Raw genomic sequence first — 72,089 nt, 5'->3', positions numbered from 1 at the left:
CCTAAACTGCTGCAATGGGAATGTTACTGGGGCCCGTCTTGAGTGCTACTATTACTGAAATGGAACTAAGACTGCGCTCCCCCTATACTGCTGCTAGTGATATGTTAGTGGGGCCTGTCCCTAATGGTACCGCTGAAATGTTAATAATTCTGGGCTCTGCCTATACCGCTGCTAATGGTATGTCACTGGGGTGTGGAAACAGAGGCTTCACAAAGACATGATGGCGGCGAGGCCATTTCCCACCAACGCTGTTACTGTTAAGGTGCATATAACCACGGACACGTGTAGAGGACACATAGTGCCTCCAAAACATCCCCCTCCTCCTCCAACAATGAAAACATACTTGGCAAATACCTTTGCATTGGTCCGTCTGGTGGCAGTCCAAGAATTTCACCTTTAACGACACAACAAGAGAGCACCACCACCATCCCCCCGCCACGGCCCACTTAATCCTGGCCACATTCCGAAAACCAACTACATAAAACCGCGCTACCAGGTCCGCAGTCAGCACCACATTACCACCAACGAGGTTACTGTTAAGGTACATATTACCAGTCTGACTGGGGCATGCAGTGTGGGCCGAAGCCCACCTGTATTAAGCATGACATTACCTCAGCTGTGATGGGCAATGCAATGGGATATTTTTATGTACCGCCGGTGGCTTCCTGGCACCCACCCATGCTGTGGGTCCACAGGGAATTATAAATGCATCTGTTTCCACTTCTAAAGAACCCCAGTCAGACTGGGGCATGCAGTGTGGGCCGAAGCCCACCTGCATTAAGCACGACATTACTACCTCAGCTGTGTTGGGCAATGCAATGGGATATTTTTATGCACCGCCGGTGGGTTCCAGGGAGCCACCCATGCTGTAGGTGCACATGGAGTTTAACCTACATCTGTCCACTTGTAAAGAACCCCAGTCTGACTGGGGCATGCAGTGTGGGCCGAAGCCCACCTGTATTAAGCACGACATTACTACCTCAGCTGTGTTGGGCACTGCAATGGGATATATTTATGTACTGCCGGTGGCTTCCTGGCACCCACCCATGCTGTGGGTCCACAGGGAGTTGTAAATGCATCTGTTTCCACTTCTAAAGAACCCCAGTCTGACTGGGGCATGCAGTGTGGGCCAAAGCCCACCTGCATTAAACATGACATTACCACCTCAGCTGTGATGGGCACTACAATGGGATATTTTTATGTACCGCCGGTGGGTTCCAGGGAGCCACCCATGCTGTCGGTCCACAGGGACTTCACAATAGGGAGTTGTACCTGCCTGTGTCTATGAATTAAAAAGCCCGGTCTGACTGGGGCATGCAGACACCTTGACAGAATGAATAGTGTGTGACACATAGGTTCCCCATTGCTATGCCCACGTGTGCAGCTCCTGATGGCGGTGGCACAGGATTATATTTCTCATTGCTTCTGTACAGCATTGTGGGCTATCGCCCCGCCCCTTTTAAAGAGGGTCACTGCCTAGCCGTGCCAACCCTCTGCAGTGTGTGCCTGCGGTTCCTCCTCATGGCAGACGCACTTATAAATAGACATGAGGGTGGTGTGGCATGAGGGCAGCTGAAGGCTGTGCAGGGACACTTTGGTGTGCGCTGTGTGTGTGTGTGTGTGTGTGGGGGGGTTGGGCAGCATATAACCCAGGAGAAGTGGCAGCGGAGTGTCATGCAGGCAGTGATTGTGCTTTGTTGGAGGTAGTGTGGTGCTTAGCTAAGGTATGCATTGCTAATGAGGGCTTTTCAGAAGTAAAAGTTGTTGGGAGGGGGGGGGGCACTCTTGCCGCTATTGTGGCTTAATAGTGGGACCTGTGAACTTGAGATGCAGCCCAACATGTAGCCCCTCGCCTGCCCTATCCGTTGCTGTATCGTTCCCATCACTTTCTTGAATTGCCCAGATTTTCACACATGAAAACCTTAGCGAGCATCGGCGAAATACAAAAATGCTCGGGTCGCCCATTGACTTCAATGGGGTTCGTTACTCGAAACGAACCCTCGAGCATCGCGATAATTTCGTCCCGAGTAACGAGCACCCGAGCATTTTGGTGCTCGCTCATCTCTAATGGCTACCCAGCAAGACTGTGTCACCACTCCCTAGTCAAGACTGAGTCGGAGGGAGCAATGTAAAAAGATGATGAGGGTAGTACATAGCTGATCATACCACCATCCTCCGTGCTCCCTCTGCTCCATACAACTACTGGGTGTCAAAGCTGGACACATAGCACGAACTTGAAATATGCACCCTGGAGGTGCTGGCCTGCCCTGCTGCTAGCCTCTTGACAGAGAGGGTGTTTAGTGCAGCTGGGGGAATCATCACGGATAAGCGTACCTGCCTGTCAACTGCCAGTGCCGATATGCTTACACTCATAAAGATGAACAAAGGCTGGATTTCACCAGACTTCTCTTCTCCACATGTGGAAAGCAGTGGAACCTAATGATTCTTTTCACTGCAACAGGAGAAAAATGCATCCTCTATACCCACAAAAAAAGGGGGAATTAGCTTTGTCAATCCTTCTCGGGTAGTATTACTCCTCCTCCTCCTACTCCTCCTCCTCCTAAAACAGCATGTCATCACGCTGAACTGCCAATTTTTTTGTGGCCCAAAAGACTCTGTTTAAATGTTTTTAACAATTTTTAAAAGTTTTTATACTTTAACTGCAACCAATTTTTTTTGCAGGGCTTTACCTGCCCTCGCGGTTGAGCAATTTTTCAGGGGTACACTTGTACTCTTGGTACACCAATTTTTTAGGCCCTTGCCTATACTGTTATCTAACTAATTTTTCCGGCCTTCGCCTATACTCTTGGTAACCAAATTTTTTCAGGTATTCACCTATACTCTTGGTACACCAATGTTTCAGGGGTTTGCCTACACTCTTGCTACAGAAATGTTACAGGGGTCCGCCTATACTGTTGCTACAGAAATGTTACTGGGATCCGCCTATACTCTTGCTACAGAAATGTTACTGGGGTCCGCCTATACTCTTGCTACTGAAAGGTTTGAGGGGTTTGCCTATACTCTTGCAACAGAAATGTTACTGGGGTCCTCCTATATTCTTGCTACATAAATGTTACTGGAGTCCGCCTATACTCTTGCTACATAAATGTTACTGGGGTCCGCCTATACTCTTGCTACAGAAATGTTACAGGGGTCAGCCTATACTCTTGCTACATAAATGTTACTGGGGTACACCTATACACTTGCTACAGAAAGGCTTGGGGGGTTCGCCTATACTCTTGCTACAGAAATGTTACTGGGGTCCGCCTATACTCTTGCTACAGTAATGTTACAGGGGTCCGCCTATAATCTTGCTACATAAATGTTAAGGGGGTCTGCCTATACTCTTGCTACATAAATGTTACTGGTGTTCGCCTATACTCCGGCTACTGAAATGTTTGAGGGGTTCACCTACACTCTCGCTACAGAAATGTTACTGGGGTCCGCCTTCACTCTTGCTACTAAAAGGTTTGAGGGGTTCTCCTATATTCTTGCAACAGAAAAGTTTCAGGGGTCCGCCTATACTGTGGGTGGACAAAGGTTTCCCATAGTGGTGTTCAGCTGCCTGACACATACACAGAATGAAGTGTGTGGGGACACATGGCTTTCCCACAGCTATGTAACTCACGGCACCTTAGGTCACACAATGTGGAGGCTGAGACTGAGCCTGACCCAGGGCCCGCTCACGTACTTTCCACGCAGATTATTGCGGGTCCTACCTCGGTCATGGTTTCCCGGCCTTATTATACGGAGGTGGCACAGGATTGGAATGATGATCATATGTTAATTTATCATCACTTCTCATCAGCATTGTGGGCTATCGCCCACACTTTCAAAGAGGGTCGCTGCCTGGCCCTGCCAACCCTCTGCAGTGTGTGTCTCCAGTTCCTCCTCATCGCAGATGCACTTATAAATCTACATGAGGGTGGTGTGGCTATGAAGCGAGCGTGTGGTATGAGGCCAGCTGAACGCTGCGCAGGGAAAATTTTGTGTTTGCTGGAGACGCTGGGTCGTGTGGGGGGCTGGACAGCAATGCCAGCATGTAACCCAGGAGAAGAGGCTGCGGTGTGACCTGCAGGCAGTGATTGCCCTTGGTTGTAGATAGTGTGATGCTTAGCTAAGATGTGCCAGCGCGTGTGCCTTGCTTTATGTTCCTAAAAATGGCATCAATGTAGACTAGGGCTCATCCTGCAAAAAATAAGCCCTCCTAGCGCTCCGTTGATGGGAGAAGAACAATGTTCTATCTTTTGTGATGCAGCGACACAAAAGGAAATCTTTAAAAAATATATTGTTTTAGTGCACACAAATAGCAAAACATAAACTATATAAACTTGGTATCGCTGGAATCCTGCAGACCCCGAGTGACGTAACAATGAAATACAAAAACTAATGGAGGAATGTCCTTTTATCTAATAGTATGGGTGAAGCTAATGGTGCTGTAAGCCTGTACAGAGCCCTCCATGTACTTGTGGCAGTGGCCCCTATACAAGCTCTATTAGTGGTTGTTCAGCAGTATTTTGCCCCTGTTATGTCCCCTGCTACAGTATTTTCCTCCTGCATGCTGGGAATTGGTCTTTGCACCAATGTACCAAACTGGGCCACATCCTGAAGAGGTTAAGAATAATTTACATGAGCCCCATAGCTCTCTGGCAGATTACATAAAATCTGCATGTTTATAAGTACAAGCATTGTATTTTAGTAAAAACATACTTTTAACCCCTTAATGACATGGCCTATTTTGGCATTGAGGTCCAAACGATCTTTGGTATTTTTCCATCTCTATTTTTCAAAAGCCATAAGTTTTTTATTTTTCTATTATTCGGGTTTTTGCGTGGCGAACTGTAGTTTTTATTGGTACCATTTTTGGTTACATAGACTACAGTGTAAAACTTTTATTATTTTTTTATGATTGTAGGGAGAGAAAACGCATCAATTCTGCCATAGATTATTATTTTTTTTTTTTTTGAAGCGTTGATTATGCAGCATAAATGACACACTACATTTTTTTCTGCGGGTCTGTACGGTTACAACGATACCAAAATTCTTATTTTTTTTTTAGGTTTTTCCACTTTTCCACAATAAAAACCCTTTTTTGTGAAATTATTATTTTTTTCTAAACTCACTGCATTCAAAGTCCTATAACTTTTTTATTTTTCCAAGGACGGAGATCTCAGAGGGCTTATTTTTGTGAGACGAGCTGTAGTTTTTATTGGTACCATTTCGGGGTACACACTTTTTTTATCACTTTTATTGCGTTTTTTGGGAGGCAAAATGCTAAAAATTAGCATTTTGCCTCAGTCTTTTAGCCTTTTTTTTAACGCTTTTTGCCGTGCAGGAAAAAAAAGCATGTTCAATGTATTTTATGCGTCGTTACGGATGCGTCGATATCAAATATGTGGGGTTTTTAATTTTTTTAAAAACATTTTTATGCTAATATGATAAAAAGCATTAAAAAAAGGGTTTTTAACATTTTTTTACTTTTTTATTTTTTGTACTTTATTTTTCTCTTTTTTTTTACACAGTCTGTGTCCCTCTGAGGGACTTTTACTGTCGCACTGCAGATCGCTGCGATAAGGCATGGCAGGACTTCTCTCCTGCCATGCCTTATCGCTTACTATAGCGATCACAGGCTATGGCAATACAGGACGCCGGTATCTGGCATCCTGTTGCGATAGCAACTTGCCGGGCTCTCGCAATGTTATCGCGAGAGCCCTGCTGGAGTCACAGAGGGAGCGTGCTCGCTCTGTGAACCCTTTCCCTGCCGCCATCTAAGTAGGTTAAGGGGTTAACAGCGGGGGGGAGCATGAGCCACAGAGGCGGACCACCTGAGCCCCCAGTCATGCAGCAATTCATCACAGCCCTCCAGCATTCCAGCACCTTGGGCTGACATCGGTGATGAAAGGCCAGGCTGCGTGACTCAGGGACTCACGGCCGAGAGAATCGTGCGAGATTTGTGTGTTGAAACCCATTCTTACAAATGAGTGATGTTTTCCTGCATAGCACTGCGATGTGATGCAATGCTATGCGAGAAACAAATCGCGGCCGTCATAGTCTATCTGGCTGCATAATCTCGCCCGCCCCATTGAAGGCAATGGGGGAACTCCGCGATCCTCTGCCGCGGCTGTCATAAGGATCCCTTCATCCCCTAAGTGATGTGAGGCTGTTCTCATATGAAAATGCCTCACACCCCTTGGGCTTTTACATGGATGGCGAGAGCACTATGGGGGAGATTCACGGCCCGATATCATGCTCACGCGTGTGACACTAGCCTAGGGGTATGTTCATAAATAACGAATACACTGTGGATTGTTAGCATCATATTATAGCAGAGCCAAAGTGCTTGGAGGTTTGAGAACTCCTGTTCACTTCTTGCTGAAAACAATCAGTGCATATTGACTACTGTGGAATTTTCACCCCCTCTGGACTTCCCTAAGGCCGCCCTCACACAGACATTTTTTTACAGCGTTTAGCGCTATCTTTTCAGCGCAGCGCAAAACTCTGTACAAGGCTCCCATTTATTTCAATGGGGCTGTTTACACAAGCGCTTTGACAGTGATGCATGTCCTATCTTTGGCCGTTTTCAGCCCTGTGTCGCCCATTGAAATAACGGGCAGCGTTAGCTGTACTACCAAAAAAAAAAAAAGTTATACTTACCTAGCTGCCGCTGTCGAGGTCCCCGCCGCTGCCTTCCGGGGCTCCAGGCACTTGTCAGAGACTATTTTGCTAGTGACAGAGTTTGAAGACCCCGCCTTCAGCAAGAGATTGATATGATTGGCTAATCCAGCGCCAACCACAGCAATTGCTGAATGCACTAATCACAGCCATTCAATAAATAAATGGCTCACGGCTCAGCCAATCAGAGCAATCTCTTTCTGGAGGCATGGTCTTGAAACCCCGTTACCAGCAAGAGATGCTCTGCAGGCATAGACATTTAAATGCCGCTGTCTGAATTGATGGCAGCATTTAAAAGGTTAACAGCTCCGATTAGCAGTGTGGCTTATCAGAGCAGTTTCAGGAGGGTGTCGGCTGTAAGAAACAGCCAACACTCACATTGTATGGAGCGTGACAGGCCCGCAATTTCCCTACATATATACCTCGAACCTGCAGTATGTAACCGTGCGTCCTGTAGCTTTAAGGGGTTAACGAGCAGATAATATCCTGAGCAAAAAAAAACAACCCATGCCTCCTCAGTCTCTCCGACCCAGGACAGATACCCGGTGGCTTCCTGATGGTCTGTGCATACAGTCGGCCAGCGATGATGTGCTATAACAGCCTCTGTGTGGAGTGAATTAGCCACAGTTGTCAGCGCTGTACAGTGGGGTAATGATGAGCGGCGATATGGCCATCATTAGCATTACCATCCCGCTGCTTTGCCTTCTGAGAAGTTCACTACTAAGCATAAAGGCCCGACGCTTTGTGGTTGGAACAGGAGATGGGGATGACAGTATGTCGCTTGATAGCCAGACCACACTCATGTCTATATCTCAGTGCAATTTTGGAGGAGGAGGGGGAAGAGACTGCTGGCCACACTGCAGAGGGTACCCATGCTGCTTGCCTCTGATCTGTTCAGCGTGTATGGGCTGAAGAGGAGGGGGAGAGCGATGTGTTGCGTACTGGGACCCTGGCACACATGGCTGATTTCATGTTAGGCTACCTTTCCCGTGGCTCTCGCGTTAGACACATTCTGGGTGTACACCCTTCTAGACCCATGGTATAAGGAGAACCTTTCCACTCTCATTCCCGAAGAGGAAAGGGGTACGAGAGTGATGCAATACCATATGGCGCTGGTGGAAAAAGTGATGCTAAAGTTCCCATCTGACAGCGCTAGCAGCAGAAGACGCAGTTCCGAGGGCCAACTAGCAGGTGAGGTGAGGGGATCAGGCAGCATGTCCAGCGCAGGCAGGGAAGCACTCTACAAGGCCTTTGGCAGTTTTATGGCTACCCAGCAAGACTGTGTCACCACTCCCCAGTCAAGACTGAGTCGGAGGGAGCACTGTAAAAAGATGATGAGGGTAGTACATAGCTGATCATACCATCATCCTCCATGCTCCCTCTGCTCCATACAACTACTGTGTGTCGAAGCTGGACACATGGCACTGCTGCTAGCCTCTTGTCAGAGAGGGTGTTTAGTGCAGCTAGGGGAATCATCACGGATAAGCGTACCCGCCTGTCAACTGCCTGTGCCGACATGCTTACACTCATAAAGATGAACAAAGGCTGGATTTCACCAGACTTCTATTCTCCACATGTGGAAAGCAGTGGAACCTAATGATTCGTTTCACTGTAACAGGAGAAAAATGCATCCTCTATACCCACAAAAAAAGGGGGAATTAGCTTTCTCGGGTATTATTACTCTTCCTCCTCCTAAAACAGCATGTCATCACGCTGAACTGCCAATTTTTTTGCAGCCAAAAAGACTCTGTTTAAATGTTTTTAACAATTTTTAAAAGTTTTTATACTTTAACTGCAACCAATTTTTTTCACAGGGTTTCACCTGCCCTCGCGGTTGAGCAATATTTCAGGGGTACACTTGTACTCTTGGTACACCAATTTTTCAGGCCCTTGTCTATACTGTTATCTAACTAATTTTTCCGGCCTTCGCCTATACTCTTGGTTACCAATTTTTTCAGGTATTCACCTATACTCTTGGTACACCAATGTTTCAGGGGTTTGCCTACACTCTTGCTACAGAAATGTGACAGGGGTGCGCCTATACACTTGCTACTGAAACGTTTGAGGGGTTCGCCTATACTCTTGCTACAGAAATGTTACTGGGGTCCGCCTATACTCTTGCTACAGAAATGTTACTGGGGTCCGCCTATACTCTTGCTACATAAATTTCAATGGGGTCCGCCTATACTCTTGCTACAGAAATGTTACTGGGATCCGCCTATACTCTTGCTACATAAATGTTACTGGGGTACACCTTTACACTTGCTACAGAAAGGCTTGGGGGGTTCGCCTATACTCTTGCTACAGAAATGTTACTGGGGTCCGCCTATACTCTTACTACAGAAATGTTACTGGGGTCCTCCTATACTCTTGCTACATAAATGTTACTGGGGTCCGCCTATAATCTTGCTACATAAATGTTATGGGGGTCCGCCTATACTCTTGCTAAATAAATGTTACTGGGGTCCGCCTATACTCTTGCTACTGAAAGGTTTGAGGGGTTCACCTACACTCTCGTTACAGAAATGTTACTGGGGTCCACCTTCACTCTTGCTACTAAAAGGTTTGAGGGGTTCTCCTATATTCTTGCAACAGAAAAGTTTCAGGGGTCCGCCTATACTGTGGGTGCACAAAAGTTTCCCATAGTGGTGCTCAGCTGCCTGACACATACACAGAACGAAGTGTGTGTGGACACATGGCTTTCCCATAGCTATGTAACTCACGGCACCTTGGGTCACACAATGTGGAGGCTGAGACTGAGCCTGACCCAGGGCCTGCTCACGTACTTCCCACGCAGATTATTGCGGCTCCTACCTCGGTCATGGTTTCCCGGCCTTATTATGTGGAGGTGACACAGGATTGGAATGATGATCATACGTTAATTTATCATCACTTCTCATCAGCATTGTGGGCTATCGCCCACACTTTCAAAGAGGGTCGCTGCCTGGCCCTGCCAACCCTCTGCAGTGTGTGTCTCCGGTTTCTCCTCATCGTAGATGCACTTATAAATCTACATGAGGGTGGTGTGGCTATGAAGCGAGTGTGTGTTATGAGGCAAGCTGAATGCTGCGCAGGGGAAATTTTGTATTTGCTGGGGACGCTGGGTCGTGCGGGGGGTTGGACAGCAATGCCAGCATGTAACCCAGGAGAAGAGGCGGCGGTGTGACCAGCAGGCAGTGATTGTCCTTGGTTGTAGATAGTGTGGTGCTTAGCTAAGATGTGCCAGCGCGTGTGCCTTGCTAATAAGGATCTGTCCCAAGTAAATAGTTAGGGTGGTGACCGCCAGGTTCTTGCCCTCATTTTGGCTTAATAATGGGACCTGGGAGCCTCAGATGCAGCTATGCATGCTGCCCCTGCCGTTCCCTATCCATTTCTGTGGTGTTTCCATGACTTTCTGAGGTTTTCTGGTGTTTCACAAATCATTCCCTATGCGAAGCATCGGTCCCATACAAAAATGCTCGAGTCCCCCATTGACTTCAATTGGGTTCATTACTTGAAACGAGCTCTCGAGCATTACGGAAAGTTTGACTCGAGTACTGAGCACCCGAGCATTTCAGTGCGCGCTCATTTCTACCAGCTACCCGTGTCTGCCGCCCTCTTGCTGCTCTGGGCAGACGCGGGCTTTGCTCTGCTCCTTCTATATCAATGGATTCTTAGCTGTGTACTTTCCATTGGCACTGCAGGAGTTAATCCTCCCCAGTTCTCTCAGCCCAGCTGCAGGGTAATAGGCTATTGCCCACCTATTTAGTGGAGCTGGAGATTCTCCTCCTTTGCCTGAGTGTTGGTGTCTATGACTTCTGTGTTTGCCCTGATTCCTTTTACCTGGATAATGTTTGTTCTCTGCCTGCCCAGACATTACACCAGATTTACAGTTTGGCCTGTTTTGCGGAGCTTTGCACCGGTGCCTCCATTGATCAGCTGCCAACCACACCAGGACTACTCCAGGAGGTAGCAGTCTGCTCAGTTTCCTGCAGTAAATTCTAGATCCCTGTACAGTGGTTAAAGGGTGAATTTCAGGGAACCATCAGGATAACGCCCTTATGATAGCCCAGGCCAAACCGGATGGTTGGCACAGTGGATCCACACTCATTGTCCATAACATATTTCTGCATGAGGTTCTGAGTGTGCTTTTCCTCTGTGAGGTGAGCAGACTTCATGTGGTAACAATGACTTCTACAGTGGGGTCTGAAGGAGTGGACTGCACTTGGTGTGTACAATAACATGTTCGGTGTGGTGTTCCCTCTGTGTTGCAGTTACTTGGTGTGAACAAGGTCGTGTTCTGTGTATGTCTGTAGGTGTTGACTACACTTGGTGTGAATTGTCCTGCTCAGTGTGTGTTTTGTTGTATCTCCCCTGCCTGGTGTTCCTGTCTGTTACCATCTTGGATGAGCTGGGCCCATAGGTTCCAATGTGGAGCGATCCCTATTGAGACAATCACCCCACTTGTAGGCAGGGTTCCCTAGGGACTCACAAGACACGAAGACCCTTAATGTGGGCTTGTGAGGTTACACATTCTGGCCAAAATAAAAAACCAATATCTCGTACTTATTAGCAATTCCAGCTGCCTATGTGTGTTTGTACTATAGGTAAATGTTTTGGCATCTGTTGTTTGTATGCATGTTTGATTTTTGTATGTTATTGGTGTTAGAGTGCATATTCTTTCCCTCCTGTTTTATTTGGGTTACGTTCATCTACGTCATTGCTCCCATGGCCTGCACAGATATAACAATCAGAGGTAGAAACCCGAACTTTGTTGGATACCCAAGAAATGGCAACAACTCTAGTCCTCAGGACCCCCAAACAGGTCATGTTTTCACAGTATCCTATAGGAAGAACACACGTGGCAATGTCTGAGGAACTAATAATTACATCACCTGTACAATCCTGAAAACATGACCTGTTTGAGGGTCCTGAGGACTGGAGTTGAGAAACACTGCTGTATAGTGCCCATATTCATAAATAGTGTGAACAAGGAAGCCTGTTAGCAGAGGAACCATATTTAAAAGTGATGCTCCATATTCCACAGGATGGATTTGAGAAAGGCTAAGGTAAGACTTTAGCTAAAGACCCTTTGACAAAGTGGTTCATAATGGCCATTCAGAGACTGCAGACAGCTAAAATCAACCCTTTCCCAAAATTGAAAGCTATGTGAGCACTCCTAACCTTTACAGGAAACGGACTTGCTATTCCTATCAGGAAAGGTGGTGCTTACATCAGGCAAATGGATCAGTGATCTATGGGCCTTGACTGTCAAAGAGCCTTATTTATCCTTCCATGAGGATAAAGTGATATTAAGGACTCTGCTTTTATTCAGACCCAATGGTTATTTTTTCTCAATATGAATCAGGTAATTGTCCTGCCGGCCTTCTGTGCTGAACCTACCTGGGAGGAGGAAAGGTGCTCGTAGACACCAGATGTGGGGCACTGTCTGAGAATAGACCTATCACAGCTGAGAGTTTGGACAGATCAGTTGTCTGTGCTCACACAGAGCCCAAAGAAAAGGGAAAAATCCCCCCAGCCCATCATATCTGAGTGGCTGAGGGACCCTATTGTCACTTCATAGAAAAGTGACGGTTTCCATCTAGAAGACGTCAGACTCGCTATACCAGAGTCACAGCAACATCAGGGGCAGAAAATGCGGTATCTGGCTGGGAGCATCGGCACATGGAGCACACAATATACCTTCTGCGTAAGAAGAACCTCTCTATGGAGAAGACTTTTCCTCCTGTCCTTCAGTTTTTATTTCTGGTCTTTCCCACCCCTAATAAATCCTGCTCTCCCTCCGTATGTATATGGCTACTGTGTGAGGATACCCAAGGAAGCCAGAAGTTATAATGTTATTCTTCTTTCCTGCAGATCTAACAGCAGCACATATCTACCCAACAAATAATGTATTTTTCTCTACATCTCTTTGTAGTCTTTAAACACAGACAAGGGGGAGGAGCTTAGGTCCTCCTTCTTATAGGGTTTGTACAAAATTTGAATTAACTCTATAAAGCACATGGTAGGGGAATAGATCCCCATATCTACATGTGCTGCTGTTAGGACTACAGGAAAGGATAACATCATAATAAATCCTACTTGTCTGCAGGTCATTGACTGTAACAGGTCAGTTTAATGTAAGTATGAAGCCAGTTGTAAACACGCAGAGCACACGGATGTGAGAACCAGTCCGTCTGGATAAGCCCTTTATAGACTCCTCTATGAGCTCCATACATCAGCAGTCCTCCTATTACTCCTGTTCTAGACTCCTGGCTGCTACATTGTAACAAACTGCTGCTGTGTGAGGCAGACAAGGTGACGGCTTCTCAGCCTCTGAATGGCAATGTTTTCATTTACTGACAGCAATCAGAGATCTTGAAAACCGAGAAGAAAGGCAATGTGCTAGATCATATTTTCTCCAGCAGGCTTCGGGGTATTTCTGTAGCTTCCAAATTGTATAGTGTGCACACATCATCGACCAGATCAGACACAAATGCTGGTCTAAACCGAGAGAGTCTCTACAATGTGTAGAGCCTCAGCCTTTTTATTATAACACATGACACCTGCCCTTTAATGGGCGTGCGGCAGATTACATCAGTAACATATAAGATTCTCATTTGTCGGATCATATAGAATCTCCCGCCTCTCTGCCCACCCTTCCTCAAGTCCGATGTAGCTTGGACTTTAGAAAGAGATGAGAAGGGGAACAGCACTTCCAATGAATATACTGTAGCACTTACAGGCTTGCAGGGTGCACGATCCACAACCAAGGTCTGGACCCAAAGACTGGAAGAAGCAGGAAATCCTTACAAGATATGTTGAATCAGCACTCCAGGGGTTAATTATGAATAAAACAGCACTTTATTCCTCAATGGTAAAAACATAGCTGCAACGTTTCGATCCTACACACACAGGATCTTTGTCAAGCATGGACTTTGTCTTCTTAGCATGCAGGCAACCTTAAGCAATTTCTGTGTACGTGGCAACTCATTGTTTAAGTAAATTCTGTGTGGGGGGTGGAAGAGGGCTAGGAAAACACTCAGTATTGAACACAGGTATACATATAACACTATGACCTTTAACTCTTAGAGGCTGCTTGTGCAACTTTATGTACTCAGCTAACATTACACCACACATCTTTCACCATGCCATTGTCTAGCAAATTCCATGATGAGATTGTGTGGCCATTAACCTCCACGAAGTTAAAAGTCATTGCAATAGCATGATAGCTTTGGTTTATACAAATCAATAGACATTTTATACTGACTAATCATCATGTCTATCACAGCAAAACACATTAGGAAGCTGTAGAAGCTTTATTTCCATAAGGGCTCCTAGCGTTTTTTTAATGCTGCAATATCGCTGCATTTTTTAATGCAAATGTCAATGGGATTTTCTAATGTTGAAAATCGCAAAGCACACACTTGTGATTTTTGTGCGATGCTATTTTACGATTAGAAAATCCCATTGACAACTACGTTAAAAAAACGCCAGTGGGTAGAAGCCTCAAGACTGACAACCTCTTGTAGGTCTGCGTAGAATCTGGCGGATACTTTCTTATCTTTGACTCATTTATTTGCTGTTTGGCTTCTTGCAGGTGTTACGGTTGATCCGTTTCCTCGTACATGTAAGTCCATTCACACATGGGCAGTCACTGTACTTCCCAAAAAACATCTATAGGTAGGGTTAATGAAGACACTTGTGACTCCTAACCACATTTGTCAGTAACATGTAGGATCAGCGGTGGGAGACGCAGCGTGAGGCCGGGGGTCCAGTGACTGAGAATGTCCCGTCTGACGCTACGTCTCCCACTGCACGGTTTACACTGAATTAGTCCTCATTGACATGACGAACGGGATTTTAGTCAGAAAACAATGACTGATGTCCCTTTTTTGGTGCGTTTTACATCAGTTTTTGTGTTTTTAACACAAAAATGTCATCTGATTGCAATCCGGTTTTTACAGGGGAGAAATTATGTAATTTAAACCTCCCATTAAATTCAATGGGTGCGTAAATAAAACAGAGATTCCTCCCACGCCGAACAGGGGCGTTTTATTTTTTTAATGCATTCACTGATTTTAATGAGGCATTCTGGGCCGAGAACCAAAAAGGGAAAAAGACATTCGGTCTGCGAAAATAAAAAATAAAAAATATATATAGCACCTAAATAAACACATCGCCTTTAAGGTCTCATTCACACCAGCGAACGCAATGTAGCCCATGAAGAGCGCACGGTTGTTTCCTCCCGTGTATGTTGATGTGTTTATGCATGTTTCTCCGCTTGCTTATTGCGTCTGTATTTGCTGTGGTTTTAGATGCGCAAAAAGAAAACGCAAGAAGGACGAATTGATGTCACTTTTTTCTGCACTTTCCCTGGAAACAAGTGTAATAAACACAGTGAAAATGTAACTTTGTATTTCCTGTTTTTTCCCCAATCCGCTCTTTCCTGGTGATTTTGGTCTGTAAATTGGGGTGACAGCAGGACATCCGCATCACATATCTACATCTGACTCCACCCATGCAGATCAGCCGTGTTGTGCGGACAGGGGATACGGCGGTGTGAATGGGCCCTGATTGCTCCAAGTTTTGTCCAAATTCTGTCCGTTTCACACTTGAGCATTAAACTCCTCCGTGTGAATAATATCGCGGCTCCTCAGCGCAGGTTTTGGCTGCGCAGCTTGTAGAGACGGAACACGAGGATTTAGGGGGCGCCACAGGTTGTGGTAATTTGTAGTAGAGGCTCCTGTCACCTCACTGCTGCGGGTACAAGTACCTGAGTGTGTAGGTATTCATACACTGCCAGGAGGAGTAACAGAGGAACTGCAGCATGTAGAGCTCTAAGATAAGAGGCTGCAGGAGGCTTATTTTGTGGGCAAAGCAAATATTTAGTAAAGCAGACAATGAAGAGAAATAACCGTATTTGTGCTATTAGGAGTGGAGGCTGAAGAATCACCACATGCTCTATTTATGTGTCGCATGAGAAGAGGACATGTAATCTGTGGTGCCCGCACATCATACAACACACGGATGGGGCGCCCGTGTGATGGGAGCGGCACCCGGGAATAATGTACACAACGAAGGGAGAAACTGATACATCAGCTGCTTACAGATACGTACCGGATGGTAACAGGACGCATTTACTTTGGCTCTTGGTGCACATCTATTTCTTAAAACAAGGCTCAGTGAGTTTGTCGTATGACAACACCCGCTGTCACATTCTGCACTTATAGCACACGGATCTCCATTGCTCTAAATATAAAAGAGAGACATAAATGTGATGTGATTGTAATTCTCTTTGTTTGTCTCGATGTTCTCCTTCCTGAGATCGGCCACAATTATTACTTCACACCAGGAAGGAGAGGCTGTTAGGGACAGTTCAGGCGGTTGTTTCCCCATCTGTGCTGTCCCTGTATTTCACGGCACACGGACCCATATATGACAATCAGGCTCTTCACATGAGTGTTATTTCATGTGGATCCTGTCCTGTTCCGGTCCGTGTCATGGATGAGCAGGATATGTAATGTCCGCTACCCGCAGCTCAGACACCACATGGACGTACATCCGCGTGCGGTCCGCTGCGAGTTGGGCCCTAGATTCTCACACACAAACATCCGTCTGATCGCAGCCTTGCACCTCATTCACACAATGTCAACATTTCAAGTGTCATGGCGCTTCTTTTTCTATAGAGGCTCTGTTGGGAACAACGCCTCCATAAACAGGAATAAGGCGCGATCACACATTTTTTTAGCATGAAAGTCAATAATACTTTCTAATGTTAAAAACACATTGCACAAAAATTTTGTGCTTTGTGATGCAATACAAAGGAGGCTCCATAGGGAAACATGGGAGCAAAAAAAAACACAGTAAGGGCGCCTACCCACTTGCATTTTTTTTTCCTTTGCGTTTTGCGTTTTTTCTGAAGAACAATTAGTATAGAATGTGTTCTTGTCCATTTGTGTTTTTTTTTTTCGGTCCGTTGAAATTTTTCACATAAGAACTGTCAGTTGCATATGTGTCCTTATTTTTCTCTTAATGCACCCATGAATGTCAATGGAAATTAACGGAAAAGGCGCAAAAAAGGTGCAAAAAACGCACGGAAATCGCAAACGCAAGTGGGTGGGCGCCCAAAGATTTCTTTTTTTCATGCAACATCGCATGAGTGAAAACATTACAAATGTGAAGGAAACCATTGAAAATCATTGATTTCATAATTTATTGTTTTTACTCCCTCTCGCATTGCATGGAAATCACACGATTGTATTGCCTGTGTAAAACCACCCTAGGAGCTGTATAAGAATGGCAACGGGGACTCTAATAAAGGGGCCATTCGGTGTATAGTTGTAAGTTGATGGGATTGGAGGAGAGATGCCTGGGGGTCATGGAGTAATGCTTCCCTCCAGCTGCTCCACTTCCGTTATAAAACATAACAGGAACTCAGATGAGAGATGGCGGTGCTACATGGGTGGATGCTCCTAAGGAGTGCACAGAGTATGACGCCATATTGTCCTGTGTAGAAGTAAAGGAAATCTTTACTAACAGTACATTTCATGTTGTCTTGACAGCTCTATATGGGGGTTATTTAGTCCCCATATGGTGATATTAGAAGCTATATGGGGGGGGGTTATTTAGTCCCCATATGGTGACATTAGAAGCTATATGGGGGGTTATTTAGTCCCCATATGGTGATATTAGGAGCTATATGGGGGGTTATTTAGTCCCCATATGGTGATATTAGAGGCTATATGGGGGTTATTTAGTCCCCATATGGTGATATTGGAAGCTATATGGGGGTTATTTAGTCCCCGTGATATTAGAAGCTATATGAAGGTTATTTAGTCCCCATATGGTGATATTAGAAGCTATGAGGGAGGTTATTTAGTCCCCATATGGTGATATTAGAAGCTATATGGGGGTTATTTAGTCCCGGTGATATTAGAAGCTATATGGGGGTTATTTAGTCCCCATATGGTGATATTAGAAGCTATATGAAGGTTATTTAGTCCCCATATGGTGATATTAGAAGCTATATGGGGGTTATTTAGTCCCCATATGGTGATATTAGAAGCTATATGGGGGTTATTTAGTCCCCATATGGTGATATTAGAAGCTATATGGGGGGTTATTTAGTCCCCATATGGTGATATTAGAAGCTATATGGGGGTTATTTAGTCCCCATATGGTGATATTAGAAGCTATATGGGGGTTATTTAGTCCCCATATGGTGATATTAGAAGCTATATGGGCGTTATTTAGTCCCCATATGGTGATATTAGAAGCTATATGGGGGTTATTTAGTCCCCATATGGTGATATTAGAAGCTATATGGGGGTTATTTAGTCCCCATATGGTGATATTAGAAGCTATATGGGGGTTATTTATTCCCCATATGGTGATATTAGAAGCTATATGGGGTTATTTAGTCCCCATATGGGGATATTAGAAGCTATATGGGGGTTATTTAGTCCCCATAGGGTGATATTAGAAGCTATATGAGGGGTTATTTAGTCCCCATATGGTGATATTAGAAGCTATATGGGGGTTATTTAGTCCCCATATGGTGATATTAGAAGCTATATGGGGGTTATTTAGTCCCCATATGGTGATATTAGAAGCTATATGGGGGTTATTTAGTCCCCATATGGTGATATTAGAAGCTATACGGGGTGTGAGTTGCTCTACAGTTCAGCACCCCCCAGATGCTGTATGATACAATGAGGGGTCACACACAGCGGACTTGCAGATGGCACGCAGATATCCTGAAACAATGTGCCGTACAATGTAAGTGATGTGATGTTACCGACCCCATTCACTCACAGCGGGAAATAGTCACGCCGCAGACTTCACATCCGCAGCGTGCTGTAATTGTCGCAGGAAAGTCGCTATGGATTTCATCATTGTAATATAATAGTGGAATCCGAAGTCAGAAGGAGCAGGAAAATCTACATGTGGGTTGTTGTTCAGAAGGTTTCTGCCCCGTGTGACCCCCTTATGTATTGTATGAGGTCCGGGGGGCAGCATGTTTGTCTCTATATGACTGCAGTTGGTGACATTAAAGCGGGGTATTATTGTACACTGCGGGTATTGTGTGTTATGTTGGTGTTATTATATCTATATAATAGTGTAGTGATAGAAGTGGCGCACAATGACTGTATGCAGAGGGGTCAGCAGTTCAAGATTCTATCTAGGTACAAATCAGCCTTGATGACGTGCGGTCTATTCTGATGTGGCTCATTATTGGGGGGTTTATCGAGGTGTAGCTCACTATGGGGTGGGTTTATTGACATATAGCTCACTATAGGGTGGGTTTATCGAGGTGTAGCTCGCTATGGGGTGGGTTTATTGACATATAGCTCGCTATGGGGTGGGTTTATCGAGGTGTAGCTCGCTATGGGGTGGGTTTATTGACGTATAGCTCGCTATGGGGTGGGTTTATCGAGGTGTAGCTCGCTATGGGGTGGGTTTATTGACGTATAGCTCGCTATGGGGTGGACTTATTAAGGTGGCACAATGCTATGATGGTATCAGCTAGTTACAGCTACACCTCGATATCAGCTCACACCCGGCCAAAATACGTTGCTCCTCTGATGCATTGGTTTACAATGCATCAGTGCACATGGGTGTATTTACACAGCGTAAAAGCGCCCACCAGCCAAGACAGAGCATTTTGGCCGGGCGCTTTTACATCGGTGGTGGCTGCATAGACTGCTATGGGAGCCTATGACAGCTGCCGGAGAAGAGAGGTGGGAGGGAGTTGAGGGGCGTGACTGCTAAACTCTGCCCCACCCCGCCCCTCCCATTGCTGGCGCGACAAGAGGAGGAGAAGGGGCAGGAGCTTAGCACACTAGCTTCCACCCTGTCCCGCCTCCTCACCTTGGCGAGAGACGACGAGGGGGAGGGAAGGGAGAGACGCAGTTAGCAAAGCTAAACTGTCTCCCCCAACGCCATTGTAACCTCGGCGCATATGTGCCGGGCTGTCTGAGCGGGCGCACAAACATTAGATTTGTGCGCATCTTCACATACTTTTACGTTGCCGGTGGGCAACATAAAAACACTGACGCCCGTGTGAATCCAGCCTTATTGTGTTTTTTTGTGATATGAAAAAATAAGCATTTTGCCTCAGGTTTTTATTTTTATGATTTTATGCAGTGTGTTTATTGTACAAGTTGCTATGGATATGATGATACCAATTATGTTGCCTTTTAATTAAATTTTTTTTTATATATCAATAGGGGAAAGAGCGCAAAAAAGGTTGTGTTATTTTTTTTGTAATTTTTTTTACACTTTTTATATCCTTATAGGGGACTTGTACCACAGTAGCTATGATACAGGACTTCCGAAATGACTAGAATGTTGGCAGAGTGTTTATACTAGGGACTGGGGGGAGGGCGGAGGGCAAAAAGAGCAATAAGGGGGAAGACAATGTAGGCAGTGACCTGGGACCAAGTAATGGGAATGGGGGTCGAGCAGGGTGTTGGATTTAGTACAGTCAGAACTGACAGAACAGCTAGGAGGACCATAAGTAGCATAATGAATATAAAGAATAACAACCACCATATAAATTGTATGGCAACAAATGCAAGACGTCTGATCAGTAAAGTGGGTAAGCTTTAAGTGAGAATCTGTGAAGAAAATTACGACATAGTAGGAATAACGGAAACATGGCCTGATGATAAGTGTGATTGGGCGGTGAATTTACATGGTTACAATTTCTTCAGAAGAGTCCATGGGAACCGGAAAGGGTGAGAGGTATGTCTGTACTACTTAATGCCGTGGCTACAAGAATAAATAGGTGTGGGAGAAGAACATGTGGAATCTCAGGCTGCTACGACAGAAAATACACTTCCACCCATAAACCCATGTAAATACTATATTCCCTAAAATTCCTTTAATAAACTCACTAACTCTTTATACTCTCTTACGGGATGGTGGGTGGGACTCTGCTCACTATCTTTTTTCTAAAATTGTGCTCTCATTCAAACCCCTCTACTTTTATAACCTTACTCCCCCTAACTAACATTTCCCCCTCTCCACCAATCCCTGTCTACCACTATTTTTATCCTCTCCTTTACACATAATTGCTCCCTTAACCCTTCTACTCCTGAGCCCTAGCCTCCCAGTCATGTAAAACATCTCCTTAGGGGCCCCCGATCCGGCCCTGTACTTACTTACTCTCACCACCGCTCAGCAGTGAACACTATTTTATTTTACTTGCTCTTTGTGTTTTGAACTACTAAATAAAACCTTTACAGTCGTGTGTCATGTATGATAGATCCTGTCTGTATCCCAGAAGTCAGAGTGTTAGCCATAGTTAGAACATAGGTCATCAAATGTCCCCGGGCATTGTTCTGAGGCATAGTGCCACCCTGTGCCTTTTTTGACAGAATAAGCACAAGTTTTTCAAAGGAGGGGGGGGGGGGCGACATTTTGTTGTTTGTCTCGGCGCATTTAGCTGTGAAATCCATATAGGAAATATATGGTGTAAAATGTAACAACTTAAATCCCGTGTGAATGAGACCTCATACTGAATATGTGGAGGGGAAACCAGGACAGCAGCTGGTAACAGGTACTCACCGGACCGAAACATTTCTGGCCTCTCTTTGGTTCACATACAGCAGTTTTATCAGTATAGCCCCTCTTGAAGCAACACCCGCTATTACACTGGTCACTAGAATAACATGAATCTCCATCGTTCTAAATATAAAACAGAGGAAAGATAAGTTTTAGGAATCCATTTATAAGGTCTCACATTTATGTCACATAAAGAAGTGCGCTTTCTAAAAATTACTGACACATCATAGGGACACACGAAAAGTTTTGATCGCTGGGGGTGCAGATGCTGAGACCCCACTGATTGCTAGAATGAAGCAGCTGAAGCCTCATCCCAGCGCTGTCACTGCTGGTTCGCTGAGGATGGGCCTTAGTCTTTATATTGAGCCCGTCTTCAGCCTGATAGCAGGGACAGCACTGATGAGCGCTTTAGCTGGCTTGTTCTAGTGATGGGTTGGGGTCTCAGCACTCAGACCTCCAGTGATCAAAATTTCTGACAAGTCCATATGTAATGACAAAACTATATGAAATCACATTTAGGGCCCATTCACACCTGCATTTAGGGCTTCAGCCACAATTCTGTTTCTCTTTCATTTTTGGAGGAGAAAAGGGAAATTAAAATGGAAATAATCATTTCCATTTATTTCCTCATTGATTTTATTGGGTTTTCAAATCAAATGGAAAACAAACAGAAACCTTTGTTTACCTCCATATCGTTAGGTTCACATTTTTTTAAAATTAACAAATAGCGCTGAAGACGAATGAAATTTAAGGGGAAAAAAGGGGAACATTTATTTATGTTTTCAATCAGTTTCTCTGCTCTTACAACAGAATTGTGACTGAAGCCCTAAACGCCAGTGTGAATGGGCCCTCACACCGCTGAAGAGTATTCGCATCCAGGGAAAGCATTTTGCACATTGAAGGGACGTTTACACATAGCGGAAATACTGCATCACCTGACCAGCGGCGCTGTGCCCACTAGAGACCGCCGGATGAAGTGTAAATATACCCTAATTACCACTTGGTCCAGCTGATTGGGGGCAGAGCTGACAGGTACACACCGTTATTTAGGAATGCACTTTATAACTTGTGTTAATCATCGTGATTGGCTGGGCGATAAAATTGGGTCCATTTTTGCTAAATTGGGTTGGAGCATTCTGATCTGAATTTTAGCAAAAATTGCCAAACTACTGGCTTTTTACTGGGTGTGTATGCCTTGCAGTTGCGGAGATCTAGGTTTTAATTAGCAGTGCCGACCACCGGGCCACCACCACCTCCACTGTTGTTTCAGGGACCTTTTGAAGGCCAAATTAGAGAACCTGATTTTTGCTGCCATTGATTTTAATGAAGGTTGGAAGATGGAGTCTCAATTCACAATTATTTTTTTAAAATCCGGTCAGTCGGTCACTGCAAAACCAATTACAGTCCAACCTCCAGTTTCATTGGTCTGTCTGAAAGCAATCGGCCAAACTTGAAACCAATGAAACTCAAGCTAATTATTTCCATAGCAATCAATGTAAATCCAATTATTCATTCTAGACATTCCAGAAAACACACCAAACCACATTTAATAGAGAATAAATATGGTTTTTAATACCAAAAAAAAGCAGCCTACGGTGTGCGTTCACACGAGTGTGTTTTTGTGCGTACTTAGGTTTGTACATACGTCCGCACCTAGGTACGAACAAAAACATGCGTGAACACAGCTGCGTGCTTGTTGTCAATAGGGCCACAGCTGCTGCCGGTGGCTCCACTGAAAACAATGCTCTGCCGGCACCCATGCATTCTTTTTCAGAGAAGGGCTTTACATATAAGCCCTTCCCTGAAAAAGAAACATTTTAGTGCAAAAAAAAACCTTATCTCTCCACCGGTGCCGTGACCCCCACGGGCAGATGCATCAGAGGAATTCTTTAATTCTCAACTGCAGCTGTCACACATGACAGCTGCGGTAGAGAATCCTGCTGTCGGCATCCTCGTCAATGGCTTTTAGGGAAGGGCTTCATAAGCCCTTCCATGAAAAGCCATTTTAAAAAGTGTATAAAAAATAAATAAATCAATATTCACCTCCCTACAGCTGCTGGGACTTCAGCCAATCACAATCAGAGCTACCAGCAGGCGGAGATTTTAAATCCCTGCATGCTGCTAGCTGAGAACTATAGAGCCGGGGACAGCGGCAGAAGTCGACGCTGAGACCCGGCAGCTGTCAATGGCTTGAAAAGCCTTTTAAAATAGTGTACAAAAAAAAAATCTATACTTACCTGCCGTGGCTCAGCAGCGGCTCCTGCCACTGTCCCCGGCTCTGTAGTACTGAGCTATCAGCAGCCGGGGATTTAAAATCCCCGCCTGCTGGTTGCTCTGATTGTGGTTGGCTGAAGCACTTTAGCCAATCACAATCAGAGCTACCAGCAGGCGGGGATTTAAAATCCCCGGTTGCTGATAGCTCAAAACAGCAGTGTAGAGCCGGGAACAGTTGCAGAAGTCGCCGCTGAGCCCAGACAGCCGTGAATGGCTTTTCAGGGAAGGGCTTCATAAGCGTTTCCCTGAAAAGCCAATTAAAAGTAGTGTAAAAAAAAAATTTTACTTGCTGCTGGCTGCTGCTCTGTCCCCCGCGGGGATAAAGAGCAAATCTGCATGCGGTAGATGTTTCCTTCATCCCCGCTATTTAAAAGAATTCACTATGCAGCAGAGAAATTTTTTAATTCTTTACCGAAGCTGTCACACATATCAGCTGCGGTAGAGGATTTTGCTGCCAGCAATTGATTTCAGGGAAGAGCTTTGAATATAAGCCCTTCCCTGAAAATCAAGTGAAAGTGGTTTAAAAAAATAGATACTCACCTCCCTTCAGCTGCCTCTCATTCATTCGGGGAGAGCTGCCTGTGATTGGCTGAGCACCTCAGTCAATCACATTCAGCTCTTTCAGCAGGTGGGGATTTTAAATAGAGTTTGTACAGATCTTTTTGATTTTTCATTTGTGTTTTGACCCCGCATTCCAAGAGCTATAATTTTTTTATTTTTCCATCAATGTGGCCATACGAGGGCTTGTTTATTGCAGTGATGATTTATTTTTGATTTGGCGGGGAGTTTGTTGGATTTCATTGACGGACTTAATCAAAATAATTACAACGTCAAATTAACAAGTTGACATCGTTATTCACGTGTCGACTTTCTTGATGTAGTGGTGGAGAGAGATGAGTCAAATGTTACAGAAACGGATGTCTACCGCAAGCCCTCGTCTGTCAATTCCCTGTTACATCTTCACATATTCCATCTACTATTAGGGCCGTCCCAGCTGGACAGTTCCTGAGGATGCGGAAAATGATCAAGTGACTCGAAATTTGAGTCTCAGTCAAGAGACCCGGCAAATAGATTGAAATAATGGGGATATAGTCCAAAAAATATACGAAGGGGTTATTGGAGAGCTAAAAGTACCCCTAGATTTGAGCTGCTCTACCCCAATAAGGAACCAAAAACGGCTGCGAACTGTGTTCGTTTTTTTTCAACGTGTAATGACAAATGGTCTGCAATGCGATTGGCACTGCAGGAAGACTGGTGCATTTTGCGCTCTGACCAGATTCTTGCACAGGTCTTACCGATGAGGTCTACATTGAAGGCTAAACGTGGTAGAAATCTGCATGATATTTTGGTTCATAGCCACTGTATCTTAAAACCGAGAAACCCTTTTACTTCAAAACCCCCTTGGGTGGGCTGTTTCCCATGCGAAGGTTGTGTCTCATGTAGGAACATCTTGCGCACTTCACAATTTCAATCGGCCGACGGTACGAGACAGTTTGAAATACACCATTTTATCTCTTGTAGTGCTTCCAATGTCATCTATCAGGCAACTTGTCCATGCAATAAAATGCACATAAGTCTCACTTCGAGAGAACCTAAAACAAGAACGAGGGAGCGTGTGCGGGACATTGCTTCTGCGAAAAAGTGCAATGATGTGAATTCTTTAAAAACGATACCGCTGCATTTAGGGAATTCCATGGCTGTGATCCAGATGGACTTAAGGTGCGCGGAATTGAGACGGTTAGTTGTGGCATCAGTGGGGGGACATCAAGAGATTGTTTTGGCATAGAGGGAGTGTTTTTGGATAGTTCATTTGGATACCATGTTCCATAAGGGACTGAATGAATCCCTTTCCTTCTCATCGTTCCTATAGCTCCATATCTCTACTATGTTTATTTTTAAGTTTTTCTTTATTTTCTCTTTTATAGTGTCTGTTTTTTGATTGGCTATTCAGAGAAGAATGTGGATTTACACATCTGTCCGATACATGAAGCATTCATGGTCTACATTTAGGAACAGGAGGACTGGCGACGTATTTTAAAATAATTTTTTCTATAGCTAGTAATTTTTGTACAGTGTCTTATTTTTTGGTACATTATTTGCTACATTTTTTTCACTTAGGGTGGCTCCACATGAGTGTTTTTGTGCACGCATACGTGCGCACAAAAACACGCTTCTATTAGAACCAATGCATCCCCTATGGTGTGTTCTCATGTTTGTGTTTTACAGGTGTGTGCCTGTAAAGATAGGACATGCGTGCACCATAGGGAATGCACGCATTGCCTTCAATGGAGCCGCGGCTGCTGCCGGCGGCTCTATTAAAGACAATGGTCTGCCGGCACCCCTAAATTGTTTTTCAGGGAAGGGCTTTACATATAAGCACTTCCATGAAAAACAAGAATTTTAGTGTAAAAAAAAATACTTACTTGTTCGCCGTTGCCGTGTCTCCATGGGGATGAAGAAAACATCTGCATGCGGCAGATGTTTCCTTCATCCCCGTGAGGAAAAAGAATTCCCTGCTGCACCTGCCACATCTGTGACAGATGTAGCAAAGGAATTCTTCTTCCCTGTGGGGAATAAAGAATTCCCTACCACAGCTGTCACAGATGACAGCTGCGGTAGGGGTCCAGCTGTCATCGTGTAATTGTTTTTCAGGGAAGGGCTTTAAATATAAGCCCTTCCCTGAAAAACAAGAAAAAATGGTGTTAGAAATAAAAAAATACTTACCTTTCATCAGCTGCCGGGGCTCAGCCGCGTCCAGACGGCTCTTCTCCTGCATTGCTCTGAGGAGTATTCAGCAGGCGGGGATTTAAAATTTGGGCTGCCTCTGATTGGTCACAGAGCTCAGCCAATCAGAGGCAGCTCTCAGCTATTGCATGACAGCTGAGAGCTGCCTGTGATTGGTCCCTGTGGCAGCAGCTATGGCACAATTGAAGACAATGCATGCATTCCCTATGGTGCACGCATGTCCTATCTTTATAGGCACGCACCTGTAAAACACGGCTATGTGAACACACAATAGGGAGTGCATTAGTTCTAACAGAAGTGTGTTTTTGTGCGCAGGTATGCACGCACAAAAACACGCTCGGCTGAAGTCACCCTCAGTCATAGAATCATAGAATGGTAGAGTTGGAAGGAACCTCCAGGGTCATCAGGTCCAACCCCCTGCTCAGTGCAGGATTCACTAAATCATCCCAGCCTTTGTTTGAACACTTCCAAGAACTCAATACTTCCCTTGGTAACCTGTTCCACTCATTAATCACCCTCACTGTCAGAAAGTTTATTCTAATATCTAATTTGTGTCTCCTCCCTTTTAGTTTCATCCCATTACTTCTAGTCTTTCCTTGTGCAGATGAGAATAGGGCTGATCCCTCGGCACTGTGACAGCCCTTCAGATATTTGTAGACCGCTATTGAGTCTTCTCGCAGCCTTTTTTTTTGCAAGCTAAACATTCCCAGATCCTTTAACCATTCCTCATAGGACTTGATTTGCAGACTGCTCACCATCTTGGTAACTCTTCTCTGAACTTGCTCCAGTTTGTCTATGTCTTTTTTTAAAGGGAAGGGCCCAGAACTGGACACAGTATTCCAGATGAGGTCTGACTAAGGAAGAGTAGAGGGGGGTAATGACCTCACATGATCTAGACTCTATGCTTCTCTTAATATATCCCAAAATTGTGTTTGTCTTTTTGGCTGCTACATCACATTGTTGACTCATGTTCAGTCTATGATCTATTAGTATACCCAAGTCTTTTTTACATGTGCTTCTGCTTAGCCCTATTCCTCCCATCCTGTAAGTTCTTCTTTCAATTTTCTTGCCCAGATGTAGGACTTTGCATTTCTCCTTGTTAAATACCATTCTGTTAGTCGCCGCCCACTGATCAAGCTTTTCTAGATGCTTTTGAACTCTCTCTCTCCCTCTTTCTCATAAATTCCCTCCTCCAGATCATTTATAAAAATGTTGAACAACACTGGGCCCAGGACAAAGCCTTTTGGTACCCCACTTGATACATAGATGAGGCTTGTATATGGGCCAGTCACACAGATACGTGTAGTGCACCATGCAGGGAGCAGCCTGGCCCTTAAATGCGAGGGGCCCAGGGAGTCAGTGCTTTGTACACTTAGAATATAGTGGACAGCCCGCCTGATGTAATAGTAGGGGCGTCACTAATAGTCTGTAAGCCTGCATGGTGCACTACACGTATCTGTGTGACTGGCCCCCTATACAAGCCTTATCTATGTGTAGGTATAATACTAGCAGCCCCCCAGTGTACGGTAGGTGTGAGAGCAGTCGCACATCAGTTTTCTGCACCAGTGCCCCTCCCCCATATACCATTTACCTATATACCATTTCTGCCTGCTGCTATCTCTGGATCAGTAAGTTTCGTTGTTTTCTTTTGCTTGGATTTGATCCTTTTTAGTGAATTGTTTGGAGAATGTAATATCAGCGTGAGGCCGGGGGTCCTGTTACCGAGAATGTCCCGTCTGACGTTACAGCGCAGCACATTTTGCTCTGCTGGCTAACACTAAGTCTTTTGCTTGCACAGATGAAACACGCGGTTATATGTTTTATCTGTGATACCTGTGTGCCCAAAAACTGCATATCCATAGACTTCCACGAGGAGTAATAGAGGAACCACACCATGTAGGTTACAACATACGATCCTCCAGGATTATTATTTTATGGCCAATACAAATAGTTACTTAGATCTGTCTGGGGACGGACGGACGGCTCTCGGGTCTCCTTCTCAGGGCAGAATTTTGCCACTGAATTGAGCACAGATTCCACATTCCGCACCCGATTTTGCTGTGAAATGCGCCATTTTAGTGTTCTATCGCTGCTCCCCAGATCTGTGCTGTAGCTCATATAGTAGATTTTTCATGCAGATCTTCAAATCTGTAATGCGGCAAAAATAATTGTCCTGACAATTCACGAGATCTGCTGGCGAACACGGATTTGTCCCGCCGACAGGAGATAAATCCATCTGTATGCAAAAAGATCACAGAACCCCAAAGCTCAGCCGCAATATTCCACCGAGGGTTAAACTGTCAGATCTACGTGGATAAATCTGACCCGGATCTGACGGATTATAGACCGTGCGAATGAGACCTTGTACTGTATGCGGAGGAGAAACCAGGACAGCAGCGGCATCCAGGTACTCACCCGACCGAGACAGTTCACTCCAGTTGCTTTTGCTACACATTTGGGTAGGGAACACACAGCGGAAATAATACAACACCCGCTGTTACATTCATCACTGCGAAAACATCCATTTCCGATTTTCTTAATGTAAAAGAGAGGAAATAAATGATTAGTGAATTTGTTTCTAAGGCGTCACATTTATATCACAGGAGGAAGTAAAGACTGTTACAGACTTGCCAACTCTCCAGTAACATCCGGGAGACTCCCAGGCAGAAGGGAGGCCTGATTACCAGAATAGTTGTCAAATCTGCCGTAGGTCACTGAAGTCTCTCGGAAGGGACCCTATACAAAAATATTCCTCTACCCTGGCCGGCCTCTGCATGTATGGCAGGTATCCAGGGGCATGCTGACATCCTGTTGACCTTGTCTGCACATAAATCCTGCCCTCCCTTTGGAGATCAGTGGCGCCCCTGCAGGCAGATCCCATAGAAACACCAATACATCATGATGAGTGAGGCAGAAGGCCTCAGGAGGTAATGCTGTGGGCCTGGAGGTCCAGTAGAAGTGTGCCTTTTCCATGCCTTGTTTGGGCATAAACCTGTCAGTAAGTGAAGGCATCAGCTGATCCCCCGGCTGGAGTATCATCTCCATGACAGATAGGGGGGGGGGGGGGGGGAGAATTCTTGACATCCAGTAGTTATGTCTGTATGCTGCAGTAGGGATTCCTATAATGGAAGTGTACAATCACTGCCACCAGGATCTTTGTATGGATTTCATTCCTTTTCAGTGAATTATCTGTAAATAGACGCAGCGTGAGGCCGGAGGTTCAGGGTCAGAATGTCCCGTCTGATGCTACATCTCCCGCCGCACACGGTTTTACCTCAAATTGTATCAGCTGTTTAATGCAGTTTGTCGGTGAGGCTCGTACAGATAAAACACGAGGCGGTAAAGGTTATCTGTGGAACCCGTGCGTCCCAAAACTGCATCAGAACATGATTAGCAGTAAAGAGCGGCGCACTACTGCTATGTGTACAGGCACACCGAGGAGGTATTTATACAGTTCCAGGAGGTAATAACTGATGTCGGAAAGACAATTTAGCCCGCACTGCAGAGGACCATGAGTGAGCGGCTCTTCAGTTCATAAAACAATCACATTCCTTGGATTTTAAGCTTGTACAAGGCCCGTTTATGTGCTGAAATAAACCTGATTGTTTTATGAACTGAGAAACCGCTCACTCGTGGTCCTCTGAAGCGCGGGGTAAATTGTCTTTCCGACATCAATTGTTACTTCACGGCGAGCTCCTGGTCACCCAGAGAAGCTAGTATACCCTGGACGTTTCTCCACCACCAGGTGGATTTGGGATAAAGAGTGATTCTTACACGCTATCCTGGACAAAGGGTGCTGAAGGGCTGCCCTGAGCAGGGTTAACCCTTCGAGCACCAGGTGAGTTATACTCTATATTTCCCTACAGTTCCAGGAGGAGTAAAGGAGGAACAGCCGTAGGGTTATTTGATCGCTCTGCGTATCTCATCTGTAGGGGATAGAATTCAGATGTTTCCTTGTGCAAAATTTCAGGTCCACACTGTAGATTCTCAATGATGAAACCACGTCAGGCGGCCGCACGTGAATCTGTCCCGTAACAGAGGTTACATCCACGTGCGAATGCGCACAAAAATCTGCTGCAGAATTCGAGAGCTCAGTCTCAGAGGTCTGCCAGTGGGTTAAATTGTCAGAGTCGCATCAGGAAAATTCGGCACAAATCTGACAGTTTAATCCTTTCCAATCCACTGTCTGACCTCTGAAGACATTATGATTTAAGGCTGTAGAGCTCCGATGTTGGAAGGCATCCGTTGGGGTTCTCTTACTGTATACTGCCAGCCTCTGCTGTTGGAGCCTATCCAACGTGTCACCTCATGCAGTACTGGCTTTAGCCAGCAGATGGCGCCATTGTTAACGGCAGAAAAAGAGTAAGCCCCCCCTAGGAAAACCAGGATACAAATTGGATTGGAAAGGGTTAAGGTCACTCTCACACACAGCATCGGCAAAATGCTGCGATTTCTTTTTACCGTGATATTTGAATGCACCCCGCCATTGTGATGGGTGATGGGGTGTGCTTAAAAATGCGCCAAATAGAGCAATCAGCACTCAAAAATCGCGTTTTAGAAAACGCTGCATTCGAGCGCAGGTCTGCGAGGCCCCATTGAAATTAATGTTGTATCACAATTACCATGGTGTTCAAAATACCGCAGTGATCGCAGTATAAAGCACGTGTGTGAGAGTGGCCTGCGGCCGGCATGAACGGGGAATCATACGAGTCTGTCCTCTGCGCACACCATATAACAACCGGGTACAGGTACTCACCGGGCCGTAGCAACTCCCAAATGCCATAGGGCGTGAAGCGCATTGACCGGGGTCCCGGGGAGAAGATCTGATGCAACATTCGCTCTGACATTGAGTACTAGTCAGGCATGGACCTCCCAGGGGCTAAATGCAAAACAGAGGAAATAAATATTTAGTGAATTTGTTCATAAGGATTCACATTTATGTCACACGAGGCAGTACAGACGATTTATACGTGTCACCCCAGAATATCTACTGCATGTGGCTTGGAAGGAAGCCTTTTATAGAGGATTTCTCTTGGCCTTGGCTGCTGGATGTATGGCAGGCGCCCGAGACATGCTGGACTCCCTGCTGACCTTGCCTCCAAATAAATCCTGCCCTTCCTGGAGATCAGCGGCGCCCCTGCAGGCAGACCCCATGAAACACAATCACTCCAGCAAGATGAGTGAGGCAGAGTCATGCAGCAGAGATGCCAATGCTGTGGAGCCCGGAGGTGCAGTAGAAGTGTGCCCTTTACATGCCAGGCTTGGATATAAACCTGTCAGTAAGTGGAGGCAGCAATATATCCCCAGGCCATAGGCGTACTGTCAGGTGTCGCTGTGGATGCAGTGGCAACTCGGCCCCTGCATTCAGGGGGGCCCAGAGGCCACCCACTGCCATATACATATGCACATTGAGTGCATTACCGGCTGGTCGCTCTGTCTGCAGCATCGCACTGATCACGCGGCAGGCAGAGCGGCCAGCCTTAGCGGAAGCAGAGAAGAGCAGGGGGGAGGAGGAGGGAAGCAGTCACACAGGCCGGCAGGGCACAGTGATTATGTCATCATGTGCTGCCCCTGCTACTTCTGAACAGAGGCTGCTGCCTCTGCCTGTTCTGCCTCTACCAAATAGAGGAGAAATGGTCCTGGCCCCAGGGTAAGTGTGTGTGTGTGCGTATGTATGTATGTATATATATATGTGTGTGTGTGTGTGTGTGTATCTGTCTCATATCTATTTCTTTATCCTATCTCATATCTATCTATCCATCCATCCATCCATCTATCTCCCTGGATTTACTGTATGTAATTTTACCCCTTACACGCAATTAAAAAACGCATCAAAAATACATGCAGTCTTTTGGCCCAATATGAGGAGATGAAGGCTGATGAGGACATGGCCATATAAGGTTTTTATGCAGTTTGGCAGCCTTGGCTACATTTTAGGACAACCGCTAGAGCTAGGGAATGGGTGTCTTTGGGGTGAATGGGGCATGGGCTCCTCGCCCTCCCTCTTCTCCTCTAATACTTGGGGTATTCAATGCTGTCTGCAAGGGGGCAGTCGAGGTTGGTGTTCCCTGTTATCATTACGTGGTATCTATCTCACCAGGCCAATATTTTGTGACAACAGAGAGCATGTGTATACAATTTTACATACGCGTTATAGAGATTCATCTTGGACCATCTCCAAATCCTCCCCCTCCTTCTCTGCGCTTCCCTCCCCTGGTCTAAAAGTTGTGATTTTTTTTTAAATTTATTTTCTTATATATATTTTTTTCTTTCTTTCCTTTTTTCTTTCTTTTATTTTCTCTCCCTCTTTTGGGTTTCTTTTTTGTTTTCTCACTTTTCCTTTTTATATTTTACTTTTGCTTTCTTTGCTTAGTTTTAGTATATTGTAGTGGATAAGATGGATAGAATTGGTTTTATATTTGCGGGGACTGGGGGATGTATACCTGTAGTGGGTGTAAGTTATAATAATGTTACGGTTAAGTATGCATCGCTTGCAGATCCTCACTTTATTATTTGTACACTGTTTAATCTATCCAAATAAAAACTTTTTGAACAAAAAATACATGCAGTTTTTAATAGTTTATGCAGCTTCTTATTAACATTTGTGGTCTTTAAAAACCATGCAGGTTTTTATACTGTTTTTCTGAATTGTGGTTTTAAAGTAAAACAAAAACATAAACCCCCCTAAGGCCGCTCTCACGCGTGGCGGTTTATAGGAATTATTCAGGCCATTTTTCAGATATTATTGTTATGTTTCGTCATATAAAAGCCAAAATCTGCTCCCATCACATTTATTTGCAGAATTTAATCCTTATTTCTGTTTCCTCTTCTCTATGCCTTTGCATGTTTAAGTGTCAGTCTTCACTGAAGCTCAGGCATTCTTTTCATGAACTCAGTTTACGATAAGCAGTGTTATAGAATTGTCTAGAAAAGGGAGGGCTGCGGTGCATTTATTTATAGCAAGAAGCATAAAACTGAGTGTTGGCGGTACGATACAGATCTCTATAGATAAACATTGCAGTTCACATTCAGACTTCACAACTAGCTATTCACCAGTAATATAATGTTACTCAATAGCAGGGACACAATTAGAAACTGATGAGCCATATGGCACCATTTTCATTTCTGTCCATAGGAACTTGGCCCGCAATCCCAAACTAGGCCATTGTAATCTGGCTGAACGCCGGAGTGTAGCGCCCAGCGAACAGCTACTAATGGCTTCTCCTGAGGGTGAGCCATCAGTGGCCCATAACTGGACAACCCTGTTGTATGAGCCGCAACACAGAAATTGGGAAACTTCTTGTCCCATCTGTCTTGGTCAATCTGTCTTGGTCAATCACACGCCTCAGTACACCCCGAGCCCCGCACAACAGGCAGCCATTGATGTAACAACTCACGTCTAACTACAGGCCGGGGGCCTAAAAGAAACTACATGGAATCCTGTTATATTACTATTGCTTGGATTCAAAGGAGGGGAAATGGCCACAGTAACCACTGAGGAGCCCGAAAATACTCTGTATTGTAAATCACTAGAGCCCACAGAACAACAAGATGTCTCATGGCAACATGATTGCATTTGAGTATGTTAAATATGAGCCAATTGCTAATGCAGATTTTGAGTTTTCCTTAGATTGTTCCAGTTATCATGAAGATGGACAAGTAGAACAGGTTATGCATTAATCGTAGAAAAAAAACCCTCTATTCCAGGGACTATATTCAAGGAGGCTGGCGCTGATGGCGCTCACTACAATGTAGATTGGCTTGAAGGTAAGACAGTATTGGCACCGACTTGAGGTACTCATTTGGAATCGCATTCAATTTTGCACCTTTGTGGTGAAGTTGAAATTTTGTAGGGTCATTGGGTAAACCAGTCTACAATGCAGAAGCAGTGTCTTTGTTGTATAGGGTTTTAGCTATTCCTACACAGGTAGTTGTCATCAAGGTCTAGGCTCACACCAAAATGTAACTCCTGAGGCTCTAAAGGACCAGAGATTAGACAGAGTAGCCTGATTCTACTTGACTGAGGTAATGGCTATTAACCTGGCTGCACCTGAAGCAGATGTGGATATCTCTCTGCTGCTTGAAATTGCAGAAATAGGCCTCAAAGGGAGACAAGGAAGACCGGGAAATGAAAGGGAGAACAGAACCCTGACGGGGTCTGAAGGAAGGATCACCTTCTGTGCCTCCCCCACACGCTCTACTCCATGATGTCACACCTGAGCCATGAGCTAACACATTAATCCAAGGTGGTACTCTGTGGTATAGTGTCTTCTGCTTGCATTGTCTCAGGGTTTAACACTGCTGTTACCCAGTTTGTACAGCGCTGCATGGTATGCGCCCATCACAATCCAGGCCAATTGGTCAAAGTACCTCCTCGCTGTTACTTCAGGCCAGACTATCAGTTTCAGTGACTGCAGATTGACTGCATACAGCTACTAAAGGTAGGTATTTTGGGGTTTGTGTTGGTTTGAATAGACCTCTTCTCATGTCAACTAGAGGTGTGGATTGTAAAATTAAATTTTAAAAAATGCCAATGCCAAAACCAGAAATTGTTAACTGAAGTTATTTGTATATGATGTACCAGAAGTCATAGAAAATAATAGTGGCACAGATTTTATTAGCCCTTTAGTCTGTCAGAACAGTGCCTAATCAAAAGAGTAAAAGCCCTTTTACATGCAATGATTTGTTCAAAATTCGTTCAAACGATGGCATATAAGTAATAATTGTTGCGCTTCCATCGTGCACTTTTCGGCTGAATGATTATTTTAAGGTGAGAAAATCCATCTTTTAGCTGGAGAGAGATAACAGGGACCTCACACTGTATTCTCAGTTGGTTGCTGGAGATTACATTGTATTCTGTCCGTTGGCCATGAGTGGCCCATAACTGGGCAACCCATGCCAAGACAATGCAGCTGTGTGCAAAGTGCAGCCCACATGCTGGGATTTGCAAACAGCCTTTGAATGCACTTTTTTCACTCAAGTGAAGGTAATAAACTGCTAATGGACATTGGTGTCCATTACCACTTTATGCAAAACGATCACTAAAACTTTCCATCTTTCCATTGTTTGAAAGATTGTCTTTGCGTGTAAAGAGGCCTTTAGTTGAGTCCCTATGGAGTTTTGTTTAGTAGGGTCTATACTTTCCCAGCATGAAAACCTCACTTTATATGCGAGTGCTTTATATCAGTAGTTAATTTACTGATGGCAGTGTGAATTATACCTTTATAACCCCTGCAAACTGACCATACATAACCCAAGAGCCAGACAACAAACCTCGGACTTCCACCAGGCAATGGAAGGGTGCCATAGATGACACTTCCACCTTGCTGTGGCCATATTTCTGGAAGCTTGTCACTCTACGCATGACTGAAGCTTGAGGATCTGCACAGGTGGAAGAGGTAGATCTTCAGCCGTACTCTAATCACTTCAGAGGTTGACTAGCCTACATATGGCACAAGAACGAGGATTACCTTTATGCTATTATGATGTCTAGTACAATGTGAAAAAGAATGGATAAAAGAGATTGGATGTGTCATATGTATTATGAATGCTCACTCAGTGCCAGTGAACCCTAGGACCTTAGCATATCATACATGTTATCAATGTGTGGGACAACATAACATGGTAGAAAATTGGGCCACAACGTAGATTTTTAGATGACACATGTCTGGTATCCTAGATATTTTGCCATGGCCAATTGGTAAGCTTCATGTAAAGTAAGGGCCATAACTAAGCCTGCATGGCTGTAAGTGGTGGCCAGACATGACAGGGTTAACAGGGAGGGGATGTAAAGGGGGTTAATAAGGAAAATAAGGAGGGGTTAAAAGAAGAAAAGGGGGAACAGGGAAGAACAGTTAAGTGACATCACAGACAGCAGACAAGAAGAACAAGAGAAGACGGAAGATCGATGAAGAGGAGCTTTTTCATACCCGATTAAATAAAGCATCTGATAGAAGAATTACATTCTGTTGCAGCCGTCAGAGATGATGTCTGGCTTCAGCAAGTAGTAAGGGAAGCCTTATCGCCACCAGGGACAGCACCCGAGTCTCTGGCAGTGATGAGTGAGAGCAGAGTGGGGAGAGAGATGGGGAGAGCCCTTTCAGGACCACGGACAGCACCCGAGACACTGATGCAAGAGAGCAGGGAGAAGAGCAGTGACGAACTCCCTATCAGGACCAAGGACAGCATCCGAGAGGCTAGTGGTGAGGGAGAGCAGAGCCAGGAGATTGCGGGCACCTTTGCAGTTGAGCCCCGACACTGTATCCAGGCTTTGACACCATGTAGGGAGACTGTCTTCGGTCCTCTAGGTCAGCCTTCTGCTGGTTCACCTGCCAGCGCTGCGGGTATGCCTGGGAAGAAACCCGCTAAATGGCAGGGCCCTGGGCTGCGGTCCAGAGCTCACTCATTAAAAGGGGCGGGACTTAACTGGGGGCTGACACCAGAGAGGAATATTAGGTGTGGGGTGGTGCTTACCTGGAGATACACCGGTAAGGGAGTGTCTTCACCACGGTGCTACACTATCTGAGGACGATGCTAGGAATGAAAGTCTAGAGAGAGGGTCCAGGGGACGAGTCTGCAGCGTCTGGACGACAGCCTGTCAGTCCAGCAGCGCAGCGGTCGGCTCCATCTGCAGGGAGATCGATGTCAGTTCCAGGAGAGGAGGATACGTTGCAGCTGTTTCGGAATCCAGATGGGAGATGTTCCAGTGGCAGAGGAAAAGATAGTGTGTGGCAGCGTTTGTTTGTTACGAAGCAGCACGTCTCAGTGAGAGGGTCAATATGGACAAGTGGGAGGGAATAAATTGGGCATCTGCTGGTAATTCAATGAGGGTTAGTGCAAATTCAGAGGGAGCTGCAAACTCAAGCATATATGCTGGCATTACACTGGCGCATTACATGGAGCAGCCAGATGCTTTAAATGAAGAAAGGGAAAAGGGCCAGCAAGTAATGAAGAAAAGGATAATGCGATGAGGCTAGCAGAAATGCTGCCTTATCTAAGTAGGTGTCTGGATGCGGTTAAAGTGGAATTGTTACTGTTAGGTTTCCGTGAAGATTTTTATATCCCCCCAGTTACATCATGTTCTTTTTTCTACTGTGATTTGCAGTCCGCTACGATGCATCCTGAGGTTGTTTCAGAAAAATTGGGGAAGGAAGTGCCTTTAGGCCGAATGGCAAACCATTGGGAGTTATACCTAAAAAGGGCTAAATAGATTTTGGTTGATCCACCATTTGTCATACTCAAAGGGAGCGTCGGTCAATGATGGCATTGATTGTGAACTTTGTTCGGTGGTTTATACATCATTTTATGCTGCGGTAAATTGGGTTAGAAAGTATGGAAAGGGGGCTTTGTTGGCAAAACCAGTGCATCCTGACAGCTGTCGTTTGTTGGCGTGTTATTGGGAAAGAAGGTATTTTGCAGACAGATGTTTGCTGATGGGATGCACAATCTCATGTGCATACTTTGAGACATTCAGTTCATTTTTGTAATAGGTGAAAAAGGAGGTGGTGGGCATTGACTCAGTTATTCATTATTCAGATGATTTTTTGTGCATGCACAAAATTACCAATGTGTTCCTCTTTGTTAGCTACAGTGGAGTGGGTGGCACTTCATTTTGAGGGTGCCATTAGCCCCGGAAAAGACGGACGGACTGGTGACTTGCTTGGATTTCCTGGGCATTACCATTGATTTGTAGGTCATCGAGTATAGACTGCCAGTAACAAAATTACAGGATTTGCGGTGTGAGTTACAGCGGGCTTTGCAGGTCAACATAGGTTACATTGTGAGAATTGCGTTAGCTTAATTTTGCATGTCGAGTCATGCCAATAGGTAGGGGTCTTTGCAGAAGGCTGAAGGTGGCGGCAGTGTCAGGAGCACAACTACTGCATCATTTTATTCGATTGGGGAGAGAGCACAAGGAGGAATTGGAAGTTTGGTTGCCTGTTTTTGAATAGTACAACAGAAAATCAGTGATGATTTCGGGGGTTGTAGAAAATGATTGTGAGCATTTTATGGATGCAGCGGGCAGCAAGAGTTTTGAGACCTATTTTCAAGGGCAATGGTGTACAGGGAGTTGGCCGGTGGAATTGAAATAATCGGGTTTGGTTAAGGATTTAGTGTATTTGGAACTGTTTCCAATTGTTTTCGCTGTGTCCTTATGGGTTGAGTTTTTGAAAAATAACAAGGTGTATTTTCACTGCAATAATTTGGGTGTGGTTCAGGTTATTAACAATTTAGCGGCATCTTCTCCCCAATGGTGAATTTGCTGTAACATTTGGTATTACAGGCACTGTTATTAAACATGTGGGTAGTGGTGGTGCATGTACCAGCCGTACAAAATTCAATAGTGGATACTCTCTCTCGTTTTTAGTGGGAGCAATTCCGAGAGGTGGTCCTAGGCAAAGTGTGTCCGGCTTGGCTTTGGAAACTGGTCGGCAAGTAGCGGAGCACCTGATAAGTGGATAATTTTTGCACAGAGTACAAGGGGAGCATACAAAGTTGCATGGAGGGAGTGGAAACAGTGGGTCAAGTTGTTAGGTGACATAAGGACTAATAAGGATAAAGTAGGAGTGGTTTTGCAGTGGTTGGGGAATGCGCATGCGCATCGGTGGCTATGTTAAATCAATTTTTGGCCAGCCTGTCTCTTGGTTTTGGGATGTGACAGGCCTAAGAAGGCTTTCAAAAGAAAAAAAGTGGTCATGGATAAATGTAGGCCTGTGTCGTTTCAGTTATTGGAAGAAGTGGTGGTTGCATTTGAAATAATCTGTGTGGGGGGTATCGAGGTGGTCTTGTTCCATTTGGCTTTTATGTTGGCATTTTTTGAGCATTATGGTTGGGGGGGAATTGGTTTCGCCTAGCAAGAAAAAAAGCAGGGGACTACTAGCAGAGGATGTGAGAGTTGGGGAAGAACAACTCAAGTTTTTTATACAAAGGTCTAAGACAGCCCGAAAAGAAAAAGGAAGAAGGGCATTAATTTGACAGGTTCAAGGGGAGTAGATGAGCCTTGTTGCATGTTGAAAGCACTATGACGAGTAACCTTTGCACTATTCTGTAACCTTTGTACTCCAACTCAATCGGTGAGTAACGGAAGTAACGTCAGACGCCAGGGAACGAGCACCAGAAGCTTAAAGCTAGCCAGGAGCAGGGGACACCGGAGCAGCACAAGAGCTGGCACAAGAGTCGACAACCGCAGATAAAAGCACTCTTCTCTGTCACCGGTAAAACGGGGCATCTAGCTTTGTCGATCTGTCTCTGATATTAGTCGTCCTCCTGCCACTCCTCCTCCAGAAACATTTCATCGCGCTGAACAGGCAATTTTTCTGCGGCCCAAAAGGCTTATCTACATCTACCAATTTTTTTAACAATTTTTCTAGGTTTCAAAAGTATTGAGACTGTAACATGCACCAATTTTTTCGACAGGGCTGCCAACAGGCTCGGTTACAAATTAAGCAACAGTGAGCCGTATCTTTAAAAAAAATGTTTATGGGTTTCACCTGCCCTCTCGGTTGATAAATTTTTCAGAGGTACACTTATACTCTTGGTACACTAATTTTTGGGGCCCACACCTACACTCTTATCCAACTAATTTTTCTGGCCTTCGCCTACACTCATGGTATCCCAATGTTTCAGAGGTTGGCCTATACTATTACTACAAAATTTTTACTGGGGTCTGCCTGCCTGCCTATACTTCTGCTACAAGAAAGTTACAGGGGTCTGCCTATACTGCTGCCACTTGAATGTTACAGGAGTCTGCCTATACTTCTGCTACAAGAATGTTACTGGGGTCTGTCTATACTTCTGCCACATAAATGTTACAGGGGGTCTGCACATACTGCTGCTACACAAATGTTACAAAGGGTCTGGCAATACTGAAGCTACATAAATGTTACAGGGGTCTGCCTATACTGCTGCTAATGAAATGTTACTGGGGTCTGTCTTTACTGTTACTACAGAAATGTTAATGGGGTCTCCCTAGACTTCTGCAAAACAAATGTTACTTGGGTCAGCTTATACCTTTGCTACAGGAATATTACAGGGGCCTGTGTATACTATGGGTGCACTGAGTCTTTCCATCACGGTGTTCTACCTATCTGGCCCGAAAAACAACCCAGACTGACTAGAGCTTGGTGTGTGGGCCGCAGCCAACATGTATTTCCTCTCACGTAACCGCAGCTATCCGGGGCACTGCAATGGGATTTCTTTATGTATTGTCTGTGGGTTCCTGGGGGCCACCCATGCTGTGGGTGCACACAGACTTCTCATTGAGGTGTTTTACCTGTCTGTCCCCAAAACACTGAGAGACTTGGGTAGGGTTCAGAGTGCAGATGGTTTACCCCTTGCGTTGTCGATGAGGTATCCGACACCCAAACAGAATGAGTAGTGTGTGGACACATGGAGTCCTCATTGGTTGCAGGCTCGTGCGGGGGGGGGGTTGGGCAGCATGTAACCCAGGAGAAGAGGCAGCGGTGTGTCCCGCAGGCAGTGATTGTGCTTGGTTGGATGTAGTGTGGTGCTTGGCTAAGGTGTGCCTTGCTAATGAGCGTTTGTCCGAAGTAAAAATTGTTGGGGGGGGGGCACTCTTGCCGCTATTGTGCCTTAAAAGGGTTGTCCCGCGGCAGCAAGTGGGTCTATACACTTCTGTATGGCCATATTAATGCACTTTGTAATGTACATTGTGCATTAATTATGAGCCATACAGAAGTTATCAGAAGTTTTTCACTTACCTGCTCTGTTGCTAGCGTCCTCGTTTCCATGGAGCCGCCTAATTTTCGGCGTCTAATGGCCAAATTAGACGCGCTTGCGCAGGCCGGGTCTTCTTCTTTTTTCAATGGGGCCGCTCGTGCTGGATGCCGGCTCCGTGTAGCTCCGCCCCGTCACGTGCTGATTCCAGCCAATCAGGAGGCTGGAATCGGCAATGGACCGCACAGAAGCCCTGCGGTCCACCGAGGGAGAAGATCCCGGCGGCCATCTTCAGCAGGTAAGTAAGAAGTCACCGGAGCGCGGGGATTCAGGTAAGCACTGTGCGGTGTTCTTTTTTAACCCCTGCATCGGCGTTGTCTCGCGCCGAACAGGGGGGGGGGGGGGGGGTTGAAAAAAAAAATAAACGTTTCGGCGCGGGACAACCCCTTTAATAGTGAGACCTGGGAACCTGAGATGTAGCCGTGCATGTTGCCCCTCGCCTGCCCTATCCATATCTGTGTCGTTTCCATCACTTTCGTAGGTTTTGAAGATTTGCACAAATGAAAACCTTAGCGAGTATCGGCGATATACAAAAATGCTCGAGTCGCCCATTGACTTCAATGGGGTTCGTTACTCAAAACAAACCCTCGAGCATCGCGGAAAGCTCGTCTCAAGCAACGAGCACCCGAGCATTTTGGTGCTCGCTCATCTCTAGTAACATCCCTTGCACCAGATTCACCCTGAAGATGTTGTACTATTTGTTATTTCAGTGGACTATTGTTTACCGACATAACAGGTTTACTAATGAAACCATATTAGTAAATGTAATGTCCTGCAGCTACAAGTGGAGGGATCTGCTCCATGCAGAAATGGTAATCTGCTCTGGAAAGTTTATAGCTGGTAGAGATATAGAAAATAGGTTTTTTAGTTTTTTGCAAGAAATATCCCCTTTTGTTAACAGAGAGAAGCTACATATAGAAGCCTGAAATATCTACATAAATACAAATATACCATGTAGGAAATACATAATCTGATATAAAGAATTCACTTTACCTGTAACTGAGACTGTGCGACCCCAGTGCAGAGCGATAGGCACACAAACAGCAGGATGGGCATAATGCTATGCTGTGCCATATCTGTAGTGATGGAAGCTGCAGCAGAAGATTGGAGCGTTTACCCAGCGAGCCAGCAGGCAGACAGGGAGACTGGAGGAGGCTGGGTGCACATGGGACGTATATAGTTCCCTCAGTCACACGTCACAAAAATTTATGATGAGGAGGAAGGTAAACACCCCGGAGCTTACTGTCACAAGCTGCATCCAGCCTCCTCCTCCATTTAATAAAGTCTATAAATTTTTTGGCTATGTACATACTGGGCAAACAGAAACACGTGAAGCTTCATGGCCACGTGTACTTATACAGTGTTTCCCTAAAAATAAGATCTTGTCTTATGTTAATCTTTTCCCCAAAAGAGGCACTAGGTCTTATACTTACCTAGCAGGCTCGGTCCAGGTCCCTCCCGCTACTCCGATGTGCTGAGCAGTGGCATTGATTGGCCAATTTAAAAATCCTGCCTCCACAGCACGATGGTTGTAATTAGTTCTTTGACCAATGCTCAGCCAATCAATGCAGCACTCGACAGCTCTGCATTGATTGGTTCTCGAGCGCTGCTCAGCCATTCAGAGCTATTGCTTCATGGAGGTGGGATTTATGAATACTGTAACCAGGAAGTGATCAGTGGGTGAAGGAGGACTGCAGGACGCACGGCGGAGCTCCGGACAGCAGCAGGAGGACCTGGACTGAGCCAGCTAGGTAAGTATTCCTTTTTTTCATGTAATGCAGCTAGGGCTTATATTTCAAGCATCTCAAAAATCTCCAAAAGTCAGGGAAGGGCTTATTTTTAAGGTAGATGGTTTTGGGGAAACAGGGTAACACATGTACTGTCAGTATAGCAGGAAATGTGAGCTAACATAAGAATCAAATATACCTATTATATACAACACTAAATACTCTGGTCAGCTTCTCGGGAAGAGAAGATAAAGTACGGGTAAGATACCCCTCCGCCCTTTGGGCCCTGGACAAAATTATGTTCCTGAAACTAGAGGGTTGCTTTAACCAAATGGCAGTCAGCAGTTCAAAATAATCTATGTCTTCCTAGATCATTTCTCTGGATAATCCTCTCAGTTAGGTGCTGATCATTGGCTACTGGGTTGCACTCACATGAAAATATGAACCCTTCATTCTCATCCCTGCTCCCATTTACATATATTTTTTTTATTGAAAAGTTGTAAGCACATTTTGTAAGCATATCATTTTTCATAACTGTTTATGAGTGAGAAGACAGTATGCTGTCCTATATTTTACTAACAGTAACTCTTAGTATCTGAAAGTATATAGTAAGTAACTTTTATTAACTTCTGGTTAATCTCCAGCTCAGCTCCCCGCCGCATCCTCTCATTAGGAAAAGGAGGCTTATTTTGGCCTACGCTGTGCTAGAGATCACCTTCAAATTCAAGGATATTATCAAGCAGAAATATAAAAAGGCGGCGGGAGAAAGGGGTGAAAAGGGAGGGAAGGGAGTGGGGGGGGGGGGGGGGCGACCCACACCTTGGACTCCTTCTTTCGACAGAGTTGTCTCATGTACTATATTGGTTCGATATAATTTTTCTTATGAGAACAAAATATCTCCTTTTTATTTTGGATCTATTATTATGAAAGGCGCTGATTTATATTAGGAGTTTTTTGTGTAGATTTTGTTATTAGAAGTCTACAGTTCACTTGTCATATGTGGAAACATGTTTTTCCCATTTACATATATTAAGGTGTTACCAGAGGAGCCACCAAATGCTGATGTGAATTCCAGATTAACTCAGCTCAGACACTGGATGTGGGTCTGCTGGGCCACAAAACCAATTTAGCCTAGGATGAAATCAAGGGGCAGCGCCCGATGTTCTCTGGTTTTCATCCTTTAACGCCACCAATGAAGCTCAACCTTCACTGCATGGAACCCTAATCTGTTACCCTAGACGTAGTCTCTGTTAGGATGCAGCTGACACTAACTGGTCAGGGTTACCAAAACTTGATATTGGAGGAGTAGACCGAGACTTGGTCATATGACAGAGCCGAGATCAGAGCAGGTGGATTTCCTGCATAAGGCCCGTTCACATAAGCGTTGTTTAGCACGCATGTGTGTGCGTGCAAAGCAGCACATCTATTAGAACCACTGGTTTCCTATGGTGTGTTCACATGTCCGTGTTTTATAGGTGTGAAAATACACGCACCTGCAAAAGATAGAGCATGCTTGCACCGCATAGGTCCAGGCTGCGTGTAAATATTCCCCCACGGGGAGTCCCCTCATCACTGAACACTGACATCACTGCCACAGTGTTCAGTGTTGATGGCATTCTCCGCAGGGAGTAAAGAAACCCATGCCACCCGCCCCCCCAACCCCTGCCACAGCTGTGGCAAAGTAACGAGATGTTCTCCTACTGATTTCAACGGAGTCGGCGCTGCCGGAAAAGTTGTAAAAAGTAAAATAAAGCTTAAAGATACACCTTCGCTCATGGATTGGATCCATGAGGGGAGGTAAAAATACTCACCTCTACCCTCAGTGATGTCCCGTGGCGATATGGTCCTTCCAGGCCCTTACGTCGCCTTCTGCACAGAAGGGCTCACGCTCCGGGAAATTTTCAATCTCTCTGCTCTCGGCTAGCATATGCTGTATGCGGTTCCCGGTCACATGACCACTGTTATGCAATGGATACCAGTGATCATGTAAAGTAAAAAAAAGTTTAAAAAGTTAAAGTTCCATCTCCCCTCACGGATCATATGCATAACAGAGGATAAAATTCCGTACCTAAGGTCCCTGAATTTATCCATAGACCTTACCCCAGCTTCTGCGCATGTCGCCAAAATGGCAGCCACATGCGCAGATGCGGCGGATCACCCTGCTCCTGTCCACCAAATGTAGCAGAGAGCCTGGAGATTTTTTTTTTTTTTTTTTTTAAACATTGAGTTTTTATTGTATAAATGTAAATACAGTTTACAGTGGGAAAACATAACATGTTCTGAAGTATGCACAACACATATTAATACAAGCAGTAGAGTAATATGTATTTTTAAAGAACTTAATGCGGTGATTACTGCTTCCCCATTGCTTCTGAGCAAATCAGCTTTGTATTTTTGAAGAGGGGAGGGGGAAAGAACATTAACTATGGGTGAAAAGAAAACCAATAAACAGACTAGGCTATGATAGAAGTACTTGGTAAAACAATTATGGTGACTCCCTCCAGCAACTCCACACCTCCTCATGCTTCGCTAGCGTATTTTCCCTGAACGCCAACCATCTTTCAAATAGCTTCTGCTCCGCCATCTTATTTTTAAATTCGTTGAAGTGTGGGGGATCCGGGCCTCTCCAATGTTGCGCTATGAGAGCTTTTGCCGTCATCAAGGCATGACAGGTTAGGTGTCTAGCTGGCGGATGGAGATTCTCTAAGCCCACCAGTAGTATAGCATATTTTGCTCCCCTTGGAACCCGGGTGCCTAGCATATCCTCTACGTAATCAAGCACACTCTTCCAATAGGAGTCTAGTTTGGGGCAGGCGTAGAAAATATGCGAGAGGGAACCTCTCTGACCACAACCTCTCCAGCACAGACCATCGCCCCTCCCAAATCTGCCATGCAGCAGGGCAGGAGAATAGTACCATCTAGTGAAAATCTTCGTTTGAACTTCTAAGATACTCAGACCCTTGGTTGATTTCCCCGAAAGACCAAAGGCGTTCTTCCAGGATTCTAAGGAAATAACCGTCTCCAACTCTCTCTCCCAGTTCAACATATGGATTTTTTTGGAGAGGGTGACATTGCCTGTCAACATGTCATAAAAATATCTGGTTTCTGATTTCTTTAGATTAGGTGGGGAGGTGATTATATTTGCCGCAGAGAGCGGGATCCTAGTCGTATGTAATTTAGACCTAGACAAAAAGTGGTTGACTCTGGAGAATTTGTATATATCCTGAGGGGACAGGTTGTACCAAGAACGGAGCTCATTAAACTTTTTTAAAACTCCTCCTAATTCTAGGTCTGACACTGACCGTAGACCCTTCTCTACCCACCCTCTCATGTCCAGGTCGGGGATGAAGGCTGACAAGACTTCCAGGGGGATTTCAGGAGACACCAGTCTGTCATATTGAGCGGCTTTTTTTGTAAAATCTCCCCAGGCTGCAAGAGCTGCTAGTGTGGCGGGGGCCAGAAGGTCAGATATTATTTTTATGTTCGCTTTCTTATCTTCCCCATTTAACATTGTTTCGAGTGATGCTGCTAATAGTAAATTACCGCCCGTGGAGAGTCTAGCGAAACCTCTCTCCATATTTGCCCAGCACACCGCCTCATCTTTCTGGATCAAATATCTCGCCTGGTTCAGGAGAGACGCTTTGTAATACTTTTCTATGTCAGGAAAATCCGCTCCGCCTTTAAGTCTGCGCATAGCCAGAATGGATAGGGTCAGACGGGATCTCTTGCCGCCCCACACAAAGAGGGACACCTGCCTTTGGAGTTTACTTAGTGTAGTTTTAGAAAGGGGAATTGGCAGAACTCTAAAAACATATAGGATCTTAGGTAAGATTTTCATTTTGTATGACATGATTCTGCCATACCATGACAGACTGAGGCGAGCCATTCGGTCTAATTCGCTCTGTATGTCCTCCAGTAGTGGGGGGAAATTTGTTTTCTCTAAGTCTTTTGCGTTAGGCGTTAAGTAAACGCCCAGGTACGGTAGGTCTGTATCCCTCCATTCATACGGAAACTCCTTTTTTATCGCGTTCTTTAACTCTACAGAGGTGTTAATCCCCAAGATTAGTGATTTGTTTGTGTTGAGTTTGTAGTACGTCACGCTACCAAATACCTGTAGAATTTGCTGGGCTGCCCTCAGGGAGTTGAGAGGATTCGTCAGGGTGAGAATGACATCATCCGCAAACAACCCAACCTTATATTGTCGAAAATTTAGTGGGATGCCTCCAACCTCAGGGGATGATCTAATGGCCTCGGCCAGAGGTTCTATAGCTAACACATATAGTATAGGGGATAGGGGGCAGCCCTGTCTCGTTCCATTGGATATTCTAAACGAATCGGACAGCGTACCATCCACCAGTATCCTCGCCGACGGGACGGAGTACAGGGCCCGGACGGCACTCCGCAACCCCCCCCCCAAATCCAAACCTAGCCAACGTCTGGAACGCGTAGTCCCAGTGGACCCGGTCAAAAGCTTTTTCAGCATCGAGGGCCAACATGACCGCCGGGGTGCGGGAAGTTTTTAGTGAATGTAGAAGGTTCAGAACTTTACGGGTGCCATCCGGGGCCTGCCTCCCCCTCACAAATCCCACCTGGTCCGAATGTATAATTCCGGGCAAGACTCCAAGCAGCCGATTCGCTAGCGTTTTGGAGTAAATCTTTATGTCCGTATTTAACAGCGATATTGGACGGAAATTCGAGGGATCATCGGGAGGCTTGCCCGTTTTGGGCAGGACTACAATGATAGCTTGTAAGGCTTCTTCTGGGAAGGAACCTCTGTTCATGGCGGAATTAAAGTATTTAACTAAATATGGAGACAAAAGGGGTGAAAATAATTTGTAGTACTCAGAAGAATACCCGTCGGGGCCAGGGGCTTTACCGTTTTTCATATTTAAAATTGTCTCGGAGATTTCAAGACCAGATATTTCTTTATCTAATTCTTTCGCTTGTGCGTTGGAGATGTTAGGGAGATTTAAATTATTTAAGAAATTTCCTATCACTGTTTTGTTCGGTTGGGTCGTGGACGAGTCGTCCTTCAGGTTGTATAGGTCTCTGTAGTAGGAGCAAAATTTGTCAGCAATCTGTTTTGGGTGGGTTATTTTGAATTCTTTGCGTCTCGAGTCCCACAGGAATGGGATCGAGGCTTTAACCGACTGTTTTTTGATTAATTTGGCCATCCATCTGGAGGGTTTATTCAACGAGGAGTAAACATTAGCTCTCCGGTTTCTGGTCTCCCTGTCAAAGTCGCAGTGTAATGTTTTGCGTAGCTCCAGTCTCAATTTAAATAGGTCGTCATGGGAAACCGAAGAGGAGCTCTTTTGCAATTCTTCTTCTAGTCGCTGAATTTCTCGTACCAGCGAGTCGGTTTTTTCTAATTTTTTCCTTTTAAATCTAGCACCTAATTTGATAAGCACCCCTCTTATAAACGCTTTATGAGCGTTCCACAGAGTGCCGGGGTCTATATCTGAGGAATCGTTAGTAGCGAAAAATTCTTTTATATTATTCGTGATTTCGGTTCTATATTCAGGAATTTTCATAAGGTAAGCGTTATTTCTCCACAGCCTGGCGGGAATTCTAGGTCTGCCCAAGGCTAGTGATGTAATTACTGGCGCGTGATCAGACCACGTGGCCGTGCCCACCTCCGCACTCGTCACCATTGTTATGAGCTGCTTGTCAGCCAGACACAGGTCTATTCGCGAAAATGTTTTGTGACGGGGGGAATAGAACGTGAATTCCCTGGACGTGGCATTTAGGCAACGAAAAGTGTCATAGAGCGAATAGCTGCGCAGCCAGCGGTTCAGACCCTTGCCTATTGTATGCTTTGAATGTTGAGTGGAATCAATAGATTTCTCGGGGCACAAATTAAAGTCTCCACATAGGAGCAATGGACCTATCGCTATTTTTTTAATTTTCCTCATAAGTTTGTTTAGAAAGTTTATTTGTTTGCAGTTCGGGACATAGGCGTTTACTAAGGTGATTGGTGAGCCGTTTAGCTCCCCTACCAGAATTACATAACGACCGTCTGGATCACATACTTGTAGCGTAGGTGTGTATGAGACCGAATCACGGAAAGCCACCATGCCTGTTTTTTTAAGGCGCAGGCAAACACAGTGTGGGGGAACTTCCTATGCGACATGCGGTGTGTGTCTGTGGCTAGTAGGTGCGACTCCTGGATACATACAATATCGCTGTTGTAGTGAAGGGCCTCCTTCCAAGCGAAGCTTCGTTTTTGTGGGAGGTTGAGCCCGTTAGTGTTCAGTGACATAACTCTCACAGCCATATCAAAGAGGCAAGCAATCTGGAGCTAAGAGGCAGGGGTCCCAGGAAGGTGCTGTAGCCTAGAAACACACAACTAAGCAAAAAACAACAACAGTTTGAATTGCAGAAAATTAAGCAATTATGGATTGCTAAGGCGGGTAGCAAAACCACATAGCATACAACAAGAAAACAGTAGAGAGAAGAGTGGCAAGCTAAAGCTTGCTGAAACATTTGGGGGTGTGGAAAGTTCGTGGTGGTGACAGGCCGGACTCACAAGTATGGCCAATTTTATTTCGGTGGACCTTGTTGAGCGAAAAAAAGGGGGAAGAATGAAAAGGGAAGACTCACTGTTAAGTCCTTAAGAAAATTTCGGGAGCAGTCCTCTCTCTCGAGGGCCACCGGACGCCTCTCCTGGGCGGCCAGAGGGGGGATCCACAGTTTTTAGCCCCCACGCAGATAGGGAGGTCTTAGCAGACGCCGGATCCGAGAACACGTGTGGAGTATTGTCTTTGAAAACAATAATCTTCGTGGGAAATCCCCATCTGTATGGAATATTTGCCTCTCTTAATGCAGAGGTGACGCCCGCGAAATTGCGCCTTGCTAACATCGTGGCTTGAGAGAGGTCGATATACAGGCGAATGTCTGTGTAGGGGCTCGGCAGAGCCTTCGAGTTTCTCGTTGCTGCCATGAGGGCCTCTTTCGTGCTATAGTAGTGAAGCCTCACAATAATATCCCTGGGGGTGCCATCTTTCAAAAATTTCGGAAGGGGGAGTCGATGCGCTCTGTCGATCTTCCCCTCATGAACGGGGAGATTTGGGAGGATTTTCTGGATCAAACCCGTAACATAGTCGAAAATTTCCGCGTTGGATATCTTTTCAGGGACACCTCGGATCTTAACATTATTGCGCCTATTTCTGTCCTCCATGTCGACTATCTTTTTTTGTAGCGCAATAACGGTCCCTTCTAGGTCGTAATGGGCATCAATAAGCTCATTATGTGATTTTACGATCTCCTCCACTTTATTTTCTGTGGTGTTAAGCCTGTTGGTGATTTCTCAAATTGATGCGTCCACCCGTTGGGACAGACCCCTCAGGTCAGCTTGTATGGTGTTACTTAGAGCTAACATAGCCTCCTTGATATAAGACTCTGAGGCCGGTCTATCAGACGCAGCCAAGTTGTATATTTCCCCCTCTGATATTGATTGGGAGCTGGGTGACTCAGTGAGTATTTCCTCTGCTGCTTCTGACATTTTCTGCTTGTGTTTAGCAGGACTATTTGATGCAGAGCCTGCTCCCTGCGCCGCCGCCGGCGCCATCTTGTTTTTTGTAATCCGGTTTATGGGGACCCCGGGTTTCTGTTTATTCCCCGCTGCTACTCCTTTCTCTGTCAGACCCGGTCTCGCTATCCCTTCTCCACATCTATCTTCTTCCTCCTTGCTAGTGGGTCTCGGAACTAGGGATTTGCGAGTGTCTCTTACCGGGGTTCCCGCTGCTGTCTCCGGAACTCCCTCCGTCGCCATTTTAGGAGGAGAGCCGCGCGGAGCGAAAAACTCTTCTAGGCGCGCCGGGACCGCTTTGGAAGCCTTCCTTTTTGCCGCGGCCATGGTCCCACAACGTTCCCCTGGCAGAAGGTGAGATTTTTACAGTCCGCCGATTGCTGTGTTAGTCGCTACGAGTCCCTGACGAGCGGAGCCTACACAAGTGCTGCCGTCTCGGGATCACTCCAGGCCACGCCCCGAGAGCCTGGAGATTTGAGCGGGGGCCGCAGTACACGTTTCCTGGTCACGTGATCACCGCTATCCAATGGATTACGGCAATCACTTAAAAGTAAAGAAAAGTAAAAAAAAAAGTGTAGTACAGTAAAAAAACTATACAAGTTTGGTATTGTAGTAATCGTACTGACCCATAGAATAAAGTCATCATGTCATTTTTGTTGTAGTTTGTGCGCCGTAGAAACAAGACGCACTGAAAGATGGCGAAATGTTTATGTTTTTTTCATTTCACTTCACTTTTTAAAGGTTTTGCAGTACATTATATGGTACATTAAATAGCACCTAAACCTATGACAGCAGCCCATCAGACTCTGCCGGAGCTGGGATCTAATAGGCTGAGTTATGTGGCAGACATGGAGGCCTTTTCAGGCTTCTGGCTGCCATGGTAACCTACTGGTACTCTGCGATCCCCTGCTGGGTGCCAAGAGGCAACAGAAGGATCCCCTTCCCCCAGTCATCTGCTTACATGCTGCAGTTCCTATTGATTGTGGCATGTAAGAGATTAAACAGGCAAGATCTGAGGTTTCTCCATTCCTGGCAGTTAGAGCAGGAGCCTGGTTATCAGTAGGCAGCCAAGCCACCATCTTAAATAGATGTATGTGCAGGATTAAAGCCCCTCAGTGAGGCCAGTAAAAAGGCATATTGGCCATCCCTAAGGGAATAGGTTGTGCTGTGGAATATACTGTATATATATTGAAGGGCCTAATTCTGAATCTTGTTATGGGTCCCCTGGGGTCTGTGTAAGCCCCTGATTATAGTAGGTCATGAGTATCAGAATGGTCTGGCACCCTGTATCCACTATGTGTGGGAGTATACAACAAGCAGCCACCCCCTCATTATCAAGAGGCAGTGTGAGTGGCTGTCTTATCGGTGTCCTGCACAGGTGTTATTGGCTCCTCCATTTGGTAGTCAGCTACCTGCATGGTGAGAGGATGCAGCTATATGCACTCCTCACCCAGTAAGTAACGGACATTTTCTGTGATTGTTTTTCATTTTTTGTTTCCCCTTCTGTGATGGGTTTGAAGGTTAAATTCAATTAGGAAGGTGGGAAAAAGGCTGGGAGGTGTGATCCGCAGTGCATCCGCGTACATCCGTGCATGAAAAATCACAATCCGCGATCTACCGCAAGCCAAAAAAAATACAATTAAAGATCATCCGCAGCGCATCTGCTTCACAAATCTGCATCAAATATCCGCGCGGGCTGTGTATTCCTCGTGGACATGAGGCCTTAAGGCCGAACAAAGGCGAGGTGCAGACTAACGGGGAAAAAAACACTCCGGTCATGAAAGGTTACAGAAGTAAAAGGTCTTGATTCTGACGTTCTCTTCTGGATCCGGCATTCTTACTGCTTATAATAATATTTTTACTACTGTAGATATTTTCTATGCAAACAGATGGAGGAGAAGATTCAAGTAGATGCGCAAATATCCTGGAACGTCTGCTGGGTGATCTAAGGTAGCCTAAAAAAAATCACGTTACATACAGCCCTAAATAATTAATTTACCTCCCTGCACATAAGGGGTCTGTCAGTCACCACAGATGGCCACTTACCTCCAGTATAATAAATGGCACCACTCATGATACAATTAAGGTCACCATTTACTTTCAGTACAATACAAGGCACCACATACAGTATATTTAATGTCACCACTTACCTTAAGTATAATAAATGGAGCCACTCATGGTATAATTCATGTTACCACTTACCTGCAGTACATTTACAGTATATTTAATACCACAACCTACCTTTATTATAATAAATAGTGCCACATATGGTACAATTTATGTGACAACTTGCCTCCAGTATAAATGGCACCCCTCACAGTACCATTAATGTGAAAACTTACCTCTAGTATAATAAATGGCACCCCTTACAGTACCATTAATGTGACAACTTACCTCTAGTATAATAAATGGCACCCCTTACAGTACCATTAATGTGACAACTTACCTCTAGTATAATAAATGGCATCACACACAATATATGTAAAATGAATTTGTCTCCAGACTTATGGTGCCGGATTGGAGAGCTACAAAAACTAGTGGCAGAAACCCTGATCATGACAAATTACTGGTTTTCTTTCATTATTTCCCATAAAATCAGTGTTTCTGCACCAGTATTGGCAGCTCTTCATGAACATGGCACCTTGCCACTTCCCACTCTACTGGTTTCATTCCTGGGTCACACGGTGCCCCTTACACATTCCACAACCCTGACAGCGGAAACGGGTCTGGTCTCTTAATTCCTGGATCTGCTCACTCTGCGGCAATAGGGGTGACACCTTTCTCTCCAAAAAATAGGAGATAAGTTACGTTTTGTCAGTTGTGTCCTTTGCGCTGCGTCCCATAGGGTGACCCTGGACGTGGGGAAAACGTTGAGGAGAAGGGAGGGTTAGATGCTGGCTTGTCACAGCGGCACTTACTACGCTCTCTCCCGGTGGGACACATGTAGCTTCGCCAGGGCAGCGCTGGGCCTCTTCCGGGCACCCCCGACATAGGGATGCCCAATAGACTGTGGAAAAGGTGCAAGGGTTGTCACGGGTGACGCCACCGATCTGGTACCCACTGGCATGAACATCGGCGGGGAAATAATGGAGCCACAGACAGTGAAATAGTACCTCAGGTCACCAGGAACGATCAGGGCCTGGAATAACTTTACTTAATGGTAACTTTAGCAATACAAAAGGCACAAATGTTAGGGTTGGAAAGTACAGGAATTAGATAAGCCAGAGTACCTCAATGGGGGAGACCCAGACTTCAGGCCACCTATTCGTGACCAAATAATTGTTTATTTAATATTTTTTGTTTTCTCTTTAAAACTTCATAAAAATTCAGAACTTGACTTGTAATAATGTTGCCATCCAATAAGTGGTGCTGTATCTCCTTCCAAGTGCAGGTTGAAGGAGAGATAAGACACATCATAAAACTGTCCTGAGCTCAGTGGACTGATTTACGATTTACTTCTCAGCTCTGTTTGTCTGATGTTTTAAGTTTGAGTGCAAAACAGTCCCAAATTTCTGTGTGTGAACATTTATTTAGATCAATAGCTATTTGTTCTCCTCCCCTCTGCATCTGTATGTTATAATTATGTGTCATCCAAACTAGTTTCATTCAACAGCCTGATGAAGGGGGTGATATCCCTGAAAGCTTGCTGTAACATGCATTTTTGTTAGCAATTAAAAGGTATCATATTTACAAGATTGCTGGGTTTTTCTCACTGACAACAATCACACATTGACCAAATAAAGACACGTACCTCCACTTAGCAGGACCCAGACTTCAGGGCGCTTGAGGGTGAACAATGAAAGTAGAGTACCTCCACCTGGCGGTCCCAGACTTCAAGACGAGCGGGTCTGAAATAATTATGAATGAGTACCTCTGCACTAGGCCTTGGAAGAATGCACTCACTTGTTGCTCACTCTCTCTCTCTCTCTCTCAGGAGGGGGGGGGGGCTCACCCCATCATCATCACCACCAACACAAGCACTCCGGAAAACCTCTCTAAATCTTCCATTCTTCACTACATGAGGGTTAAGGTACCCCCATGTAGCTGGCACTCTTTAGCAGGAACCCAGAAGACAAGGGCAAGACCTTTTCCTGCTCTCAGGCACTCTCATTTATATCTTCACTCATGCCACTTGACAGGCTAGAAATTGTTGCATTCACAGTCAGCTTACACTTTGCAGACTTTAACTCTACATTTGCTGCAGCTGTGCAATACACATAACAGAATGACAAGACAGGCTTGCACAGTGCATCAACACAGGGTGATGTACTGGGCCACTGCAGTTTCCCCACATACTTAAGAATAAGCCGCCCCTGCGCCTCCAAAACAGAGTGTATGAATCCAGAGTCGGATCATCTTCAGTGTTTGACTTCCTATCTACCTGTGAGGCCTCTGCACAGTCATGGAGTGTGCAAGGCAAAACATATAAACACATCTCCTACCCCCGGTTACCTATGTGAAGAATCAACCCACTCCAGGTGTACAGAGACTACTAGAAGTGTAATTTCTGTGTATGGCTTTTCTATTATGACAGCATGTCAGGAATATGACTTGCAAGTACATTAAGGAATTTCTACTAGGCTGAACAGAATTCAGGAATACTAGTATAGCTTTGGGGGTTATTCATTACTCTTTCCCCTAAAGACAAAAGAATTGAGACAAGTGGAATGAACATCACTTTCTCTTTTGAAGAATAAAACCAAACTACAAAAATATGAAGGGGGCGACTGGCAGTAAAGAGAAACAAGAGATGAGTGGAATGACCATCACTCTCCCTGAAAAAGTAGAACTAGGTGAAAGGAAGGCCCTGCCAGCTGGAACAGACCAGACGGACATCCAGCACTGTGACACGACATGGGGGACATATGAAAGCTCCAGTCATACACATAAATCACACATACCATGCATACAGTCTCATACACATGGTGGCATATCTAAGCTAAACATTTCTAAATTAGTGCATTACATTTATAGGAGAATATATTACTTTGAATTAGATATGAGCAGGTGCAATAAACAATAAGTGCTGTATTAAACATCCTCCTGCACATTACTTTAATGTTACAAACAATATAACCTTTTCAATGTGAAAGAAAAGCATGTGTTGAACTATGAAAAGGGGATAGAACTCAAAAGTCTTTTTCTTTATAAGGGGCCTAAACTGGAAAAAAAAAATCTCTCTCAAGCAAAGAGTCTCTGCTATACTCGTATATAGTCACTTTTTTTCTAAAATTTGAAATGACTCTTATGCCGCTGGATCACCGCGGTCACTTGGATTTCCTCGTCCTCAAACTCAGAGGTCCAACCAGTTGGTGTCACTGAACTACCCCAACAACGGACTCCTAGTGAAGCAACGGATGAGCTACTGTCCGATCTCAAATACGCAGGGTCACAGTCCTGGGCAGTATAGTAGCAGGGCAAGGTTCATCCATGGTAGTCAGCCTTGGAGGGCGCAGTTCCCTCCAAGGGGAGAAATGTTCACGGGCCTGGAAAAAGACTTGTACACCGGGGTCCTCAAAATCCTGTATGAAGGGATGCAACCCTGGGGGTATAACAGCGTGGGCAACTCTGCTGGCCCAATGAATTATAATCCAGGGGAGAGGCGGCTCCTCTCCACCATAGAGCAGCAACCGTGGCACCGGTCTCGGCCGTAGAATGCTCGTGGACAGGACTGCAGGCAGAATCGTAAACACACTCACCTCGTTTAAAAGTTTTCCGGGGCCTAGCCGGCTGGACGGGTCATGTGTGGAGCCTCTGCTCTTTTTGATTGTGGGCTCTTGTTCCTTTGAAAGTGGTCCACGGAGGCATTTGCTGGGTCTGGTTTCTGAAGGTCCTCCAGATCACCCCAATAACACTGAGGCCTTGATAGTGGGTAGCCAGCCACCACACCAGCAATTAAACGACTAGGGGAGACCACTGGAGGATACATCTCTACTCCATGAGGTCTGGCAAAGTTATGCCTCATGGATTCAGCAGCAGCAGATAACTCCTTCCCCTGGGGGTTGTCCTGAATTATAGGTAAAGTCCTTTTGATAGGGGTAGTCCTCCCCCCTACTTCACGCACAGGCAGGGTGCAGTTCTTTTCATGCCAAAAACTTGGCGGGAGTCTTTTGGTGGGAGAGAGTGAGCCAGAGAGGAGCTCTAATGATTGAGCACCATTTTGAATAGTCCCTTTCAGATCATGCAGAGCAAACACTTGTAAACTATTTACACATTCCTTTGTTCTTTGTGGCGCAGAGGATTTGATCCTGTTCCCAGTGATACCAAAAAGTAGGGTCCTGCAGCTTCCCATAGGGTGACCCTGGAGCGCAGGGCATATGTTGAGGAGCAGGGAGGGTAAGATGGTGGTATGTCACGGCGGCACTTACCACGTTCCCTCCCGGAGAAACGCACGTAGCCTTGGCCAGTGTAGCGCTGGGCATCTTCCGATCACCCCAGCCATAGGGATGCTTAATAGATGGGGAACAGGTGCAAGGCTTGTCACGAGTGATGCCACCGTTCCAGTACCCACCGGCATAAACATGTACTTGTAGAGAAATATCTTGAGATAAAAATCACAATTCTCTGTGGGTAATTTAACAGACCAGTGCAAGAAAGACAATGACAGGAGTCAGGGAGGAGAATACAGGAGGACACTGAGCCTACAGTTAAGTTATCTGTATGACTCCACTCCTGGACACACACTCCAGAGGAGAACTCGAACACTGCACTGACACTCACTTTCTGACGGTTTCTGAATTCTGCAAAGCAGATTCCTTTCTCTTCCTTTCTTTTCCTCTTAGGGTAGGAGTCCTGGGCATGAACCTCCAGGGTACCGCTCCTCTGCTTCTATTCTTCAACACATGAGGGTTGAAGGTACCCCTATGTGGCTGGCATTCACTCTCCGACTAATTGGAATGGAACTCTCTGACTTGCAGCTTGCAGTCACATATATCTTGTATACTTACGTGACAACACAAATTGTTACACTCTCCAGACATATCCCAGACATTAACCTCTCACATGCTGAAGCTGCGCAATATACATAACTGGTATCAGGACAATCTGCATAGTCCATCCACAGTGAAGACATGACATGTGAGACAGAGACAGTTATGGAAGGGCCAGATATATGTATTTCAGGCCACTACACTAGCACAAGAAAATAAATATGATGTCATAGATCCAGACATTTGTTGGGAATCTCTCCCAGGCAAAAGTAATAGGCTCAACAAATTCTTATCAACTCTTGCAGAAAACGTTATCTTCCAAAATGTAGAAGAGAAAAGGGGATCTGTTATCTTGGACCTAACTCTTACCAACAGGGAGGGAATGCTTGAGGAAGGAAGGTGGTTGGGATGTTAGGGTGGCATGATCACTGCCTCCTTAACAAGGAAACTACAGACCAGTGAGCCTGACTTCTATACTGGTAAAGATCTTTGAACAAATTATTAAACAGCATGTATGCAAGAACTTGGATGAGAATGGAATAATTAACCAGAGCCAGCATGGGTTTGTAACAAATCATGCCAGACAAATCTTATTTTTTTCTATGACAGAATCACTGACTGTGTGAAATAGAGAACGGTTCAGCTCCCTTGCGCTGTTAAATAGCTATAAGTAAGGGATGTACATTCAAACCAAAGTGCATGTTACTTACTACACTGGGGGATCTGGATGCAACCTATTCTTCCTATTCCAGGTCAGCCTTAAAAGATAGAAATAGTGATTTTCTTCTTTCTTCACTCCTTTATTCAAATCACAGCTGGTTCAGTAAAAATAATAGGTATACAGGGAAACGCGTTTTAGGGTCCACATTGCCCTTTTTCAAGACTAACGGTAATACACAAACATATTCATTTATATATTATCCTATAACAGTATTCACAAATGGGCCTGCAGCGCTTCCAAATGACGTCAGTTATCACGCCGGCGCAATCATTTGGCATCATCCACAGTGGGACGATATGTGTTCCATTGTGCGTTCCAACCAACTCGGTCATGTGACACGTTATGCGGTGATGTGATGAGTCGAGGCGCACATCACATGAGGACACAGCAAGATGGCGATGCGCTGCACTGTGAGTCTCAGCTGACTCCAGTCACCATGATCAGAATGTCCAACGCTACTCTGCGTTCTACATGTATTTCAGAGCAGGCATATTATCTGAAATAGTAAATGTGTAAATTTATGACAGATTGGAAAAATATTAAATGCTCTCTCTTTTCAGAACTTATATAGATATAGTTATATGTCTGATCTATGTTATGAAGAATATTTGTAAAAGCAAATGAGTGAATATTCACTTATGCATATACTATATATATATAATATATATACATACAAACACATACATATACACACACACAATATATTACAAGATTGGAAAATTAAAGAAAATTATAGGAACTCTATGGATTTTTGGTTCCCATTTGTAATAACTATAAATACAATCCAAAATATCCATGTAAAATGCTGCTATCTACAAGTATATGCAATATATTAAATTTTAAAATATTATGTATTATATTATATTATTATGGATGGCTGACAGTGAAGAAAAAAAGAGAAAGGATTCAAAAAGATCTGGACAAACTTGAACAGTGGGCAGTGACTAACAGAATGGTATTTAAAAAGCTAAAACAACAGAAGTAAAATCACATGCATTAAGTCACACCCCCAATCAACTCACTGTAGCCCATGGCCCCCTTTTATCCTTGGTTGGTATATTTTATTGATAAAAGGGACAACCCCATATTCATTACAAATGTAAATAGTAAGAAACAAAGCGCTGTGGGTTGGACTAAGGCTCAGTGCATATTACCCTAAAAAAGAAATCCAGGTATTGAAGCCCCCAGGGCTGTAAGGGAAGGCAGTCGTGATGGGGTTAACGGGGAGGGAAGGGGTTAAAGAACAGGCTGCATGCTGGGAGCCTGAGAGGGGAGGAGATGCAAAGGATGAGTGCGCAAAAGACAGGGGAGGAGCCAGTTCCAGAAGCAAGGGAGAAGAAGGAAGAAGAACCTGGAGCAGGACGGAGAAGAGGGAAGTAAGAAGACACCGACTGAAGTACAGAAGCTGGCTGGCGATCAGAGGGAGGAAGAGGAGAAGTAAGAAGAGCCTGAAGAGGTGAAGAATGAAGAGCCTGAAGAGGCGAAGAAGGAAGAGCCTAAAGAGGCGAAGAAGGAAGAGCCTGAAGAGGCGAAGAAGGAAGAGCCTGAAGAGGCGAAGAAGGAAGAGCCTGAAGAGGCGAAGAAGGAAGAGCCTGAAGAGGCAAAGAAGGAAGAGCCTGAAGAGGTGAAGAAGGAAGAGCCTGAAGAGGTGAAGAAGGAAGAAAGAAGTTAGGGAAAAGATCTGGAAGGATGAATATGTGGAAATATTCTCCCTCCTACCATTGGAAAAATTAATTTAGATAAAGTGAAGAGGACAGAGTACAATAAGGAGGAGGAGGAAAGACATAGGTGGCGTATAATTCCTCAGACATTCACCAATTGGCAGCAAGCATTTGCCATTTAGGCAAGCGTAATTGGGGAAAAAGAAAGAAAAAAAAAGTGTCGGGAAATTGCTCCAGCCTTTTTTGTTATTTGGACTCAATAGGAGAAGCATATTGAGTATACAGGGGGCAGACTTGGCTGCGCTATGATGAGCAGTTCAGGCAGCGGAAAGCAGTCCGGCCATCAATCAGATGGCATGAAAAAAACATCTGTTTGTGGCTGAGGGTAATGGCCCCAGTGCGTTTTTGGCAGCCCTTTCAGGCAGGAGCCGGGTCATCAGGCCCCGCTTATTATTCGCAAGCCGGAAGTCAAGGAGACCAGGCAGAAGGTTATAGATTTGGTTTTGTTAGCAATTCAATGAAGGCCAATGTAAATTCGGGGCGGGCTGTAGGTTCAAACATTGCTGCTCCCTCTGTAATGAAGGGTCACACGGAACAGCTAACTGCTTCAGGAAAGGAAAGGGGATAGCTCCCAGGGGTCTTGAAAAAAGTGATGACCCCGGTGATGTTGGTAGAGTTGGTGTAGTTCCTAAATAGATACCATAACAAGGAGAAGGCCGAGGTATTGTTGAGGGATTTTAAGGACAGTTTTGCCATTTCGCTCCGTTGCATAAGTTACCATTTCTACAAAAAAACTTGCTGTCAGCACTAAGGTGTCCGGAGATTGTAACCAAAAATTTGGCAAGGTGGTTAGTTTAGGACGCAAGGCAGGACCTTTCAAGGACCCTCCTTTGCAGAAATTTGTGGTGTCACCACTGGGGGTAGTTTCAAAGAAGGAACTGAACAAGTTTCAGTTAATCCATCATTTTTGATGATATAATTCATAGACTCCCAAAACCCAGATTTCTACCGGAAGCAACGCCCCATATCCATTTCTGCCATCTCATGGATGACCCAACTCCCGGCCCCTTTTTCGAATATTAAGTTGTTCTCGGATCTATCTCAGTCAACTATGCAAGCCAGAAGATCCCTTTTACCCATAACAATGGCCCTTAGACAAGCTGGCATCGTCTACAAATGGGGGGTCCCATAAAATTAATAATAAATAAAGATGAAAAAACACATATTATCCATAATCTGGAATCTGGATAGGGGATCCTCAAAACTTGGCACATTTCCTTGGCTCTAGATCTATGGGCTTCCCAAAATTCCAAGCCTTCAAGGAACAACTCCGGTTGGAGCAGAAAACATTAGCTCGTTGATTTTGTTCACTCTTTTCATTCTACCAGATCCTTTATTGAAAGCATAGGAGGCTGCTGGACCTTAAGAAACTTTCCACCCCCCGATTGAGGACAGCTCGTATAGTCTGGTATGTCCTCACAATGTTCTATTTGTTTTTTGTTTTATTGTTCAGTATTGTTTAATGCTCTAAATGTGATTAACGAGCCTGCCCCACATTTTACCTCAATATATTTAAAAAGTATGTCAATAAATATTTTCTTCCTTAATGCGAGGGGCCTTAATTCTCCCTTTAGGAGAAGAGCCGTCCGAAGAGAGGCATTACAATCTGGAGCATACATAGTGTGTTTACAGAAGCCGCATTTCAAAGCCTCTGCACCCCCTCCATGAAACAATTTTTGAATATTCAGAGCCAATGCAAATTTCAGACCCTAAAGGCCGCTATATTATTATAGTTTGTATCATCAACTCAGTTCCAGTGACATTAGCGAATATTTATTTTCTGAATACCAAGCAAATTCATTTCTTGAACAAAGTGATGAGCGAGGTGCGGAGGCTTACCATGGGTGATACGATTACCTGCGGAGACTTCAATATTACCCTGGACACAGAGCTAGATAATGTAGGTACTAGTAATAGACATAAGCCTTCGCTTGGACCTTGGTTGCAAAGAGAAGCACTATATGACACTTTCTGTTGCAAGAACACCTCTTCCCATGCGTTTTCGTTTTACTCGGCCCCCCACAGATCCTTTTACAGGATAGACTTATGCCTTGTAAATAGAGCACTATTACCCACTGTGTCATCTTCTAAATTAGGAACAGCCATGTGGTCTGACCACGCTCCCAGTGTTACCACCCTTTGTCTGGGACCTCAGTATTCACATCCTAAACCTTGGAGAATAAATACATTCCTGATGAAAATGCCCAAATATAGAGAATACAGATGAGCGAACGTACTCGTCCGAGCTTGATGCTCGCTCAAGCATTAGAGTACTCGAGATGCTCGTTACTCGAGACGAGCACTACGCGGTACTCATGTCAATTCCATTTCCTTCCCTGCATGTTTAGCGCCATTTTCTGGTCAATAGACATGCAGGGAAAGCATTACAACTTCCTTCTGTGACGTGCCAGCTCTATCCCACCCCCTGCAGTGAGTGGCTGGTGAGATCAAGTGACCGCCGAGTATTGAAAGCGGTCCCGCCTGCGGCTCGCTTCAGACACATGCTGGCAGAGATTAGGGAGGGTGCTGTTGGTGCTATAGTGAGAGTGTTGGCGTCTTCAAGAGCCCCAACGGTCCTTCTTAGGGCCACATCTGACCGTGTGCATTACTGTTGTGGCTGCTGGGAGCAGTTTTGCACAAATTTTTTTTTTTTTCATCTTGGGCTGTGCAGGCTATAGCGTTCTCAGTCTGCAGTCAATTATACAGAGTATAGGGGCAGTACTGGTGAGGCAGGGACAGTGGTAGTGTAGAATCCTGTCTAAAAGAACCCCAACGGTCCTTCGTTGGGCTACCTGTGACCGTGTGCATTTTATTGCCTGGCTGCTGGGAGTTGTAGTGCCTGACTATTACCCAGCTATGCCTTTTTGCAGCCTTGCGTATAATTTTTTTCTGGCTGCAGTTTGCATTACATAAGCGCTGTCAGCCTCCAACTGCACGCCAATAATTCCATAATTTTTTACACCGCTGTGTGTGTGCCGTCAACTTCACACACAGCGTGCGGCGACAGCCACTGATAAAGGGAAAATCATATAGACGCTCGTTTCTTGTGCTACCTCTGACCATGTGCATTTTACTGCCTGGATGCTGGGAGTTGTAGTGAATCACTATTGCATGGCTAGGTCTGTTTGCAGCCTTCCTTATTCTTTGTTTCTGCCTGGAGTTACCATAATATAACCATGGTCAGCGTGAAAGTGTACGCCAATAATTCCATAATTATTCACACCGCTCTGTGTCTGCCTTCAACTTCACACACACTGTACTGCGACAGCCCCTGATAGAGGGAAAGTCATATAGACGCTATATAGCCTGTATTCTTTTTCAAAAAAATTTAAATAAAAGCTCCTTCGTTGGGCTATCTGTGACTGTGTGCATTTTACTGCCTGGCTGCTGGGAGTTGTAGTGAATCACTATTGCACGGCTAGGCCTGTTTGCAGCCTTCTGTATCCTTTGTTTCTGCCTGGAGTTAGCATTACAATACCGCTGTCAGCCTCCAACCGTACGCCAATAATTCCATAATTATTCACACCGCTCTGTGTCTGCTCTATTCATAATACACCATGCTGAGGGGTAGGGCTATAGGACGTGGACGTGGAGGTTCAAGTGAGGGTGTGGGCACAGGCCGAGTTCCTGGTCCAGGTGAATCACAGCCGGCTGCTGCGGGCTTAGGAGAGAGGCAAGTTTCTGGGGTCCCCAGCTTCATATCACAATTTTTGGGTCCATGTGGTAGACCTTTATTACAAACGAGCAGTGTGGGGGGCGTGGCCTAGAGCATGAGGAGATAGGCAGCACGGGCTGGAAGCTCCCGCTTAACCCTGGCTAATCAGCGCATCCACCGGCACTCACGGACTCCAATTACCTGCAGTGGGCCATCTGAAGAGGTCAGGAGACAAGGGGGTGCCCACAGGAGAAGATACGGGGCCCTGGATCCTTTTCTGGACCATCTTCCACGGTGGCCGGCGGCTCAGGAGGCATCCAAGATGGCGCCGCCGCTCCAGAAAGGGGGAGGAGCTTCAACCCCACTCGGCGCCGGAGCTTCAGGAGCGACCGCTCAGCAGCCCAGCTCGCCGCAGGCCACCCACAGCAGCTCGGCAGACACCAGGGACCGGAGGTACTCAGCCCCACAGCCTCAGAGGCAGCCTAAACAGGCAAGAAGCCTGCCGAGGCGGGCTCCGCACACCGCCGTCATATTAAACAGAAAGCTCCCTACCAGTAGCACTAGAGGCAACTCCCCAGATCCTCTAGGGCAGAAAGTGGCCCGCAGCTCGGCCGACAAAGGGTCAGGGATGGCCACTAGGCTCCAGGGACCACTCCAGCAGCCAGCAAGCGCAGAAACAGAGCGGGGAGGCAAGTGCGTGACATCAAAGGCGAGGGAGGGGGAAGAGCAATCACCCCATGTTGCGCAGGACCTCAGTAAAACGGTCAATCCCCACCACAAGCAGGCTGTGGAGAGGAGGCGCCACAAGAATCCCCTCTCAGCGATCGTCGAACAGTTACCCCGCACGAAAGCCCTAGGGATACCTCGAGCTATGCAGCAGCAAAATCCGCAAGGGGGCACAACTCACAATCACACGCATGTCCTACCCCCCCACCGGGCACAGATGAGGACGACGAGGAAGACAACGACACGTGGGACTGGAAAGCCCACCTAAAAAGCATCCCCACTAGAAGTGAAATAGATGCCTTACTTACAAGGGCGACGAGCTCACAAATGCAAGCCATAGAAGCACTGCAAACTGAAATAAAGCATATTGGCCATAGAGTGGCTGACACAGAAGAAGCCCAGACCAAACTCCAGTCGCAGCTCACCGAACATCATAACGTCCTGCTGGAACACTCCTTGCAGATAACCAGCATACTTACTCATCTGGACGACATTGAAAACCGCAATAGAAGAAACAACATCCGTATCCGTGGCCTAAGCAAGGAAGTGGAACCGGCATGACTAGAACAGTGGGCAATCAAGAGCTTCGGCGATAAACTCAACAGACAAGAAGACTATCCGATTGAGTTAGATAGGATCCACAGAGCCTTAGGCCCTAAAAGTGCAGATCCGACTAGGCCACGAGACGTGATTTGTAGAATCCACTTCTACAAAGAGAAAGAGGAACTCTTGCGGAAAATCAGGGAGACGGGCCCGTTAACCTACAAAGACAGCCCCCTCCTGATACTTCAGGACTTGTCAAGAAGGACACTTCAACAAAGGAGAGCCCAACGACCGTTGCTGATTGCCCTTAAAGAGAAAAACATACCATACCGATGGGGATACCCCTTCCAGTTGCAAGCAGGAAGAGACAGAAATACAGCTATCTTCAGGGGTCTCGAGGACCTTCCGAGGTTCCTTGCCAAATGTGAACTCCCCATGATCGCATTACCCGACTGGCCAAAAGTGGGGACCCCAGATTTGCTGCCCCCAAAAGAAGCCTGGCACCTGGTCGGCCCCTCGGGGAAGCATTGACTAGAGGACAGCAGATCCCTAACACCCTGAGGGCCCTACCTCTTACACTATTTGCCTGACTACTTCCGACGGATTCATCTCTGTCGCTGTCTGTGGATGCCAAATTGAAACAAAACTCTATAACGGATTCAGATTCAGAAGTTGGGGTTTGGGGGGCGCTGAGAGCCAAGCCCTGGTACAGGCTCCCCCAACCCTAACCTAGGCCAGCAGCACGAGTTGCTGCACTAAAAATTTAGCTATATCCTTAGCCTTACTTGCTACGTGAATTTGCAAAAGAGGCGGGGCCTTCTTGGCCTAAGACCCCGTCTCAACATGCTGCATTCGTTTTGCCTAACTTTTGTTTTCTCCTTCACTACCCATGCTTCCCCTCTCTTCTTTTCCCCCCAATTCTCTACCCGTTCATGGTCTTCCTCCACCAATCCCAGGGCGCTACAACCTGTGGGTCCCGGCGATACTCCCCCTAACCCCGCAAGATGGCGTCATTAACAGTGAGTTCCTACAACGCTAGAGGCCTAAACAGCCCTAGTAAGAGAAATCAAATTTTATATAGCTTTCACAAGAAAAGAGCAATGATAATTTTCTTCCAGGAAACTCATTTCACCACCTCTAGTACCCCCAGTTGCCATAACCGATACTACCCATACTGGTACCATGCCCCTCAACCAGACCGCAAAGTAGAAGGGGTCTCCATAGCATTCCATAGATCACTAAAACCTCAAGCCCTAGAAATAGAAAAAGACGTTGAAGGAAGATATATATTCTTGAAACTAAAACTGCTCAATGACACGTTTACCCTCGCTAACTTTTATTTCCCTAACCAGGGGCAGACGTCCTTCGGCTCCAGAGCTCTTCGGAGACTATCAGACTTTGCAGAGGACTCGATGATCGTAGCTGGAGGCGACTTCAATGTTTCCCTGGATCCACGCCTGGATACCTCCTCGGGGCGTTCCTCGGTCTCCCACTTGGCCATTTGCAGGCTCAAGAAGATGCTGGTGAGTTTACACCTGGTCGACCTATGGAGATGTCTCCACCCGGCCGACAGGGACTATAGTTGCCACTCACGGGTACACAATACATACAGCAGAATCGATTATATCTTTGCATCACACAAGCTCCTAGACGGGTCCCCTAAATGCTCTATAGGACATTTCATATGGTCAGACCATGCCCCCATACTAGGGGAACTGAAACCCACTAGACAGGACGTTAGGGGTTTTCATTGGAAGTTATATGACAATCTCCTCAAGGATCCCCCATGCCTAGCTGACATAAAAAGGACAATAGAGGTTTTCCTGGAGGCCCACGCAACCGATCCAACCCCTGCACCAATTAAATGGGAGGCCCTGAAATGTACCTTGAGAGGGGTATTCATGGCTCACGTAGCGAGGCTCAAAAAAGAAAGATCCCACAATCTTAAGGAGCTATTCCGGGAATTGGGGACTCGCGAGACGGCCAACAAAGCTCAGAAATCAGAAACTCTCTTAGCGGAAATTATAGACATTAGACATAAAATCTTAGCTATTCTGGACCAGGACTCCCTCCACATCAGAGACAGATTCCAGGCAGGCTGCTATGAGTATGGTAATAAGAGCAGGAGGTGGCTTGCAAAGGCCCTTCGCCCCCGAGCCCCCCAGACGAATGTCATTTCCATTTGGGACTCCTCTGGGAGCGAGGTCCATGCACCGAGCGAGATATTGGAAGTCTTCAGGGCTTTCTACTCCGATCTTTACAATATCCCTAGCACTGATGTATCGGAGGAGCCCACTTGCAGGGAACAAACGGCTCAATATCTACAACAAAATATACAAAGAACTATCTCCCGAGCGGAGGCAGATTCCCTCGAGGCGGACCTCTCTCCCAGAGAACTATCCCGGGTCATACGGGACTTGAAAATGGGGAAGAGTCCTGGGCCCGACGGCTTCATACCAAGATTTTATAAAACATTTGGAGACCAGTTAGCAGAAAGCATGCTGGCCGCGTTCAACACAGTCTCCCAGGGGTGCCCATTCCCTCCCCAGGCCCTGCAGGCCAATATTGTGGTAATTTTGAAGCCGGGAAGAGACCCTCGGTCTTGGCGAACAGACTAAACCCCCTTGTCCCGTCCCTCATACACGTGGACCAAGTTGGGTTTGTCCCTGGAAGGGAAGCCAGCGATAATACAATCAAAACTATCTCCTTAATCAATAAAGCACGAAATACCGATACCCCACTGTGCCTTCTAGCGTTGGACGCGGAGAAGGCCTTTGATAGGGTAAAATGGACCTTCCTGGAATCAGTACTGAGGGGGGTGGGTCTTGGCCCGAGGGTCCTTTCCTGGATAATGTCCCTCTACAGCTCTCACTCCGCACGGATAAGGGTTAACGGCCTCCTGTCAACACCTCTTGAGATACAGAACAGCACTAGGCAGGGCTGCCCCCTCTCCCCGCTCTTATACATACTTGCGATGGAGCCCCTGGCGGAGGCCCTGAGGAGAAGCCCAGACACCAGGGGGATAACGGGGGGGAAGGGGGGGGGGTAGAGAGCATAAACTATCCATCTTTGCGGATGACTTACTATTGTACGTCCCGAATCCTAGCACCTCAATTCCTGAGATTAGGAGGGAACTAATTAGGTACGGGAATCTCAGTAATTTCAAAATCAATCCCCAAAAATCAGAGATCCTAAACATTTCCCTGCCATCCCACGAGGCTAACCAGTTGAGCAGGTCTCTCCCATACACTTGGAGGAACGACGCAATTAAATACCTGGGCATATACATCCCAGCTGACCCACAAGACATTTTCAATCTAAACTATAGACCGCTACTATCATTATTCGAGACAGAACTAGAAGGCTGGTCCAAACTGTACTTATCGTGGTTTGGAAGGATTAGTTCCCTTAAAATTAACCTGTTGCCTAGGATCCTGTACGTCTTCCAGACCGCGCCACACGACATCCCTAGGAGCTTCTTCAACATACTACGAAAAGCAATAATAAAATTCGTATGGAAGAACCTAAAACCCAGAATTAGCCACAAGACCTTAACCTGCCCTAGGTCAGCCGGGGGAGCGGGCCTACCGGACCTCGAACTCTATCATAAGGCTGTGATAGGGAAATGCATATTAGACATACTTCACCACCCAGACAAAAAACTTGGGCGGCCCTAGAACTAGAGCAAAACAACCTGAACCTGGGGGGGGGGGGGGCCTTCTGGATCCCAGGGAATGTAGACTGGAAGGGCTGGGGTGCATCCTTTCTGGCGCTACATTTAATAAGAGCGTTTAGACGTGCCACTAGAAACAGTGGGATAGCGGGGGTTCCCGGCCCCCTGACGGAAATCCTCAACTCACTGTCACACTAACGACAAAGACACTGTCCTTTCTCCCGGATAGGCTTAAGCCGCGCACGCGAGAGCTGTGGGGATCGGGAGGCATGCGCACACTGAACGATATCATAGGAACCCATAGAGTTAAACCGGGGGCCTGGATGCAATATCTACAAATCAGGAGCTATCTATGCTCGCTCGGGGCTCCCAGGCAGCTAAACGCAAACCTAACCCGGTTCGAGGAAATATGTACAGCCCAAACCCCCCCGACCCACGCGGTGTCTCTGCTGTATGGATTGTTGCTTGATAGTAGGCAGAAGGAGTCCCGCCCGCAGTGGGAGTCGAGGTGGGAGGAGACGATCGGGAGGCAGTACTCCGAGGAGATCTGGAGCAAAAAAGCATATAAGCTCTCCCACAAGATGTCCATATCTACCAAGGCTCAGGAACTTAATTATAAGATTATCTCGCAATGGTACAGGACGCCAGAGAGACTCCATAGAATTTTCCCGGACGTGCCGGAGGAGTGCTGGAGATGCGGTCTGGAGGTGGGTTCTATGTTACACATTTGGTGGTCCTGTCCATTAGTCGCCTCGCTTTGGGGGGACATCGCCGGGTTATACAATAAAATGTGCAGATCTAGCCTTGTCTTGACCCCCGAAATAGGCCTTCTCTCCATGTTACCAGGCACTGTATCGAGAATCAAAAAGGGCCTCTTGAGACATTTCATCGTGGCTATGCGCCTGATCATCTCACAGCATTGGAGATGCAGGTTGACTTGGTTAGAGGCAATAGAACACACCAAACACATGGAGGAACTTAGGAGTTCAGATGCGGAGCCCGTCGCAACACGAGTGGTCGCAGGCGATACTTGGACGGCCTGGATAGACTTCAAGAGCTCTCCATCCTTCCGCACATAGCTGATTAATGGCTCATTATGAACACTAGTCTTCTGGGGGTCCCGAGGAGGAGGCGATAATTTAGCGTGGGCCACGCCCGCCAAAGGGCCTGGTCCCCCCACCACGCTTACATACAACACAATGTAAAAAGGTGGTAGAAGACCATACCCATTCCCTACCCCCCCACTCCCTCTCTTTCCCCCTTCTTCCCCCTCTCCATCTACTCCTCCTTCCTGCCCCCACCCCTTCTACGCTTATGTCTATCCCTGTTTCCTCCTGTTCCTCCTGGTATTTTTCCCAGGATTCTAATTTTCAGTTTATATTGGTAGTTGACTGTTCACGCGTTAAACCTACAATGCCACACTCATAATTTGGAAATGTTGAAATAGTTTCACTGGAGAAGGCGGTGGTGCGAGGGTCACCGGTAACATTGACATTAACCAATCGCGTTGGCAGAAAAGGGGATGAGCCCCCCGGAGCATTGGGAGGCGGGGAATCAAGGTCGGGCTGGCCTCATTACAAGGCTAGTAGTTTCACATTGATTATTTGCCCCATACTCTCTTTCTAAACTTATACTCTTAGCTGGGCACCTTCCGGTGGCCCTCCGCGCTGCCCGTCGGCCATACGACAGTCCAATTACCCCATACCCTTGATAATATTCAACATTGCAATGATGTTTTTGACTTTGATTTTGAAAACTAATAAACATATTTTGAAAGACAAATGAGCAGTGTGAGCCTGTCCTGTCGTGGATGGCAGAAAATGCATCCAGCGATGTATCAACCACCCAGTCTTCTACGCCGTCCACTGCTGCAACTCTGAATCCTCTCGCTGCTGCTCCTCCTTCCTCCCAGCCTCCTCACTCCATGAAAATGACACATTCTGATGAGCAGACAGACTCCCAGGAAATGTTCTCGGGCCCCTGCCTTGATTGGGAAAAAATGGCTCCTCTCTCACCTGAGGAGTTTGTCATGACCGATGCCCAACCTTTGGAAAGCTCCCGGGGTCCGGGTGATGAGGCTGGGGACTTCCGGCAACTGTCTCCAGAGCTTTCAGTGGGTGGGGAGGACGATGATGATGAGACACAGTTGTCTATCAGTGAGGTAGTAGTAAGGTCAGAAAGTCCGAGGGAGGAGCGCACAGAGGATTCGGAGTAAGAGCCGCTGGACAATGAGGTGACTGACCCCACCTGGTACGCTAAGCCAACAAGAGGCACACGGCCCCTGAGCTATTGCAGGGTCTGACAGAGCAGACCGACCTCTGGCTTTCGCCGCTGAGCCTCCAACCGGGCATGGTCGTGTGTGACAACGGCCGTAACCTGGTAGCAGCTCTGCAGCATGGCAGCCTCACACACGTGCCATGCCTGGACCACATCTTCAATCTTGTGGTTCGAAGGATGCTGCCACCCTGAGGACCCTGCAACATCGGTTTTCCAACACGGTGGAATTCTACGCTCCACGTTGGCCAGGCTGTATGAGCAGCGTAGAGCAATAGTGGAATACCAACTCCAACATGGGCAGCATAGTGGTAGTCAGCCTCCTCAATTCTTTACCGAGGAGAGGGCCTGGATGGCAGATATCTGCCAGGTCCTTGGAAACTTTGAGGAGTCTACCCAGATGGTGAGTGGCGATGCTGCAATCATTAGCGTCACCATTCCTCTGCTATGCCTGCTGAGAAGTTCGCTGCAAAGCATAAAGGCTGACGCTTTGCGGTTGGAACAGGAGACGGGGGAAGAGAGTATGTCACTTGATAGTCAGAGCACCCTGATGTCTATATCTCAGCGCGTTTTGGAGGAGGAGGGGGAAGAGACAGCTGGGCCCACTGCAGAGGGTACCCATGCTGCTTGCATCTCATCTGTTCAGCGTGTATGGGCTGTGGAGGAGGAGGAGGATCCTGAAAGTGATCTTCCTAGTGAGGACAGCGATGTGTTGCGTACTGGTACCCTGGCACACATGGCTAATTTCATGCTAGGATGCCTTTCTCGTGACCCTCGTGTTAGACGCATTCTGGCCACTACGGATTACTGGGTGTACACCCTGCTCGACCCACGGTACAAGGAGAACCTTTCCACTCTCATTCCTGAAGAGGAAAGGGGTTCGAGAGTGATGCAATACCACAGGACCCTGGTGGACAAAGTGATGCTAAACTTTCCATCTGACAGCGCTAGCGGCAGAAGGCGCAGTTCCGAAGGCCAAGTAGCAGGGGAGGCGCGGAGATTAAGCAGCATGTTTAGCGCAGGCAGGGGAACACTCTCCAAGGCCTTTGCCTGCTTTATGGCTCCCCAGCAAGACTGCGTCACCACTCCCCAGTCAAGGCTGAGTCAGAGGGAGCACTGTAAAAAGATGGTGAAAGAGTACATAGCTGATCGTACCACCATTAACTGTGATGCCTCTGCTCCATACAACTACTGGGTGTCAAAGCTGGACACGTGGCACGAACTTGTGCTGTATGCCCTGGAGGTGCTTGCTTGCCCTGCCGCTAGCGTCTTGTCAGAGAGGGTGTTTAGTGCAGCTGGGGAATCATCACGGATAAGCGTACCCGCCTGTCAACTGCCAGTGCTGACATGCTTACACTCATAAAGATGAACAAAGCCTGGATTTCCCCAGACTTCTCTTCTCCACCGGCGGAAAGCAGCGGAACCTTAAGATTCTTTTCGCTGCAACCGCTCATAAAAGCACTCTTCTGTATCACCGGAAAAACGGGGCATTTAGCTTTTTCAATCTGTCTCTGACATTAGTCCTTCTCCTGCTACTTCTCCTCCAGAAACAACATGTCATCGCGCTGAACGGCCAATTTTTCTGCGGCTCAAAAGGCTCATCTACATCTCC

This window comes from Eleutherodactylus coqui, chromosome 1 (assembly GCF_035609145.1).
Source record: "Eleutherodactylus coqui strain aEleCoq1 chromosome 1, aEleCoq1.hap1, whole genome shotgun sequence".
NCBI lineage: Eukaryota > Metazoa > Chordata > Amphibia > Anura > Eleutherodactylidae > Eleutherodactylus > Eleutherodactylus coqui.
This window is presented reverse-complemented; position numbering follows the sequence as displayed.